Below are 60,948 nucleotides of genomic sequence, written 5' to 3'. Positions count from 1 at the left end.
TATTATAAAAAACATCCTTTGTATTCCAAGTACAGTAATGCACTTCAAATTAAAGTTTATTACGACGATTTTGAAACGGCAAACCCATTAGGGTCGAAACAAGGCATTCATAAACGTGGATGTTTATATTTCACTCTTCGTAACTTGCCACCACGCCTGAATTCGTCTCTAATGAATATCCACCTCATTTCATTGTTTCACTCTCAGGACGGGAAAAAGTATGGCATTGACAGAATACTTAGTCCATTGGTTGAGGATATAAAAGTACTGGAACAGGGAATGAAAGTGTTGTTTGCTGAGCAACCAATCGATGGTACCATTGCACAGATTACAGGTGACAATCGAGGCTTAAATGGCCTTCTTGGATATGTGGAATCTTTCAGTGCAAACCATTATTGTAGGATGTGTCTCACTGACAAAACATCAGCTCAGACTGTGTTCACTCAGGATGACCCGCGGGTGATTTTGCGCATAAAACTGTTAAATGAGGAACATTACAGTCATCTCATTCAGAACCCAGGTGAAGGCCATTGTTATGGTATCAAACGTAACAGCATACTCAATACTAGGGTTGCCAGAAACTGACCATGATCAAAATTGATTATTCGGCAGCCCTGGCGAATAATAATCGATTATTCGACTGACCCCCCCGGCGGGAGAAAAAAAATAATGAATTCCGTTGCTTTCTTTACTGGAACATGTTTAACAGTACAAACAACAAACAAGCATGTCATCACAACGACGTGGCCTTGAGGTGAAGTTGGTAATGGCCGGCTGCGCTGCGTCTTTCTCTGTAACCTCTTTGGCGTGCTTCGCACTCAAATGCGAACGCATTGTTGAGGTTGAGCTGTGATAGACCAACGTCTTTTCGCAGAGCTTGCATTTAACTTCCTTTGGACTTGTAAGTTCGAAGTAGTTCCACGAGGAGGAACTCTTTTTACCTGCCGCTTTGTTTCATCTTTAGTCGCACGTGAGAGGGGGGGCGGGGTTGGTGTGTAGCGTGCTGCAGCAGCAGTCTGCTCTGCACGCAGGCTTCCTCCAAGTTTACAGTAAAACAAACTGTTGGTGTGACCAATGACCATTTACAATTATTAATACTATTACTATTATTAGCATATATATATATATATATATATATATATATTTTGGTTGAAACTAAGCCAGAAAAAAAAAAATATATATATAAATAAAATCAATTTTTAAAAATAATATTCGATTATGGAGACTGTAGCGAATATTCGAATAATCGAATAATCGCTGGCATCCCTACTCAATACCTTGACATACTTCAACATATGTGATAACTTTGTGTTTGACATAATGCATGACATCTTAGAAGGTGTAGCACAATATGAAGTCAAGCTGCTGTTTTTCTATTTAGGTGCCAATTTCATTTCTCGTGAGGGCATTCTCCAAAGAGTCTATGCATTCAACTTTGACTATTTGGACAAAAAGAACCGTCCTACAAGGATAAACCGTGAACAATCTGGCAACGGAATTGGGCTCAATGCCAGTCAAACACTGTCTTATTAGGAACATTCCGCTCATGTTTGGTGATGTAGTCCCAGAAGGTAACAGACACTGGTATTTACTGTTGTTGCTGTTGCATATCATCAATATTTTATTTTTCGCCCAGCATTAGGGAATGACAATATTTTTGAAAGATCTTATAGTAGAGCATCATGGTTTATTCAAAGAGCTGTATCCTCTAAAGAATCTCATTCCAAAGCTTCACTTTATGATCCACTATCCTGAATGCATTCTCCAAATTGGTCCGTTGGTACATGTGTGGACTATGAGATATGAAGCCAAACACAAGTTTTTTAAGTCCAGCATAAAAAACTTTAAGAACATAACCAAATCCCTTGCCAAGAAACACCAAATAGCCATTGCATATCACTGGGAATCCCTTGCCATCAAAGGCATAGAGTCTGGGCCTGTTAAAACAGAAATGTTGACTGATCTTGAAAATGGTGAAATTATTTCAAACATTTGCAGCTTGATCTGTCTAGTGAAGTAAGTGTCACACCTTGGGTCAAATGTCAAGGTATTGAGTATCGTACCGGTCTTGTTGTCTGCTTAGACTTGATGGATGAGATACCAGTGTTTGGGCAGATTGTTTGTATTTTTCTGATGAGAGCTGAAATTCATTTTTTGGTATTAGACATGGAAAGTATATTTGTTGAGCATCTTCGTGCCTTTAATGTTGTTAAGCAGGATAGTCTTTCAGTCATCAAACCTGATGCACTGCAATGTCATAAGCCTTTTGATCTGCAAATGTCTGCAAGTGCCAATGACACTCTTTTTTATGTTGTCTTAGACAGCTATGTGCTGTAATTTGTATTTATCCCCCCACCCCATGGGTGTGTGAGGTCCGAAAAGTTGTTTGTTGCCTGGCACGGCAGGCAACAAACCACCTTTTCGGACATCCACTGTCAAAGAGGGTTATTTTTTTATTTGTTGAATTGCATATTGTGAGAATTTGTGCATTGTGAACATTTGTCAGTCTTAAGAGACATGCCACCATTCAAATAAAGCACTTGGCATATATGTTATCTGGGATGATTTATTGGTCATTGTAACTTTTAACACCAGTTTGTTGTACATCATAATACCAATACACAACATTGACATTAGATTAGTGTTCATTTTGAACTCCCAGAGATGTTGAGGCTAATGCAAAATGCAACACCAGTAGAATGTGCATTCAACACTATTAGTGTACATGTTTAACTCTTAAAGGTGTTAAATGGGAGAAGATGTATCACTACTGCAGTGTTACTCTACACTAGGACAGTGTTGAATTGAAGATGCAGCCAACACTGTTAGTGTTGTTATCGGCGTTGGTGTTCAGTGTTGGTGTTCATCTTACACTCTTTAGTGTTGGTATAGTAACACTGTGATAGTGTTATATTGTCAACACTTTGGTGGTTTCAATATAAACTCTTTCATAGTGTTAAAATTAACTACATGGGTGTTGACTTTTAGATTTCAAATTTGCTGTGTGTGAGGTGGGATGGATTATCTCGGCAAAGTGCTCACTATCACAGATTTTTTCAGATTTGTGAACAATATTTGAGAGAAATGGTTATTTTGTGTAAATAGAAAATGTTTTAGATCTTTGCTCCTCATCTCATGAAAAATGGGAGCAAAAACAAAAGTGTTGTGTTTATATGTTTGTTCAGTGTATTAATAGTTTTGCTATTAATTAAAGAAACTACAAGGAACTTTCATTTAGTGAGGTCCCGTTAGACAAATGAAGCTCAGCGTAAGTTCAACCAGGAAGACCGTCTATTCACTACTCCTACATAACTACTCCTCTCAATAAGTGATCGGGGGTGTCACTCTCCAGCTTAACCAATCACTTCACTCTATTCCCAAGAGCCTATCATAGCACTCTGCCAAACCTTTTAAGTCTGCTCTCTCCCCTCTGTCAGCTGTCATTTCAGGTGACTCAACACAACCCTCCTCCACCCCTTTTCACCTCCCGTCCCTCTGAATCCAGGGTCAAGCTAAGCCCCTCCCCTTCAGACCGACCCAACTATCCATTCACCACCACCAGGGTCAAGCTAAGCCACTCCCCTTCAGACCGAACCCAACCATCCATTCACCACCACCAGGGTCAAGCTAAGCCACTCCCCTTCAGACAGAACCCAACCATTCATTCACCACCACCAGGGTCAAGCTAAGCCACTCCCCTTCAGACAGAACCCAACCATTCATTCACCACCACCAGGGTCAAGCTAAGCCCCTCCCCTTCAGACCGAACCCAACCATCCATTCACCACCACCAGGGTCAAGCTAAGCCACTCCCCTTCAGACCGACCCAACTATCCATTCACCACCACCAGGGTCAAGCTAAGCCACTCCCCTTCAGACCGAACCCAACCATCCATTCACCACCACCAGGGTCAAGCTAAGCCACTCCCCTTCAGACAGAACCCAACCATTCATTCACCACCACCAGGGTCAAGCTAAGCCACTCCCCTTCAGACAGAACCCAACCATTCATTCACCACCACCAGGGTCAAGCTAAGCCCCTCCCCTTCAGACCGAACCCAACCATCCATTCACCACCACCAGGGTCAAGCTAAGCCACTCCCCTTCAGACCGACCCCAACCATTCATTCACCACCACCAGGGTCAAGCTAAGCCCCTCCCCTTCAGACCGAACCCAACCATCCATTCACCACCACCAGGGTCAAGCTAAGCCCCTCCCCTTCAGACCGAACCCAACCATCCATTCACCACCACCAGGGTCAAGCTAAGCCCCTCCCCTTCAGACCGACCCAACTATCCATTCACCACCACCAGGGTCAAGCTAAGCCACTCCCCTTCAGACCGAACCCAACCATCCATTCACCACCACCAGGGTCAAGCTAAGCCACTCCCCTTCAGACCGACCCCAACCATTCATTCACCACCACCAGGGTCAAGCTAAGCCCCTCCCCTTCAGACCGAACCCAACCATCCATTCACCACCACCAGGGTCAAGCTAAGCCCCTCCCCTTCAGACCGACCCAACTATCCATTCACCACCACAGTGTCTCGACCCCGAGGGGGTTTCATCGGATCGGTTCTACCCTCCCGAATGATACTCCTGCACAACGGGGCCTAATCGCCAAAATCACCATTACATTCCTTTGTGTATCTTCGCAATAAATATGTATTCTCACGTCAAAACCGTCTCTCCTGATTGAAAAGTGGTAGTTTGTTTAAGAAGCAAGTGAAAATAGTTGAATACAATTTCTTGACTTCTTCTTTGGCTTCGAGGTGTCTTAATGCATCCAGTAGTGGCTGTGTGAGCAGAGTCACTTTAAAAAGACCATGTTAAAACAAAGTTTTATAGATGAAAAACATGTCTAGCAATGTATTTCATAAATAAAATGGATATTTAAAGACAAAGGCCTAAACCCTCTGTTTGGTGCACCGCTTGAAAATGTCGCTAAGCCCTGCGCTCAAATGATTTCAGCTCAGATGACAGCTGATGAAGCAACACAAGCTAGCAGGGGGTAACAATATTCAGTAGAACATTTTAAAATTGAAAGCACTTGTTCACGGTTTTGGTTAAAGATGGTTTCAATAATTGGAAATTCTCCTCAATAAAATGGGTTACTATTGTCACCCTCCCCACTGACACCTCACTGAAACAAATCCAATCATCCAATCATGTGCCAGCTACTCATGGAGACCAGACCAGATTCAAATGTACGTGTGTTTTACCCTAATTGCATTTTAGTCTTTTAACCTTATAACTGGCAACAAGGAAGGTCCCTGCTGCAATATTGTGTCTTTTAACTTCCTGTCTACCCTTAAACACCATGCAGAACTTCCACACCTACTTCTTTTAATTTTCTGATGATCTAAACATGATTTAACCGAAGCTTTTTTTCACACTAAGTTCATTTCAATATTGTATTAGATCCAAAAAGTCACACATAATAAGATAAGTATACACACATGCATTTCCAAACATCTGGACTACCTATGTTGCAAATGTATAATCTTTTCAATTTACACACGGCATCTATTGCACGTCTGTCCGTCCTGGGAGAGAGATCCCTCCTCTGTTGCTCTCCCTGAGGTTTCTCCCATGTTCCCTTTAAACTGGGGGTTTTCTCCGGAAGTTTTTCCTTGTACGATGTGAGGGTCTAAGGACAGAGGGTCTAAGGACAGAGGGTCTGAGGACAGAGGGTCTAAGGACAGAGGGTCTGAGGACAGAGGGTCTGAGGACAGAGGGTCTGAGGACAGAGGGTGTCGTATTGTCATACTGATATTCTGTACACACTGTGAAGTCCACTGAGACAAATGTAACATTTGTGATATTGGGCTGTATAAATAAACATTGATTGATTGATAAGTATAGTTTTCTATGACATGAGCTACTCCAAAACGAAGCAGCTTATTGGAGGAACTCTTTGATTAACTTTACAGAAAGAATAGTCTTTATTTCTGATATATGTGATTGTGACAGGTCACATTGGGTAGTCACATTTACATCTTTTAGGAATATAAAAGGGCTGTGTAAACTTGTCAGTGCGTTTTTGGACTTATGTTTTACTGTGGATTTCTCTAGCCGCTGATCTTAACATTAAAGGTCCCATGTCATGCTTTTCCGGTTATTACCCCCCCCTTGTGTTATGAAGGTTTTTCTGCATGTAAACGGTCTGCAAAGTCACAAACCCTCAAAGTACACCCTGTAGCGAGTAGAACTCTAACACAGAAAAGACCTGTCTATGCTGCCCCAGAATGCCTCGTTGGACATTTCTCATGTTCCATTGTTTACTTCCTGGGTACTGTGACGTGGGGATACCCAGAGGCCACACGCTCTGCCAGCATTTCATGAAACAAAGCTTCCCAAACCTTTCAGCGATTCATGCCGGATACGTACAGCGTAGGGCACTGAAGAACGATGCTGTTCCTACTTTGTTTGGACCAGCGGGAGATTCGGGTGCACAACCTGTAAGTATTCATTGTTGTTTGTGTATTTATGATGCTTAAAACAAACAAGGTATCTACCACGACTGTTTAAATGGGTGAACGTTTTTCAGGCTACTATGTTGGGATCTCGGAGAAATGCTCTCCGCAGACCCATGCTCACAGCGTTATCAACCTTTTTCTTACTCAATATCAAGCCACACTTATTGTTTTTACTTCGGCTGTGAGTGTTTGTGTGTGCTCAGGATGAGTTTCGCTTGTTCTCGCTGTATCGCCGACCCGGAAATCTGTCCGCTCCTCGCAGCAACGAGCCTCGCAACGTCCCGACCAATCAGAGCACATTGGGCTCACAGGGAGGGGGGTGGCAGGAGCTCCAACAATCCGTTTAGGACAGAGAGTGAATACACATACTACACAGAGATACTGTTTGAGAAACCAATGTGACTTTGGAACATTGCACAATATAAATCTATTTTAGTAGACCTCAACTATGGAATTATGATCAGTAGAAATGGCCATGACCTGGGACCTTTAAAAGACAAAAGTGGGGAAAGAAACAAGCATCACTAAAGTTAATATGCTCTTCTAATGGACCTGACAAAAACACAATTTTGAGCTGCACTAAGTCTTAATAAATCATAAAGACTGCAGTTAGTCTGGACTGAGCCGATGCTCTATAATTGAATCAACTCCAATATCCAAAACCCACACCATTGTGTAACTGTCAGGAGAGGAACTGCCATTTGTCCGGCAGATGGGTCAAATTAACTATTTTTTTCAGCAAAGCAAGAGCGATGTTTGTTTTTACATGTTCTATTTAAAGTTTATTAACATTGCATATGAGAGCAAATGAGAATGAGATGAGAGCACCACAGACCGTGGAGGCTTTTAAAAAAGGCCTCAAAACCCATCTCTTCAAAAGAGCCTTTGCCTAGACCCTTTTATTTATTTTTGTATTGCTTTTTATTAATTCTACCGTGTTGTGAAATGTTTATTTACACTGTTCATGCTCACTACTTGTAGCACTTCTGGATTTGAAATCAAATATGAAGTGCTTTATAAATGGAACCCATTATTATTATTATTATATCTTGGTTCCCGAGAAGTATGAGCTGTTCTCAAGATGTGCATGTTCTCTTGTGCAAAATAAACCAGTGTTCTTTATTATTACATTTCTTTCTGCACCCAAGTTAGACTTTTAAAAAGTGGTGGGGACAAAATTGTCAATTTCAAAAAGTGGTGGGGACATGTCCCCAGTGTAGATGACACCTATGGGGGAATGGCTGAATGGATAGCTGTTTATGATGGCCGGGAGAGGAGCTTCATGCTTAGTGTTAGCAGGACGGGATTGTTGAATTGTACATGTTATTTACTTCGGGGAACAGGGACCCGGGACAGACAGGTCTGGTGCTGCAGCTCCAAAGCAGCAGGACACCCGGACCTTTTCCAATAATGTATCCAGTGCTGGGAAAGTAGCACATGCCAATGTAAGTTCCATTATCAGACAGTTATACACATGTCATCACTCGTAAACCACAAACACTCAGTTCTGCTTAATGAGGCTGTCAGAAAAATATGTTTCATTTCGTATTTGTACACAGATTTAGGCAGATCCTAGCCATTAATAGTATTACATGAGGGACCGTGGTGTAAAGTAACTAAGTACTTCAAGAACTGTACTTAAGTACCATTTTTATGTATTTGTACTTTACATGAGTATTTCTTTTATTGCTACTTTGTACTTCTACCCCACTACAATTCAGAGGCAAATATTGTACTTTTACTACCTTAATTAGTAACTCTAGTTACTTCACAGATTCGGATGAATGATGGTAAATATAATCAAGTGTTAAATCAGACTTTAGTTCCACCTGGAGTAAATTCACAAGCTACCCTACAGTATGATTCAAACTAGCTGCACCTTCACCAGCTTTGAGAACACTTTCATGATCAATCATTATAAAACATATCATATATATTATTCTGAAATGGACCAATCTGCACAATGCATACTTTTACTTTTGATACTTTAAGTAGGCTATATTTTGATGCTGAAACGTTTCTACTTTTACTCGAGTAACATTTTGAATGCAGGACTTTTACTGTAACAGAGTATTCCTACACTCTGGTACTACTTTTACTGAAGTACAAGATCTGAGTACTTAGCACGATACCATGGAGACCCTCCACTAGAGTGTACAAACATGCTATGACAACGGACAGATACAACGGTATTTAGCAGCTTCATTCACGGGACAAGCAACTGCAGCTGTCAAACATACCTTCGCCGGCGTGGCGGAAGCAACCCATGGAAACAATCACGGTAAACCGGAAGTAGGCGGGCCTGTGTACCAACGAGCAAGAGGCAGACAAGCAGACACCTCTACCGTTATTATAAGGCGCCCTCTGGCGGTGACAAGGAGAATGTCCTTTTAGGTTTTTTGGAAGTGATGAACCAACAAATATCAAAGACCTTCCGTTTTAGGAAGAGTTTATATAGTAATGGCGATTATGATGATGTAAGTAACCGACCCTACTAATCTCTGGCCTGCTGTCTATGTAAAAGCATTCCAATATTGTATTGAAAGGGAGTCAAAAGCTCAACTGTATTTTGTTTCCACAGCAAACTGGTAGCCTATGTGGACAGGGGGTCTCAGATGAGTCCAGGGTCCTGAACACACAGAGGTCTCAGAGGGCCACATTGACCCAGCAGACGGAGAGGCTGTGCGCTGCAGAGGATGCGCGACACGCCGCTGTTCTGGAGAGAGTCAGACCTCGAGAAGCAGCTTTTTCCAGAAGTCCAGATCTCTCTCGGCGAAAGAGGATAAGCCTTCTCGATGTACCTCGTTTGAATTGGGAGTACATCAACAAAAACCAGGGCCGTCCTGAAAGTCTGGATGAGGAGGACCACTTTTGGGACAAGGTGCTTCTTGCCAAGACATATGCAGCAGACAGAGACAGGAAGCCAAACTGGTCTTCCTCTTTCCACCGCCTCAGCCCTGTTCACCCTCACATACCCAGTGAGCTGAGAGCCATTCCTCTGATAGATACACCCCCACCCCTCCTCTTCCTGCTGCTGCTCCTCCACCCAGGAGAAGAGCCTCTCGCCTGCCTGTGTTTCCTGCCAGAGGAGCAGGTCAGTTTCTCAATAGACATACTGTTGAAGGGGGGCTTCCATCACTGAAAAACTCAAACGTTGGATTTAATTAAATGTGTTATGTCAACAGATTTCACATTGTATCAGGTTAGTTGAAAGCAATAATATTAAGTTTATATAAAAAATAGTAGGTTCAACTTAATTTGACTGCTTTCAACTAACCTAATACAGTTGTGTGAAATCTGTTGACATAGCCTAATACATTTAATTCAAGTCAACATTTCAGCAATCCTTTCTGGGGACCCCTGCTGTTACCAGGTCGTTTAAGTGTCTGATGGATGTTCATTTTTAAAAAACCTGCATGTTTGCATTACTTATGTGACCGTCTATATCTATATTGCATTGCTATATTTACTGCACTGTTAGTGTACAGTGTAGCGCCAGGAAAAGGGAGTCGGAGGCGGTGTATTCAGAACGGAGTTCCAATCTTTATTATCCATTAAATATAGAGAGGTCAACACATCAACTGCTCTGCTTGACGAGCTAGCAGGAATGGGTGCTAACTCTCCAGGTGTTCCCACTAAAGGGTCCGTGTGGCAACACAATAAGAGAGGTGAATTATGTCCAATAACGTGTCACCACACAAGCCCCCCCAGAATTCACGTGTAAACAAAATCCGTATGGCGGGGAGGAACAATCCGCCTGCCCCCACGAGACCTGCGCACCGGAGTCGGTACAGCGACCTCCGCCCGTGCGGCCCCTGACCGAGGAGGGACCGGAACAACAGGTCCACACTCCCTGACAGGAATCAAAGCCGGGGGTCGGCCCCGTCTCGGCGGCCGAGCCAGCACCACCGGCCGGTCCACGTCCAAGTGAGCAGCCTTCACCCGGTCAACCGAGACGTGATCAGCCTTACCGCCCATGTCGACCACCAGGTGTTTTTCACCGTGTTCCAAAACCCAGAAAGGTCCGTCGTAAGGGGACTGCAGGGGGCCTCTGTGTGCGTCGTGACGGATGAAGACGTGCCCAGCTGAGCGTAGCTCCGCGGGAACTTGAGACCCTGGCGCACCGTGCTGAGTAGTCGGGACTGGAGCGAAAGCCTCCGCCGCGTCACGCAGAAAAACTCGCTGGGCCGTGGCAGGCCAGGGAGCTGATGCATTTGGGAGGAAATCCCCCGGAACTCTCAGCGGCTGACCGTAGACCATCTCCGCTGTAGAACACTGCAGATCTTCCTTAGGTGCGGTCCTCAGGCCCAGCATCACCCAGGGCAGCTTGTCGACCCAGTTACCGTCCGTAAGGCCGGCCTTGAGGGACGCCTTGAGGGACGCCTTGAGGGACGCCTTCATGGAGCGATGAAAGCGCTCGCAGAGGCCGTTAGCCTGAGGGTGGTAAGCGGTAGTCCTGTGCAGCTTGACCCCCAAACCGCTTGCCACAGCGTTCCAGAGCTCGGACGTGAACTGAGAGCCCCTGTCTGAGGAAATGTCTGACGGGGTGCCAAAACGACAAACCCACGTTGCAATGAAGGCCCGGGCAACGTCTGCGGCTGATGTCGAAACGAGCGGAACTGCCTCCGGCCAACGGGTCGTTCTGTCCACCATGGTGAGGAGGTAGGAAAACCCCTGAGAGGAAGGCAACGGACCAACCAGGTCAATGTTGACGTGATCAAACCTCCTCTCAGGCACCAGGAAACGCTCCAACGGGGCCTTCGTGTGGCGGTGCACCTTAGCGCGTTGACAAGCCACGCACTCCCTGGCCCAAGTCCTCACATCCTTTTTCAGCCCATGCCAGACGAACTTCGCGGCCACCAAGCGCACCGAAGGTTTAACGCCGGGGTGTGATAGGCCGTGCACCGCTTCGAACACAGAGCGCCTCCAGCTGGCAGGGACGACAGGCCGCGCCAGGCCCGTGGAAACGTCACACAGGAGGGTAATGCCCGCGTCGCCGAACACTACGTCCTCCAAGCGCAGCCCCGCGCCCTCCACCTTTAGAGCCTGGACGCCGGGATCTGTGACCTGGTCCGCCGCCATGCGAGTATAGTCCAGGCCCAACTGGACGGCACCGATGACGACTCTGGAGAGGCAATCAGCAACCAGGTTCGACTTGCCAGCCACGTGCTTAATGTCCGTAGTGAACTCTGATATGTAGGAAAGCTGCCGCTGCTGACGTGCCGACCAAGGCTCCGCCACTTTTGACATGGCGAAGGTGAGCGGCTTGTGGTCGACAAACGCCGTAAATTCACGGCCTTCCAGCATGAAACGGAAGTGCCGCACGGCCAAATAAAGTCCAAGGAGCTCTCGGTCAAAGGCGCTGTACCTGCGTTCTCTGGGCGTCAGCTGGCGGCTGAAAAAGGCGAGCGGCTGCCAAGCGCCCTCCACCCACTGCTCGTGCACTGCGCCGACCGCGTAGTCCGACGCGTCCGTGGTGATGGAAATGGGAGCCGTAGATGATGGGTGTGCCAGCATAGCCGCCTGAGCCAACGCGGTCTTGATCTCAGCAAAAGCGACGTCCGCCTCTGCTGTCCAGTCGATCGCCTGGACGGGGGTCTTGCCTTTCAATACTTCATACAGCGGCCGCATGATGTGTGCGGCCCGGGCGATGAAATGGTGGTAGAAGGTCACCATCCCCAGAAACTCACGGAGCGACCGGGCTGTGAGCGGGCGAGGAAAAGCCGCAACAGCCTCCACCTTCGCTGGCAGAGGTGTCGCGCCGCCCTTGGTGACGCGGTGCCCCAGGAAATCAATGTCAGACACCCCGAACTGGCACTTTGCAGGATTGATGATTAATCCGTGTTTGTTGAGCCATGTGAAAAGGGCTCGGAGGTGGGACAGGTGCTCCTGCACTGAAGCGCTGGCGACGAGTATGTCGTCGAGGTAGACAAACACAAACGGCAGGTCCCGCAGTACCGAATCCATCAGGCGCTGGAACGTCTGAGCGGCATTCTTGAGTCCAAAAGGCATCCGAAGGAACTCAAAAAGTCCAAAAGGTGTTATCACTGCCGTCTTGGGAATGTCCAGCGGGTGCATGGGCACCTGGTGGTATCCAAGCACCAGGTCCACCTTGGAAAACACCCCTGTACCGGCCAGATGCGCCGAAAAGTCCTGAATGTGCGGCACTGGATAGCGGTCAGGCGTAGTGGCGTCGTTGAGTCGGCGGTAATCCCCGCACGGGCGGAACCCGCCGTTCGGTTTGGGGACGACGTGCAGGGGGGAAGCCCAAGGACTGTCAGAGCGGCGGACAATGCCCAGGCGCTCCATGGTTGCGAACTCCGCCCTCGCCACAGCCAGCTTAAAAGGGTTCAACCGCCGGGCCCTGGCCTAGACAGGAGGCCCCTCGGTAGTGACGTGGTGCTCCACGCCATGCTTAGTGGTAAGCGCAGAGAAGGTGGGCAGCGACAGGTCTGGAAACTCGGCCAACAGTCTGAGAAACGTGTCTGCCCCTGACAGCGAGCCCGACAGCCCGTCGTACGCTGCGCTGCCAAGTGTGCACACGAGGGAAGAAAACGTCAAGGCATCAATCAAACGCCTATTCTTAACGTCCACTAAGAGTCCATGATCACACAAAAAATCCGCTCCGAGGAGGGGAAAAGAAATGTCTGCTGTCACGAAATCCCAGCTGAAACGCTGTCCTCCGATGCACAAACACATAGGCCTCACGCCGTACGTGCGAATGGGACCGCCGTTAGCCATCGTCAATCGCGGTCCGTGCCCTCCCCGGGTGACGTCTTCACTCGACGCGGGAACTACGCTCCGTTGAGCGCCCGTGTCACACAGAAACAGGCTCCCCGAAACGCTGTCGCTGACGAAGAGGAGCCTGCACGTGCCGCCGACGCTCAGGGCCACTACCGAGCGCCGGCCCCTCCGTTTCCCGGGGGTTTGTAGCTGCACGGAGCGATGCATCTCTTCGCCCTTGTCCCGAAACGTGCGTGGTAAGAGCACTCTCCGGTGTCTCCACGCCGACTCGCCACAGCCGTGTCCGGCCCCCGCCATGCTGTCTTGACTGCAGATGGGCTGCTGCGCGTCGCGGCTAACGTCTCTGCACCGGGCTGTTGTGTAGCCAGGAAAAAACGATCCGCTTCCTCAGCCAAGGCACGCGGCTCCGTGACAGGCGTGTTGGCCAGCGCCGTCTGGACCCGGGGAGGCAAGTGACGCAGGAAAATCTCCGTGAATAAAATCCGGGGATCTTCCCCCCCTAGCAGATTTAGCATTTTCTCCATTAGCTGAGATGGCTTGCTGTCTCCCAGGCCTTGAATGTCAAGCAACTGGCGGGCCCTCTCCTTAGCAGATAAGCTAAATGTCTTAAGGAGGAGGGCCTTAATCGCCTCATATTTGCCATGATGTGGGGGGGCTGCGATGAATCCCACCAACCTGGACGACGTAGAGCTGCCCAGCGCTGCTACCACATGGTAGTATTTCAGGTCCCCGTCACGGACCTGTCGGCAGGCGAAGTGCACCTCCACATGTGCGAACCATGCCTCCGCGGCGTGCTCCCAGAATTCCGGCAGCTTTACGAACACATCGCGTTCAGCCATGCTCGTTAATTTTCCGGAAACTTTCTCGGAAACGTCGGGGTCACCAGTGTAGCGCCAGGAAAAGGGAGTCGGAGGCGGTGTATTCAGAATGGAGTTCCAATCTTTATTATCCATTAATTATAGAGAAGTCAACACATCGTCTGCACTGCTTAACGAGCTAGCAGGAATGGGGGCTAACTCTCCAGGTGTTCCCACTAAAGGGTCCGTGTGGCAACACAATAAGAGAGGTGAATTATGTCCAATAACGTGTCACCACAACAGTTGTATTATTATGCTGCTGTTTTTATTGTATTTTTGTAATATGGCACAACAATTTCTACCTTATCTTATCTTAACTTATCTTAAAATGTAAAGTTGTTCCGTTAATCTCAGCAGACAGGGTGCTGGTGAATGGATGTCTACTCCACTCAGCCAAAAGTCAAGTTGAGACCTTTTTGAAAATAATTGACGGTCTTAAGCTTGGCTCCGCCCCTTCACCAACCCCCGCTGCTCCTAAGAAACCCCCCGCAGGGCCTCGCAAGAAGGGCTCAACAGCGGCGGCCAACATGTTGCCCCCTTTGGTCCGGACCCCTCCAACAGCCAGACTAAAAGGGGAACTCAACCTGGGACGTTGCAAAACACCGTCAGTGCAGATGAATTCATCCATATACACCTGAACTAGTTTAGAACAAGCTGTGAACTTCATACAGAGGTATAATCATGCTCATTCGTGCATTCAGCAGAAAATAAATAGTTTGAAATGAAGCAGTAAGTGATTCGTTTGTCTCAGATTTCCCTGTATTTGTCCCTCCTAAGCCACTGTTCTGTCGCAGTGAGAATAACTATATTAATTTCAAAAATTACAACATAAATAAATACAATTATGTATTGTGACGAAGATAACTTCGTCACTATGGAATGACGGCTTCGAGCCGGGTAATATTACACTTTATTAGCGTGATTGCACAGTACAGTTGACATTATATATTTGCACATGATTTATACTAATTATTGAGGTAGTATTTTTTAACTGATTAAACCGTATTTATTGGAATGTCGTCTGGCAGGTTATGCTGGTGTAAGGATGACAGCGGTTGAGAGTAATCAGGGTTCAAATAATATGTTGATGTCTGTGGCTGATGATTGTGTGCACCTGGTGTCCTGTGTTGTCTCCTCCCCCCTCACCTGTGTCTTGTTAGTATATGTGTGTATTTAGGTGCTGTTTCCTTGTAACTGGCTGTGTGTGTGAGGTCCTTGTGGCTGCAGGATGTGTGCAAGGAGAACAGCAGGATTGAGGCTGTGAACTTTGTGTACATGATTTTAATAAATGCTCACGCCGGGTTATATTTTTGGACGTTCTGCCTCTGCCTCCTTGCTTGGTCTGGGCCGCTCAACGGTCAGTCTCACATGTATTTCTACATTTACATTCACTTACAGATATTTCTTTCTTTCTTGAATGCTAATGATGTGGGTGGTCTGAATGTAAAGGAGAAATACTCACTAATATATTTATCTATTCATGTCTTGTTTTATTTTCAACTATTATTATTATATATTTATTTTATTTATCCACTTATTTTTGTTATACAAATGCTGTACACACTGTGGTTTATCAGCCACTGTAGGAAAGGATTCATTTAGAGAGAAAAGCAAATGAATGAGAACCAGCAAAAGGTTTGCACACAGAGAATGAGCGGCTCCAGCAGAATGTGAAGACACACACCGAGCAGTTTATGTGGGAACAATCTGCCCAACCTGCCCATGGCTATTGTTCCAAAGAAAGAACTAATAACGGCTTTTCACATATGAGGATGAAAAGGCGAACTCACTGTGAGGGATTTAATTTGCAGATTATATTGTTGTGTATAATGCCGGAGCAAATATCTTGTATAATGATTTTGAACGGTCCAATAACAATAACATTGCAAATGCAGTCTTCTAAAGCTGCATTTGACACAAGGTGCTGAGTTCATAGCGCACCAACAGTGAAACCTGAGAGGAAGACTGTTTTTATTAAAGCTTCCATCATCTCATGTATTGTGTTTTTTATTCTCTCATTAACTGGGAAACATTGGAACAACCCTCATAATGCCCAACCTTTGAATAAAGAAAAATATACAAAATACATCACAACGGAACGGAAACACTAAAAAGTGATGCACACAGCTGGGACCCAGGCCCGGCTCTACGGGGGTGCATAAGGGTGCATTGCACCCTCAGTTGAGTCGTTATGCACCCTCATTTGAAAAACGAAAAGTGAAAAAAAAAAAAATGTAAAAGTGAAAAAATATATTACATATATAATAACAATAATAATAATTGTAATAATAACAATAAGAAGAAGAATATAGTCAATGATGGACATCAGAAAATCGTTAAAACAACCAGCCTTTATCGCCAGCAGTAACACTGCATCTACTGCAGGTAATGACAGTTCAGATCATGGGGACATTACGTTACCCGCGGCCACTGTCGTGGACACTAACGTCCTCCCGCCCGCCTCGCCCACGGAGGCGGAGCAGCCGCAGCCGTCTTCGTTGCCCCAAACACCACCACCCCTCAGCGGCCCGCAAGTGCCAGAGGACCTCGGCGAAACAGAGCCTGCCCAGGTATATTTAAAAAAGTACCCAACTCGCCTGTACAGTGGGGTAAGGTGCTCATTTAGCAGCTCATGGTTTCAAAACAGAGATTGGCTGGAATATTCATGTAAAAATATGCCATCTTCTGCTATGCATGTCGACATTTCGGTTCAAGTACATCAGATGCCTTCACCACAACTGTACCAGAGTACCAACCGCTGTCTCCTGGTACTCATCTGAGTAACTCACTCACTAAAAATGAAATACTATATGACAGTAAAACAAAAATACAGTTTAAAAGGGGAGTGATTTGTAAAATATTCATGTTTCATATGGGTGTTGAGAGGTATCCATAGATCTCTTAATTTTGCTCTCAAAGTGCACCAGATTGATGCTTTCAACTTCAATATTCAAAATGAAATCTTCCCGGGGGAGCATGCCCCCGGACCCCCCTAGAGGAGGTGAGGAACCCCTAGAGGAGGTGAGGACCCCCCTAGAGGGTGTTAGGTCCACTCCCCACTTATAAAAATAGCACTTTACCCCTGCACCCTCTCTAATCTCAGATGCACCCTGAGTAATTTTGTTCTGGAACCGGGCCTGCTGGGACCGGAGCACCTGTTGACATTCAGGGATAGCTAACCTAGCTAACCTAGTTTACCTAGTCAGATCGGAAGGAAAAAACGATCACATTGTTAAAATAAGCCAATAAAACTTCAATTTTAGATACGTTCCCAGTGAGCCATTTTATCATCATATAATAATAATAATAATAATAATAAATTGGATTTATATAGCGCTTTTATAATACCCAAAGACGCTTTACAATATGAGGGGGGGGGTAGATAGACTGGGGCAGGTAGACAACAGACTAAGAAAAAAACAACAAAAACGACAAAACAAAACACAGTGGCAGTCAGGAGGAGGTCGAAAATGAGTGGGGGGGTGTTTTACGGATAGAGAGAGGTGAAAAGATGGGTTTTGAGGCGGGACTGGAACAGAGTGAGGGACTCGGACTCACGGAGGTCTTGGGGGAGGGAGTTCCAGAGTTTTGGGGCAGCCACAGAGAAGGCTCTGTCTCCAAAGCTCCGGAGATTGGCAGTGGGGGTGGAAAGCAGGCCGGCCGAGGTGGATCTGAGGGTCCGGGGAGGATGGTAGGGGATGAGAAGGTCAGTGAGGTACGGGGGGGCCAGATGGTGGAGGGCTTTATAGGTAAGGACCAGGAGTTTGTAGTTGATGCGGTGAGTAACGGGAAGCCAGTGTAGTTCATTGAGGACCGGGGTGATATGGTGCCATGATTTAGTGTGGGTGAGAAGTCTGGCGGCTGCGTTCTGAACACGCTGGAGTCTACTGAGGGAGGTGGAGCTGATGCCGTATAGGAGGGAGTTACAGTAGTCGAGGCGGGAGGAGATGAAGGCGTGAATGAGTCGCTCAGCTGCGGGGCGGGTGAGATAGGGACGGATTTTGGCAATGTTGCGGAGATGGAAAAATGAGATTTTGACAACTTGGCGGATGTGGGAGTCAAGGGAGAGGGTGGGATCGAATATAACCCCGAGGTTGCGTGCCTGGGTTGAGGGGGAAACAGGGGTGCCATCGATGGTCAGTGTGAAGTTGGGGGTTTTACTGAGGGTGGATTTGGAGCCGATGAGGAGGAGTTCATATAATCCCCGGACATCAAACCCTCTGGTCTCAGCTGTGACCCCTAACAGCCACCATAGATTAGAGCTAAAACCAGACCATCATGTGCATAAAGCTGCACTGTAATAACAATAACTTATTTATTATCATCTTGTTTAGCCGTTTGTTTTTTATAACATGTTTAGAAACTGCTATTTATATTATATATTTCGGCCTAATCCACAACTACTTGCTGCCAGCTAGAGTAAAGAGGTAAGGGACTTGCTAGTTGTCGGCATGGTGGAGAATTGAACAGTTAAAGACTGAGATATTTCCCTCTGGTATCGGTGGAGACCAAAACAGAGCTAAAAGGAGTTTTTAAATTGAATACAAATATGCCTCCAAATACATTTTTTGTGTCTCATTGTGGCTTCACAAGTGAATAGCAAGTTAGCAACACAAGCTATTTGCTTTAGAAGATCATATTTCAGTCTAGTGCCAACAGCTTGTTCTGCTGCCCCCATGTGGCCAAACATCTATTTACATAGCTTTAATGACTTACAACCGTGCCGACAATAACAAATATAGGTCAAATATTGCCTAGAGGAAAAACTGTACTTTGGTAAATGACATGACAATAACATGTTGGAGAATGCTTGTAATAAAGATGTACAGCTCTGGAAAAAAATCCAAATTGTTCTTAAATCTCAATCTCTACCTGTATGGCAGCCATTCCATTCCAGTGTCTGTTGAATTCCAACACAGAGAAATGTGGTCAGGAGTTTATAGAATTAAAACGAAAATCTCCATTTGGTTGTTACACCAGCAAACTTCAAACACTTAATCAACATTTAATGTTAATTAGTGCTTGCCTTTTATAAGGCATCAAGATGAATAACAGGAAGTATTATGAGTCAACCGTTAAAACTAATTTGAACTTGTATGTTTATTATACCATAGGACGCAAATAACTAAGCCAAGAAACTCAGAAAGATAAATTACTTTTCTCTCAAAGTGAATTTATTTTTGTTTAAGTGTTTTAAACGTGTGTAAATCAGCAGCTATATATACATATCAACAAAGAAGAGACGGTTGTATCTGTGCCGCTCAAAGTGTCTGGTCTCATCTCTTCTTCTGCAGCCCTGTCAGCTGGGGGCGTTCAGGATGATAAACCAGGGCTGTATTCCCGATACTCCGGGGGTTTGCTGTACCAGCAGGTTAGCATGCTGGCTTCCTAACATCACTTGGCTGGAGACGTTGTGAGGAACCTCTTCACGGTTCGAAGGACTCTCCTGCTGCGAGGAGCGCTCCCCGGGGATGGGGATGGTCTTTAGCTCCTCCACGAAAGGAGTTGGGTCCTCCAGCACCTCATCAAACACCAGCCTCATCAGGTCGTCCACGTAATCTGTAAAACAATTCATTACATAGTTAGTTACATACCTGCTTTTCAATTATAATCTTCTGAATCTGTCTTCCTTGTACGTATTTGTGAGGTGATCAAAATCCCTTTGACCCCAAACACATGTTGAGTTACAGTTATTTTGCGAGGGGGCTAAAAGGCTTCATATTTTGGATGCATAGTACCCCTAAAACGATGCTGTTCGTACTCGGATGAGGGAAAGTCGGAGAGTGTGTGCTTGTGCTGTGTGTATTGTCAAGGAAGCGCACGCATCACACACCGCCTGTGGTAATGCCTCTGCAGTTATGTTGCTCCAATCACTGCCCGTCATCGTACATTTACAAACGTCAACGCTATATTCATTATCTGAATATTTCAATACCGTGAAACCTAGACTTTTCTAGTATTTTTATTTTTGCGAAAAACCCACTGCCCCGGCCCCCGCCATGTTACCATCAGCCTGCCGGGGGGGGGGGGGGGGGGGGGGGCGTATTTCAGAGTGAAAGGAGACGGCGATCGCTGAAGTTGAAGTTCATATTCTGAAAGGCAAGACTGTGTTCCAGACCATGCTCACAAACCTATAGAACACACTACAGGAAAAGAAAACCCCCAAAAGGAGAAGAGGGCCTCTTTAAAGAAAGCGGTGTTCGGACTCACTGTGTGTTGGCTCTGTTTTCACTGGCTTGGTGATGCATTCGCCCTTGAAGTCCTCGAGGATCACGACCTTGTAGACCACTTCACGGTTTGCATTTTCATTAAAATGCATGACTGCTAAGTACAACCTGCAAAATAGAGTCGCAAATTAGGATGAACAACAATTTGATTTTGCTGTTGCAATGTTTAGCCACTAATAGTTTGTTACCGGCACAACATCTCCATGAAAGGGAGAACCCCATTCTTCGGCACGAAGCGCTGGATGAGTCTGTGGAAGGCCTCCAGAGATGCAGTCTGGTTGTGATGACTCAGCTTCTCTACATCCCCCACTACTGTCTTGTTAACGAGGACTTTTTCCAATTTGTTGAGTGCAATTGAACCTTAGATTAAAAAGACAATCCATACCAATCAGTATTTCAAGAGATACGTGAAATGATTCTCGTGGGTGTTCTTTTTGGAGTCATATTATGAATACATACCTGGTTTGACATATTTACTTTCATCCCGGGACACTTTGACAGGATGCTCACACTTGGGGAAGATGGGGTCTGTGTGCACGTGGACATTTTGCACATGGTTCACCAGTGAAGTCCACTTGGCCACCTTCTCGTGCCCTGAAGTTGAGGACACTGCGGTCCAGTAGACGTGGTTCTTGATGCTGCGCAGCCAGTTCTTCAGCACCCCACAGTCCTTGCTCTGCGACAGTTTTTTAAGTTTCACGGACAAATCTGCAAGAATGTACACGTGTTAAACGAATATCCGAGGACAAAACGCACCGTGTACTTGATGAGGTATACAGTGATGAACATTGACCTTTCTCAAAGTGCCACACGTCGTAGAACTGTGTGATGTTGCGTTCGCTCAGAAACGTCTGGATCTGTGGACGGCGGTCTGTCACGATGTACTCCACTGGCAAACAGTTAGACTCCAGAACACCCAGGCAGCGCTTCAGCCCCTCCTTCTCCATGTGGATCCTACCTCCTACTTCATTGCTCTGGTGGCAAGAAGAAATAGGGCTGTCAATGTTAACGTGTTAACACATGCAATTCATCCGGAAACATTTACACGTTTAGAAAAATGAACGCAAATTAATAACATAACTAAGTTTGAGTCCTTCCGTAATTCCACAGGGATTGTCACTAGATTCAAGATTCAAGGCTTGATTGTCACATTAGCTACAGTGTAGATATGGCAATGAAACATCTAAGTCACATGCTCCTCCAGCAGTGCAACAAAATGAAAACTATGAATTGCATGTCCGTGAGAAGGCAAACAAAAGTGGAGTAATTGGCACAAGATACAGTTGCAAGAAAAAGTATGTGAACCCTTTGGATCCTCCACACATAGCGTTGTGTGTTCCTTCCAAACAACTCGGCTCTGGTTTCATCTGTCCACAGAATATTTTGCCAGTAGTGCTGTGGAACATCCAGGTGCTCTTTTGCAAACTTCAAACGTGCAGCCATGTTTTTTCTGGACAGCAGTGGCTTCCTCCCTGGTGTCCTCCATGAACTCCATTCTTGTTCAGTGTTTTACGTATCGTAGATTCGTCAACAGAGATGTTAGCATGAGCCAGAGATTTCTTTAAGTCTCTAGCTGACTCTCTAGGATTCTTCTTCACCTCATTGAGCATTCTGCGCTGTGCTCTTGCACTCATCTTTACAGGACGGCCACTCCTAGGGAGAGGAGCGACAGTGCTGAACTTTCTCCATGTATAGACTATTTGTCTTACCGTGGACTGATGAACATCAAGGCTTTCAGAGATACTTTTGGAACCCTTTCCAGCTTTATGCAAGTCAACCATTCTTACTCGAGGTCTTCTGAGAGCTCTTCTGAGCGAGGCATGGCTCACATCCGGCAATTTTTATAGGGCAGGGCAGCTTTAACCAACACCTCCAATCTCGTCTCATTGATTGGACTCCAGGTTGGCTGACTCCAGACTCCAATTAGCTCTTGGAGAAGTCTTTAGCCTCGGGGTTCACATACTTGTTCCACCCTGCACTGTGAATGTTTACGTGGTGTGTTCAATAAAAACATTAAAACATATCATTGTTTGTGTGGTATTAGTTGAAGCAGACTGTGTTTGTCTATTGTTGTGACTTAGATGAAGATCAGAACACATGTTATGACCAACTTATGCAGAAATCCAGGTCGTTCCAAAGGGTTCACAGACTTTTTCATGCAACTGTACAAGTATACACTGACTGGAGTACAAGTATACACTGACTGGAGTACACTGTGAGGCTACATACGCTTAAAGGGGCCCTATTCTGCTCATTTCCAGGTTATATCAGTATGTAGTGTCTCTACATGTCTCCATGCTTTAATGTTCACAAAGCTCTTTATTTTTCTCATACTGCCTGTGCTGCAGCAACTCTTTTCACCCTCTGTCTGAAACCAGAGCTGCTCTGATTGGTTAGCTGGCCGGCCCTGTGGTGATTGGGTAACTGTCAGAGATGACCCGCCTCTTAGCCTATCACGTACAATGTGTTTGAGCGCTAGAGAATAGCAGCACGCGTGTGACATAGTGATGTCACTATGTTACAGAAGTGAACAAAGGAGTCCGAATGTAGCCTTTACAGACCATTTACATACACACAAACCTATAACACACTACAGGAAAGGGAAAACCACAAAAAGGAGAATAGGGCCTCGTGAAATAAGCATTAAAAGAAAAATGCAGAAAATGGTAACACCTGAACGAGCTGCAGGTCCACAATGCGGTTGCTCTCCAGGTGCATCAGAGTGTAGCTGCCATACTTTTTCCCTGAAAACAACACGACAGACAATGGGAAGACTTTTAATGTACAAGTTGTTTGCTTTATTTTAAACAGACCTGTCACGTCTTTTTGGTCAGAGTATTGGCTTACCCGTTGTTTGCATATCTCCACCAACTGCGACCTTTCCACCCTGGTGTAGCTTCTGCAGGAGATTGTGCTGATCCACCTTCCACTTGTAGACAACAGCAGGCTCCAAGAAACTCCTAGCATGCTTCCTGAAGGTGTCATATGGAAAGATCTGGAGATGCATGGCCTTGCATATCTACGAAAAACATGAAAAAAAATTCAAAAAAAAGGTGCCCTGATTGAAATGTTCACATGCTAAAGGTGGCATTAGCAATACCTTTTCCAGTTGGGAGAAGCATGACCCGGTGAAATATGTGGCTGCTGAGATCTGGAGGTTTCCAACGGGGGTGCTCCCGACCACAGGCTGGCTCTGCCACCGTCTGGAGTAAGCGCAGTTCTGGCAGAGCTGGGTGAATGCCACGAACGTCCCCATCCGTCGCCGCAGGACTTCACAGCTCCTCTTACATACAGGACAGGTGTCGAACAGCTCTTTGAGGCAACTCTCAAAAACGATGTACTTGCAGTCGCTGTACGTGGGCCTAACACCAAACAGAAGAAATGAAGACGTTGGCTTAATATTTACAATATTGCCGTGCAAATACCTCCAAGGAATATTTCACTAAAATATTCAAACTTACGGCGTTTCGGATCCCTCTGTAACGGCAGAGCCAACAGGGCTGTACATTGCGTCCTTAGGCTCACTCTTGACCTCTCTGGTAGGGTCCCATACATCCTCTTCCTCCTCTTCTTCTTCCTCCTCCTCCATATCGTACTCCAACTCAAGACGAGGCCTCTTTCTTGGCCTCAAACCTGGTGTCTCTATAGATGTCGAGGGCAAATGGAAGTCTGGGTGACTGGAAAACGTTTCGTTGCCAACTCTGAGAGAGGACTCCGTTGTCTGGCTGCCTGTGAATGAAAGGGAAAAGACACAAACATGTCACTGCTATAACATTACTTCATGTTATTTCTGCTGGACCTTTTTTAAATCTCAAGTGCACTGAATATCAACGTATGACGCACATATAACTAACTTGTTTTACAGGTACTGCATCTTAAACACAAAAACCAAGTTACATACCTTTGCTTCTCACGTGCCTGTGCTTCAGAGTTCCCCAGGCCAGCTGTGTGCCGACCGTCACCTTTTTTGGAAGTATCAAAACCCTCGTGCCCACTGACATGGTTTGTGGAGCGTCAGTCTGGCATCCTACGTCATGGAATCTGGCTAAAGGTGCGATGATCTGATTTTATTAAAAGAAAGGGCAATTAGATACATCAAATACAAAACTAAAAAGCACATTAAGCTTGTGTTGCACAAACACTGCCCAGTCTTACATCAAGAACAACTACACTGCTTGTTAAGGCCAAAATGTCCCCTATTCCTGACCTCTGTAGTCAAGACACTATAAAAGACTACAATTCCCACGGCGCCAGCCTCTGAAGAGACAGAGATGGGAAACCTGTGCAAAAGATGCCGTAGAGACACAGTTTTTAACCGCTAAGGTATATTAGCTTACACAAAGTAAAAGAAAGAAAGAAGTCTAAGTTGTTTATTATTTTATTTGAGTTTTGACTCTTGTTTTGATTTGTTTGGCTATTTTCTTTGATGAAAGTATGTGAAAAGTGTATTATTTAATTGAGATTAAACGTGATTTGCATAGCATCAACACATCACCAGAAGCCAAACAAGTCATCACAACTGTAAGCAAAACAAATGAAGGAACGATCACACGTCAAAACTGTCTGTTTAAGGCGACTTGATAGAAAAAAAGGAAGGAAGTAGTGACACTGTTGTATCTGCAACGTTATAGTGAACCTAGTTTTAACATGGCACCAAGTAAAAGGACATCCAAGTTGCTGACCTGATTTTGGTCAGAAAAGTAAAGATTCTATGAAATTAGAACAGTTAATGATTGCATTTATAAAAGCTCCGGTGTGCAAGATTAACTGATGATATTCGAATGTGTTAGAGTGGTAGGCGTGGACTTTGGGGACCCATTGCTGACTTAGCAGGAAATAAACATTTTGATTATTTTGCCTCATGTTCCCACTCATCTGTTGGTTTAAATAACTCCATAGGAACACTTTGCTGCACATTCAGTGCGTGTGTGACGCTGTGATTGAGAAGCCTAACTCAAGAAAGTTACAGTAAGGACAAGAGACTGAGAAAGTAGATGTGTACGCCTGTTCAAAACAGTACCTCATTAACTCTTTAGTGTTCTTGTTGTCAGTTTAATATTTGTGTATGGCTATTTATCTGATGCCAAGTTGATTTAAGACCTGTTTATACCTTCATGCGGCCTATAAGTGAAACACACGTTGTTTACACACAGCTTGAAAGCAGCTAGCGGCAAGTTGTGATCTGCAGCGATCATGATGTATATTAAAGACTACACACCTGTTTGCCTTTCATGACAATGATACACATGACTACACTGTGCAGCACACATGTATCCACATAACCCCCTGCAGTTTGCCTACAGAGCAAACAGGTCCACAGACGACGCCATAGCCCTCACCATCCACACCGCCCTCTCACACCTGGACCAGAGGAACACTTATGTGAGAATGCTGTTCATTGATTACAGTTCAGCCTTCAACACCATTGTGCCCTCCAAGCTGGTCATCAAGCTCAGAGACCTAGGGCTCAACAGCGCCCTCTGTGACTGGATCCTGAACTTCCTGACGGGCAGACCCCAGGCAGTGCGGGTGGGAAACATCACATCCTCCACCCTGATCCTCAACACCGGAGCCCCTCAAGGCTGCGTGCTCGGCCCTCTCCTCTACTCCCTGTTCACTCACGACTGCGTGGCCACACATAGCTCCAACACCATCGTGAAGTTTGCTGATGACACGACCGCCATCGGCCAGTTTGAGCCTAAATCTCAGAGGTTTCAGGACTTTATTAAAGAAGCTGATGTGTGGATTAATTGTGATGAGCATTACAAAGAAATACCACAAGCCTGCAATGATGAAGTTTCTCATATGGACAGTGTATCTGTGGTGGCAAGATCCAGTAGAGTAAGCAGGGCTTCATTCGCTTCAACAGCATCCTCAGCACGACTAAGAGAGGAAGTAAAGCGTGCAGCTTTGGAAGCCAAGGCTGCCTCGCTAAAGCAAAGTTAAGCCTTGGCATTTAAGGAGGCACATCTTCGGGCTGAGAAAGAAGAACTGAAAATTAAAACAGCTTGAGCAGTGTCCAACACTAAAATTAAAATATATGAAGTGTATGACGCACAGGATAAGAGCGATGCAATGAACACGTATTTGGACAATGCAAACACACGGCAGAAAGAAGACACACAAGAACAAGCAGGACACAGCTATCCACTAGGGGTGTAACGGTATCCGTATTCGTCCCGTACCTTAGTTAATTACACATGTTAGACATTGCTCCGAAAGGTTCAGATTTTATTTTGTTTTATTTATTATTGTATTTATTTTATATTTTGACATCAGGAGATGTTATACAGTTCTGTATTGCCTTTTATTGATTGTGATTGAAACACTTTCTTATTATTTATTTTAATATGTTCAAGACATTCTTTTTAGTTGTACAGCTTATTTAACCTTTTTGTTTGACATCAGCCATTATAAATAATATGGCCATCTGAGTGTGTGTGTGTGTGTGTGTGTGTGTGTGTGTGTGTGTGTGTGTGTGTGTGTGTGTGTGTGTGTGTGTGTGTGTGTGTGTGTGTGTGTGTTACTGTTTGTGGTTTGTTTTTAACTGTGTAATACAGTTAATGATTCCAAATGTTAGAGTTCTAAACTTGCACGACTATTAAAAATAAATAACAGCAAAAACAATTATGCATTTGGGACTTTTTTTTGCTTTTCCTTGTTGTAGCGAAACGTGACCCCCAAACCGAGGTATGAACCCGAACCGTGACTTCTGTGAACCGTTACACCCCTACTATCCACTAATCCCAAGCAGTCATGTAAACCCCTCAAATAGGTCTATTTGGAGCTAGACCTAAAGCACCAAAGGCTCTGGACTCAAGTACATTAGCCAGTGGTGCACATCAGCGACAAAGTGACTATGAAAAGGACATATGCAAAGTAATCAAGAAGCAGACTGATATAACAGAAATGCTTGTGAAACATCAACAGCTCGCCCTTCTCCCACAGCGTGATATTCCTGTTTTTTATGGTGACTTGCTCGACTTCAGATCTTTTCTTAAGGCATTCCAACACACAGTCAGCTCCAGAACAGACAATGCTGCAGATAAGATGTACTTCCTGGAACAGTATACAAGAGGTGATCCTAAAGACATTGTAAAAAGCTGCCAGCACATGCTCCCCGACCGTGGTTTTCAGAGAGCCATGGACATGTTGGAAGACCGCGACGGCAACCCACTGAAGATTTCCACCGCTTTGATGGAAAAGGTGCTAAAATGGCCGCAAATAAAACCAGAGGACTCACAAGCACTCAACAAGTTTTCCCTATTCCTTTTAAGTTGCAGAAACGCCCTGGAGGATGTGGATTACATGGAGGAGCTGGATAACCCTACAAATATGAGAGTTATCATCTCAAAGTTACCCTATAAATTCATAGAAAGGTGGAAGGTGCTGGCAATCAAGATCCAAGAAAGGAGCAAGAGAAGAGTGAGATTCAAAGACCTGGTCAACTTTGTGGATAGACAAGCCAAAATCCTGGCTGACCCTCTCTTTGGTGACCTGCTGCCGAAGCCAAAAGCAGGAACGTTTTACAAATGGAGAAAAATACCAGGAGTGAAAGGATTAAAGGAAGCATCTTTGCAACCAGTGTGGCCACATCAACAGAGGAAGATAATTGCAAACCACTGACAGTAAATAGCAGGACGTCAGTAATGTTGCCTTCATGAAGCCATGTTTGTTCTGCAAAAACGACCACGCACTATTGGAGTGCCATCAGATTGCAGAACAACCTCATAAAGACAAGGTGGATTTTATATGGAAATCTGGACTATGTTTTGGATGCCTAGTTAAAGGGCACGTGAGTAAAGACTGCAAAAAGAGAATGACATGCCAAACATGTTCAGAAAGACACCCAAGCTTGCTGCACATTCACAAAAAAGACAATGTTTCCAATCATGCACGTGCAGAAAGCCAAGAGGCGGCCAGGTCAGACAACACAGCAGTTTCAAGTGCACTGGTGAGCGTAAACCAGGAGACTACTACCTGTGAAGGGGCCGCAGATAGATGTGTTCTTGCTATTCTTCCGGTCTACATCAAAGCAAAGAAAGGAAGCAAGCTTGTGAAAACCTACGCCTTCGTGGACCCTGGGAGCTCGGCAACATTTTGCACAGACTCTTTAGCAAGGCAGCTAAACCTGCGGGGAAAAGGAGTGCAGCTTGTCCTAACAACAATGAGCTCGACCAAACAAGTGAAAGGTTCTCTGCTGAGAGATTTGGAGGTCTGTGGAATCAAAGAAGATAACTTTATCAGCTTAAAAAAGGTTTTCACGCAAAAGAGCATCCCAGTAACAAAGGACCATATTCCTCTTCAGAAAGATATTGAAAAGTGGCCACACCTTCAGGAAGTAGAGCTGCCGTGCATCGCTGCTGAGATAGGACTCCTAATTGGAAATGGCGTGTATGAAGCTTTCGAGCCGTGGAAAGTCATTCACAGTCAGAACAACGGCCAATATGCCGTAAAGACGGTCCTTGGCTGGACTATTAACGGCCCGCTTAAAGAACAAGGCAGTGAGCCAGAGGACGGTGAGCAGCACCAAGTCACAATCAACCGGATTGCAGTAGAGACTGTGGAAAGGCTACTCATACAGCAATACAATGCAGACTTTCCTGATATATTTAGTTTGTTTTATGGAAAACCTATGTCAAGGGGTGTAGGTGGATTCCTCCTCCATAATTAAATGCAAACGCTGTTTGTTAGGAATATAATTGAGCTATTGTTAGCCATATTTTTGTTTGGAAATGACTCGTTATTATTATTAATTATAAGTCTTCCCGCCTTATAATTAGGGGCCGGAATTGAAAGAGCCATTTAGGCACATTATTTTATGGTAATGAATTATGGTTTGGTGAGCCAATTGAATATTCTTTAATTTAAATGAGCTGAATAACTATGAATTATTATTATACTGTTTTTGTAACGTTTTATCTTGCTTATGGACAGCTCTAGTTTTATGTTTTGTTATTATTTATAGAAAGCAGATTGTAGTAGCGTGCTCAGGTATAAATGACGCTGCCAGCATGACACAGCAGGAAGTTGGAAAAAGTTTTTGACCGCACACATCCGTATGACCGAGGGATCTTGTTTGTTTAAATACCGTGCAAATATTGCACGTCGGCCGCCAGCTGATCCATTGAACCTCTCAATAAAGCACCTGAATGGAACGAGCAAGTATCTGATTTCTTGAATATACGCGAGTCAATACTCGAACTCGCCTCCTAGATTAAGTGGCCTTTGAACATTCAATTTCTTTTGGACAATTGGCCACCACACCTATGTCTGTAATGAATATGTCTAGCGGTGTTGCATATTTTGAACTTAATTTGTGCACTGTGTTGATAAATATAAATAGGTTAATAAAATGTGCAATTAACACAACAAAGGTGATGTGGGAAGTAACTATGACATTTACTCAAGTAGTGTACAATTTTGAGATACTTGTACTTTACTTGAGTATTTCCATTTTATGCTACTTTGTACTTCAACCCCACTGCAATTCAGAGGTAAATCATGTACTTTTACTTACACTTATTTTATACGTTTAGTTACTTTGCAGACTTGAATTAATGATGTGAAACATAACCAAGTGTGAAATCAGACTTTAGTTCCACCTGGAGTAAATCCACAAGCTACCCTGCAGTCTACAAAGTCATTCAAACTAGCTGCTCCTTTACCAGCTTTGAGAACACTTTCATGATCAATCATTATAAAACATATCATATATATTATTCTGAAACGGACCAATCTGCACAATGAATACTTTTACTTTTGATACTTTAAGTATATATTTTTGCTAATACTTTCGTACTTTTACTTGAGTGACATTTTGAATGCAGAACTTTTACTTTTACTGTAACAGAGTATTCCTACACTTTGGTACTTTTACTCAAGTACAAGATCTGAGTACTTTTCCCACCTCTTCTTATGTAGGCTATTAAGTATGCAATTTGCAACACACTGAACACTCAACTTTGCCTCCTTATTACACTCACCCCTACTTTAGTGGGAACAATGAGTCTGCGTCTTTGATGCGCAGAGGCGGATGATGCGGGGATCAGAGTCCTGCATTGGGTCGGGTACCCGACGGGTGACCCGCAAAAAAAGTGATTCGCGGGTGGTATTTAAAAATAAAAATCCGGGTTCGGTTCTGGGTAAAACAAAGAAGATGCGGGTCGGGTCGCGGGTGTTGCATAATAAATATATTTAAATAATAATTTAATGTTTAAAGATTCCTCAGACCTCTCCCCCGCGGGACCGCGCATAATCATAACAACTGCACCGATATGGCTGAGGTGAAGCTCTCTGGCGGAGAATACAGCATTTTCAATAACACTTCCTCAAGAGTGAAACCCAACGTCTGGGAGGTGTCATCCTCGATGGAGGAAATAACCAACATCCCACGCTTTTTGAGACAAATACGCAACTGCGTGTGTTAATAATTGCACGTTTTCACTGCTCATAGGATATGCGGGTTCGGGTCGGTTTGCGGATCTTGTGCCGACGGGTCGGGTCGGTTTGCGGAACTAATTGGCAATGTGCGGGAGGCGGGGCGGGTTCGGTATTGCATGTCGTGGGTATGGGGCGGGAGCGGGTCTTGAAAATCAGACCCGTACAGGACTCTGGCGGGGATGCAATGTAGACAGGAATAAACGCAGATCATCCTCTGGCTGCAGCCTTGACCCGCACTTGCTTTTGATCAAAGTCAATGCGCAAAACCTGCACTTATACAGGTAGGTGGAGGTGAAGGGAATGAGCACTTTTACAGCCTTTTTGGCGAGTTGGGGGAACCCGGTCTCCACAGACAGCCAAAAGTGTGCAAGTGACACTTTATTCATCTTTTTCTCGTTCTTTTTTCCTCACGCTGCGCCTCCCCTGAAGCTCTCTGGCACCCCCCAGGGAGAAGCGCCTCCCACTTTGAAAACCGCTGCTCTAGTCTGGATGATAGGAAAGGAGGTTTCAAACTTCCTTTATAACCTCCTTTAGCTTAGGAACCACTGGACCTCCCTTTACGAAAGGAGAGGAGAAAATGCTGCCCCACAATGCCTTGCAGCCGCAGCATTTGCCACGGAAACAACCGATTATGACCGAGAAATTATATCATGAAAGTTACGTTGCTTATTAAAACGTATGTGGTAACTTGCCAAAGTGCTTTGTTTTGAACGTTCGTCATTATTATAATCAACAAGAGAAATATGAACGTTTTTACTGAAATGATCAAATAAAGTCAACATTTCAGTCTTCACTGAGCTGTGTGGAGTTTGTTCAACTTTTAAAAGATGTTTGAATGGTGATATACACAGTGATAGATGTTAAGGACTAACGTTTATAATAAATACATTTGTATTGATTTTAAGATATTTTCATAGTTCATACAATCATACGTATTGGGATCATTGGTATTAATGTGGACCGGAGGGAGAGGGTGACGAGCATAAGTTTCACTTTCCTTTTTTATTTCAATTCCAACTTTGGTCCTGAAGAATATGTTTCTCTGGTGTCCACGTTCATAAAGCAAAGCAACAGCATCAGAGCACGGTGCAGAGTCTAGATGAGTTTACAGTAGTCCCTCCTTCTTATTAAACATCCATGTTGTAGTCCGCTATAGAAAACTGTAGTTTCCCCACAGCAGCAGACGCACATTTATGACGTCCGCTGGCGCATCATAAACACGTCGGATAGTGAAAGTGCATTCGGATTCTCTAAAGTACCGCAGTCTCTTCTCCTAAATCCTTTTGAATTCTCCTATCCCTTAACCCCGCGACGTTTCACACAGAGGTCAAGGAATAGACGATAAGGATAGACGTTAGGAGCTGATTTGTGGACTATTCCTCCGCAACCGAGGAGGGGTAATTAATTAGTGAAATTAGAAAGGGCTAGGGAGAACATCCATGGAGGAGAAGCTATCAAAAGTGATCACTGGGTCCTCAAAGTCCACGCCCACCACACGTCTGTGTATCTTACACACCGGTGATAGTATCAACTTGTCTTACGTTAGCAAGTTAGCCAACATACATTGTGTGACATATTTTACTAAGGTGGTTTTGGTCGTATTGGTTGGCTATGAACTATGAAATGAGAACAGACACTGGGCAGGAACAACAGCACCAGAGTTATTATCAACTCAGCTAACGTTAGCAAGATAGCTAAGCTACATCTGACAAGAGACCGTATCATAAAAGCTTGTAACAATACACCGACGACACTAGAGCACATTTCAACATGTTGTGAACGGAAAAGAACACCGCTATATGTATAGAGTTGGTTGAAATAAAGCAGATAAGCACTACAGTTTGAACTTCATAACATTAGCTAGCAAATTAGCTGAGACTAGCACTGTGTTAGCAACTCCACAAGTAATATCAAAGATGACTTACAGGTTGTGGCACCGGATTGCCAGGGTCACCAAACAAAGTAGGCACTGCCCCGTATTTCATGTGTAAACGTTGCGAAAATCCGTTTACGAACTGTGTGTGGTTCATGAAGCAGTCGTCGGTGAAATGTTGGGAACACAATGATAGGTTCGGGTTGAACTGTGTGGGAATACTGATGAAAATGAATTGCAGCCATTTCTTCCTCAACTCCTCTTCCTTCGGTAGTCCAAACAAGGGGAGTTTCCGTTCGCAGCGCATGAAACAGCGTCTTCTCGACATGGTGTCGCAGTGTTGAGGAACCACTTGGGTTCTGCTCGGTCCGGTTCTGACGAGCTGGTGCTCGGGAGCAGGACGAGAGAAGCGTGAGGGGGATGGGGCTATGCAAATGAGTAACATAGTGATGTCACCACTCTATGGAATAACCATAGACTGAATATATAAAGGGAATAACACAAAGGACCATCAACGAGGCGTTTGGGGGGGTTCTGTGCATGATGTGGTTTCTGTATACGCCTACTGCCTGAATCTGCTTTATGGTTCACTTTCTTTGGTTAATTTGTTCTTTTTTAATTCAGTAGGTGAACCTATATGTTCATAAAATAGTGTGTGTGAGCATAACTGTGTGTGTTAAACTTTAAAGGAGCATTTTCAGCTCATATTTCATTTGTGCTTTTTTAGCATGTAGTGTGTGCTCAGTGTTTCAGTGTTGGTGCATGTGCTGCTGCCTGAATATGCTGAGTGAAGGGCAGGTTTTCCTATCAATAAAATGATTTGTTATACTAAATACCTTGGTTTCTAAGGTTATATTGTTCTGTTAACTTGCAAAATATATTGATTTTTTCTCTTGTATTTATTTGCATTGTATCTGATATTGAGGTAATCCGAAAGTAATCAGGTATCATTACTTGTATTGAGGTTACTGATTTATTATAAAAGTGAATAGAAATGTAACGGAATACATTTTTAAAGTAACCCTGCCAACCCTTTATATATTTCCATTCTTGAGTGATCACTGGTTCATATCAGCCTATCCTCAGCTTCACCACTTGATGGCAGTCTTTAACTTCCTTCCTCTCTCGCTGCATGGATTTATCATCACAGTTTGTCCTCTCAGCTTTCATAATAGGATGTTCCGCTGTCCAGAGGTGGGAGAAGTACTCAGATCTTGTACTTGAGTAAAAGTAGAAGTACTCAGATCTTGTACTTGAGTAAAAGTAGAAGTACTCAGATCTTGTACTTGAGTAAAAGTAGAAGTACTCAGATCTTGTACTTGAGTAAAAGTAGAAGTACCAGAGTGTAGGAATACTCTGTTACAAATAAAAGTCCTGCATTCAAAATGTTACTCAATTAAAAGTACAAAGGTATTATCATCAAAATATAGTTAAAGTAGCGACAGTACAAGTAGTGATTGTGCAGATTGGTCCATTTCAGAATAATATATATGATATGTTTTATAATGATTGATCATTAAAGTGTTCTCAAAGCTGGTAAAGGTGCAGCTAGTTTGAATGACTTTGTATACTGCAGGGTAGCTGGTGGATTTACTCAACACTTGATTATATTTCACATCATTCATCCACATCTGTAAAGTAACTAAAGGTATTAAATACATGTAGTGGAGTGAAAGTGCACCATTTACCTCTGAACTGTAGTGGAGTAGAAGTAGCATAACATGGAGATACTCAAGGAGAGTGCAAGTACCTTAGTTACTTTACATCACTGCAGCTGTCCAGCATGGAGGATGAAGAGAGACATGCCATGTTTTTATCCAGATGCCGATAGATGCTTACATTGACTTACGCCCACACAGGATTCCTTTCTAATGATTGAGATAAATCACTGATCAATACTATTGATTGCATTCTAATCCAGTTTGGCTCTAACTTCCTGTGCAAAACTGATGCTGAAAGATTCCCCATACCGCTGCAAGCAGAACTGTTTCAAAAAAGTTAGCTTTGACACCAGTGCAGGATTTGGGATTTTGATAACGGAAAGCAAAAAACTGTATCTGAAAGTATTACATTACATTGCATTTAGCTGACGCTTTTATCCAAAGCGACTTACAATAAGTACATTCGACCAGGAAGACACAACCTTGAAGAAAACAGAATCATAAAGTACATCATGTTTCATAGAGCCAAGTATTTCAAGTGCCATTCAACTGGCTTTAGATAAGCCAGCCCTTTATCAGTATATAAGTGCTTTGTTAGCAGTTCTTTGTTAATAATTCTATCGCTCGAGGTGGAGTCGAAAGAGATGAGTTTTCAGTCTGCGCCGGAAGGTGTGTAAGCTTTCTGCTGTCCTGATTTCAATGGGGAGCTCATTCCACCATTTTGGAGCCAGGATAGCAAACCCACGTGTTTCTGCTGATGGGAACTTGGGTCCCCCTCGCAGCGATGGTGCAGCGAGCCGTTTGGCCGATGCAGAGCGAAGGGCACGTGCTGGGGTGTACGGTTTAACCACGTCCTGGATGTAGGAAGGGCCAGATCCATTCGCAGCATGGTACGCAAGTACCAGTGTCTTGAAGTGGATTCTAGCAGTTACCGGAAGCCAGTGAAGGGAGCGGAGGAGCGACGTGGTGTGGGAACATTTAGGAAGGTTGAAGACCAGACGAGCCGCTGCATTCTGGATGAGCTGCAGAGGTCGGATGGCACATGCAGGTAGACCAGCCAGGAGGGAGTTGCAGTAGTCTAGGCGTGAGATGACGAGAGCCTGGACCAGAAGCTGCGTCGCTTTCTGGGTCAGCTGGGGACGTATCTTCCTGATGTTGTATTGTTTGTAGTTTCATTTTTTTAGCAAGAAGAAAAACATTCTATAATATTTGTTATAGTTTCCAACGTTGCATTTTACCCAGGGGTGGAACGTTATAGTAAATGTACTAAAGCAATATACTAAAAGTACGATTTGGAGTTACTTGTACATTAACCGAATATTTGTCTTTTAATGCTACTTTAAAATTCTACTCCACTACATTTTCAAAATCCATATTTTACTCCAACGCATTTATTTGACAGCTTTAGTTACTTTAGAGATACAGATTATTTGTTCATACAAAATATAAACCAACATATAAATGAACATTGACATGATTACGTGTTAAGATGATCAGCAGCAGATTCATTTAATGTTCCTCCTCTTTTATCATAATAGTCACAAACTGTATCAATCGATCAATGTTTATTTATACAGCCCAATATCACACATGTTACATTTGTCTCAGTGGACTTCACAGTGTGTACAGAATATCAGTATGACAATACGACACCCTCTGTCCTCAGACCCTCTGTCCTTAGACCCTCTGTCCTTAGACCCTCACATCGTACAAGGAAAAACTTCCAAAGAAAACCCAGTTTAAAGGGAAACATGGGAGAAACCTCAGGGAGAGCAACAGAGGAGGGATCCCTCTCCCAGGACGGACAGACGTGCAATAGATGCCGTGTGTAAATTTAAAAGATAATACATTTGCAACCAATAGACCAAATGTTTGGAAATGCATGTGTGTATATTAGGAAGATGAATCCACGAGGATATCCATCCAGGACCGATGATCCAGGACCACAGCCACGGGATCAGCCACGACTCAAGGTCCAGGGCTCGCGATCCAGGACACAGGATCAGCCACGCGACTCAGGATCCCGGCGTAGATAGAAACCAAAAAGACATTTGGGGAAGCTGGGTTAATCGGAACATGAGAGTACACAGGTACAGACAGAGAGAAGGAAGAATCAATAATAATAACTTATAAAAGGAAATGTGTTATTCTGTAAAGGGCATTACACATACGAGTACATTCATTGTTGGTACTTAAAGAGCAAATTGAGGCCAATCATCTTTTACTTAAGATTTTTGAATGGAGGACTTTTAACAGTCACAATGTAGTTGTGCTGCTTTTACTCAATAAGAGTGGCTACTTCTTCCACCACTGGTCTTACCAAAGTAACCAGTGCACAGCAGGGCAGCAACATTTTGAATCTTTTCTTTTGGTCAAATAATTCAGTGAGGCAAGCAAACACTTATACCTTAATATTAGGTGTTATCGGGTATGGTAAGATATATACAACATCAGTAGACAGCATTTGAATTTGTTCTGAATATGGACAGTATCAAGCTACCCTATTTGAACTGTTGTGTTTTCATTGAAAGGAACCATTGTTTTTTTTAATAATTGCAATTCCAACCCATTAATGAAGGCCACCAGCCATTTGTGAAAGCTAGTGGACTTTTGTAAAGAAACTGCTATTTTCAAGGACGATTTTTATTATTAAGGATTATTGAGCTCATAAAGGACCGTTTTTACTGGCTGAATAGTCCTTTCTTAGGCTCGTTAACTGATACATTTTTAGGCTTTTTGAAGATGAAATAAATCAAAAGGTACTTGCTATGCACATTATCTCTGTTAGATTAACCTGGAGATCATAATGAAATTACTGGACCCAAAACATAAAAAATGACCATCCAGGCACTACGGTACAGATAAGTACCATTGTCGGAGTAAAGTGTGAAAGATGTTCCTCACTCAGCATGTAAGTAAATCATGCAGGATAAAAGCAGTGTGGATGTAGCAGCCGGGTGAGTCACACCTGCAGAGGAACATCCTGCTGCAATGTCCCGGTCGTGCTCCATGTCCTTCCTGTGGTCGTACTTCTCCCTGGCTCCCGTAGCACCTGCAGCATTGCCGTTTGTACACAATGTGACAGACTATAGAGAACTCCATTAGGGCCCTGGCAGAGAGAGCATTGATCTGTGTTGTGTGAGTAAGCTTTGCAGCAAAGTCACACCACCCCTCCTCTCCAGCAGAGTTGATCAGAGAGAGTCCCAGAGACATGCCGCACCATCAGAATCGGAATATCTATCAGTTTAGCTAAATATTTCCCGATCTTGGCCGTATTCTTCATCAAGCTTGGCTCCTGTGTTGTTGGCTGTGATGTTGTGAGCCTGGAGGGATGAAGCAGCAAAGACACGACGAAGCAGACTGTGCCTTTCTGAATGTGCCAGGGCCTATCTGTGTCGGGCACAGCTTGCTGGATCAGCATTTTGCTCAAAGAGACCAAGAGAGAAACACTCTATTCATGGCTTATGAGGCCGGTAAAGGGCCACAGGGAGCGCAGGCAACAAGCAACATCTCTTCATACTTGCTTTTAATTGCCATTGTTATGCAAGATGTGAGAAACACCTCCAGGAGCCAGAACTTTTGCCAGAAAAGAAAAGCAGACACGGTAAGGTCCACTTTATAGCCTTTCCAGTTCACCTTCATTCGAAGTGCTAATCAATACACAACATGGAGGCTGGAACAATACGCTTGGCAAATTGCCCCTTTAAAGGCACACCGGGGAATTGGGTTCATTTATGTAAGAGCTCCTTTGTTGACAGTTGAGGTACTCAAACTGGCCTCAGACGACAGCCGTTTGCCCGACTCACCCCTCCCAGAGCTGTACGGTTGTTTTAAACCTGATTAACTGGAAATGTGAGTGTTTTACAGATCTGAACGAGTCTTAAAAGGGGCCTCAATATACTTTTAGGAGTTTCGGTTTTCCTGTATTGTGTTATAGGTTTTTGTGCATGTAAATGGTCTGCAAACACTTCCCTCCAGAAGGAGTGCCTTAATCGCCTCCATTGGACTTCTGTAACATTACGACATCACTACGTAACATGCTTCTATTGGCTACCACTCCAACACATGGTACGTGACATGCTATGGGGGGGTGGGACATTTCAACCCAGTCTCACGGCATTTCGTGTTCACCATCACGATTTGCCCCTTTTTTTCGTGTTGCACAGCACGATTTTAAAAGCAATGTATTTCTACTGGTAAAGTGTTTCGTGCCTGCAGGCTGCAGCACGTCTTTTTCTCCGGTCGGGTCGTGGAAGACCGGAAGCTGTGTGGTTCATAAAAACATGTTCTTACTCAATATCAAGCCACAGTTATTGCTTTTATTTTAAATCGTATAATTTCGGACTTTTGTTGTCGTCTGTGAGGAAAATAAATGGGGCTCAGAGCCTCAGGATACTGAAATCTGTATTTTTTAAATATTTTTTTCCTTCTAATTTGTTATTCTTTTCAAAATAACACATTGTTATTTACTCACCAATAACACACAATTATCCTTGCTTTTATTTATTGGTTTAATTCCATAATCTCGGGCTTTTTTGGCGTCCGTCAGGAACTGAATTTCAAAATAAATATAACCGGAAACAGACGTAGGCATTTCGAGCGATTACCCAAGATCCTCAGCTATGGTTTTAAGCTCTCTGATTGGATGTGTTAGCCACAATGAATGCTGGGAGTTGGTGTTTATATTATATGAAATCCGGAAAACATTTTAAAAGTATAAAATAATACTTAATTCCGAGTGCTCTTGCTTTTCTCTTTGAAAGTCATCACATAACGGCATTGTAATACACGGTTCGGCTGTATTACATATTACAGATCTGCCGTAGTTCTTTATTTATAGAGCCCTGATGAAAAGACTTTTGGAAAAACTGGAAGAAATGGCGCCGAAACTGAATGCTTGACGTGGATCATAAATATATCAACAATTAAACAACATCTTCAATTTCTCTTCACACAATACGTCTCCTTGCAGTATCAACACTAATTCGGCTGACTTTTACATTTGATCTAATTCATAGATAGGTTATATTTACACCATAACGGTGCACAGCTGAGAGAAAAGGACTGTAGTTTTTAAAGATATTACTGATTTTCTTTGAATGTAAATACTGAGTCTGAAATAGTATAGCAATATGCTGTATAATGATGTGAAAGCATGCATAAAACTATACATCTTCAGATGTTGTACATACACACTAATAATACAAAGTTGTTATGGCTGTGTGTACCTTGTGTGCACCTCCTAGTGGTTAAAGAACGTTATTGAATTATTGTTTTTATGTGTTATATTCGATTAAAAAATATTAAGAGTATATACTTTCATAGGGGGAAAGTATAAATATAGAAATATAGAATATAAAAAATCAAGAAGATACTATAAGTGATCTCTACAATAAAACAGTTTAGTGCAGGATGTACACAGATATTAATAGGAGGAGGTGCAAAACAGAAAAACGGATTAACCTTTATTTAAACATTAAATATTAAATATTAAGCCTGACAAAGTAATTAACGTCTAATATATTGCTTTCCTGCAATGTTAACTATGTTGAAGCACTTATTTTAACTGATATTATACACATTAATTATACTCTTATGTATGTAGATAGAATAAGAAATGTGCAGAATATGACAGTTTAATGGTGGAGGTACACACATATTGATAGATGTCTTGTAATGCACTGTTGAGGAACCTGTGACCCAAGTTTTTCATTCATTGCATAACTACACCGTAGTTGTGTATGATATGTCAATAAACCTTTGAAAATCTTGAAAGGGATGTGCAAAATAGCCATAATATACAGTCTTTAATTAACTATTAGTAGAGAATAACGAGTAATGAATATACTTTATTACTTGTTTCCATTCATGTCAATTGCAGATACATGTTTAGTCTTCTCAAGCACCAACTATCAAATATCTCTCCTGATTGTTGGCACTTGACAATCACCTTACCTGAATTTTACTCAGGTGTAACTAAAGTCTGATTTAAGGGTTGTTTATATTTCACATAATTAATCAGAATCTGCAAAGTAACTCAAATAAATGCAGTGGAGTAAAAATACCAGGTTAACCTCTGAATTGTAGTGGAGTAGAATTACAAAGTAGCAATGAGCTGTCATGTGGGTATATATTAATGCTGCGCATTATGGACACAAGTGATTTTCACCCATTTATTAATTATATGTTTTACATTTGATAACACCAATGTGTTTAATAATGGCAACTTCTAATTGTGGGAAAAACGAAAACGTTCAGTAGAGACGTCCCATAGAACATTTTGCGAAACACAATAGCCAGCATGTGTAGTTCTGGGGGGTGTTCGATTCCAGTTTTGGATAATCTGGCGTGGTTTCGTTCCATTTCACACAGCTGTTTGACGCTCTTCGTAAAGACTGTAGTCCTAAACGATAGCTGGGGATTATGGGTAGTGTAGTGTCTTCGGCCATCCTAAACTCAGAAATGTTGACAATCGCAATGATGTTCGAAATGTCCCTTATAGGCCTACGTCTGTTTCCGGTTATTTTTATTTTGAAATTCAGTTCCTGACGGACACCAAAAAAGCCCGAGATTATGGAATTAAACCAATAAATAAAAGCAAGGATAATTGTGTGTTATTGGTGAGTAAATAACAGTGTGTTATTTTGAAAAGAATAACAAATTAGAAGGAAAGAAATATTTAAAAATACAGATTTCAGTATCCTGAGGCTCTGAGCCCCATTTATTTTCCTCACAGACGGCAACAAAAGTCCGAAATTATACGATTTAAAATAAAAGCAATAACTGTGGCTTGATATTGAGTAAGAACATGTTTTTATGAACCACACAGCTTCCGGTCTTCCACGACCCGACCGGAGAAAAAGACGTGCTGCAGCCTGCAGGCACGAAACACATTACCAGTAGAAATACATTACTTTTAAAATCGTGCTGTATAACACGAAAAAAAGGGGCAAATCGTGATGGTGAACACGAATCAATAGATTAAAAATCGTATTGGTGAACACGAAATGCCGTGAGACTGGGTTGGACATTTCCGACACATCTCTACGTGGTTGACCAATCATAACAGAGCCGGCCAGCTACCTTGGAGCATGGTATTCGTCATTGTTTTGAAATGTTGTAATAAGTTCATTTTTGGCATTAGTCTTGTCATATTTGTAGTGTCCCTTTCTCAATCCCCTCAGCCACTACCACCGTCTCCCAGACGCCATCGTTTTTGGACTCATTTGTTCGTCCCTGTGTCTTCCGTGCAGACGAGAGCTGCCGACTTTGACTCACCTTGCTTATTCGCCACGGCTTCTTTGTTCATGTTATCAGGTTTCCTCAGCTTCTTAGACCGCATCACTGAGCTAAAGTGCAAAAGCACACCAGCCACTGAGGACCTTTTTGCTAATTAAGACAGATTAGTCAAGCAGCAAGGTCCACGAACACACTACAGCCCCCTTGTATCGCCTGTTTGAAACAAATATGGAAACATTGGACAAGGAGGTATTATGCTCCTATCCTTGTATGTTTTTAGCAACTTTATACCGTCCTTTCATCTCCTTGAGTGAACTTTGACATGACTTCAGTTCCTTGCGACAATTTAGCTTACGATGTGAAATGAAAAGAGAGAACTCTTCCTCCTGGAGGATGCTGTAAAGATATGTTAACCAGATCTCCCTTCCCTTCTCTCTTTCATCTGGCCTCAAGCATTTTCATCTTAGGAAATATTGCCTCGAGCAAAATATAAAAATGCTAATAACCTGTGCTCATCCAAAAAGAAGAGGATATTAGACCGCAACAACCTAGAACAAAGAAGAACAGAAGTGAGACAGTGACATTTCGAGACCCGTTTAATTTACTCTGATCTCTTCACTACTCAATATTTTAATTAACAAGAGATGAATGTCAGATGAATGTTAGATGAATGGGGACACGCAAAGTGGTAAACACCAAAAAGAATGAGCGGATCATTTAGCAGCCAAAAGGCCAGACATTCAGTTTGGGAGTCGGTGGAGACCAGACGGAGCTAACAGAAGAGCGAACATTTGGTTTACAATCATCCGGTGGCTGGAACGAAGCCTGCTTATGAACAATAGTGTCTGCCTGTGTCTGTTCTGGATGTTTAAACAGGACAACATTATAGCCAAAACAACTATAGGCTGAGACTATATCAACTTTGTGCTTTCACTTGTTATGCTGCCCAAATAGGCCAAAACGTGCAGGTTTAAATCAAATGAAGAGGGGAAAGTTCAGCAAGGTACAGGTACACTGTAAGTTACACAGTATATCTGATCAATAACCTTTTTAAATTCCTGTTCTGTTTGAAGACTCAACTCAGTTATAAATAACTGTTATTCTCAACAATTCTAAAATGCAGATGTTTTCTTTCTGCAAAAGATGTGGTACCTACCTCATCCAGAGGCATCATGGCGGGGACCCTCCAGACCGGGCTGTTGAGAGAAAACATGGACTTGTGCTGCCTTTGGTCACATTGCCCTTGTAAAATTTGACAAAATCCTCAGAAAAGTGAAATAAAATATGTGCAGTGATGGAATTTTAAGAGGAGAGCTGTGCTGATTTAAAACGAGGTAGCTTTGAACAGAAATGTGCAGAGTATAGGGATGGTCGGGATTCACATTATTAAAATGAATAAGATTTGCTCACATGATGTGCATTAATGTAAAGCATCATGTCTATAGGGTGAGTCAGTGTCAGTAGGGGTCCGGCGGCCTTGATGTTGAGGCCGGGGGCTGACAGGGGAAATGTGTCCTCACTCTGTAACATAAAAACAAATCCATGTAAAGGTCATGGCTCAATAGGAGACAGTAGACTTCCAGAAAACACCAGAAGGATGTCCCGCGGTCATGTGATACAGCAATGACAGTCTTGTATATTTCTATGTGCGGTTGCCTGTTTAATATAACGCTGAAAAGAAACCCAGGTAAAGAGACTGTTACAGTGTTACCATGGGAATGGAGGCAGTATGCCTGACAGGATGAACACAGGTTGTGTGACATCGAGACTCATGGGACCATCTCTGCTTCCTAACTGTGTGTCACATCAAACCGGATTTGACAGCTAATGTACTATAACAGGGGTCATTCAAATGTTCCAAGGGCCAGCATTTTTCTAAGCACTCATGGGATTGTTCAGCTTGACATTGATTATTTTCAGTAGATTGTGTTAATGCCATCCACTTAAAGGTCAACTGATCAATATTTTGTATTGTCTCCGAAGGTCTTTATTGTTCTCGTAGTGCCTGTGCTGCAGCACCTCTTTTCACCCTCTGTCTGAAACCAGAGCCCAGTCTGCTCTGATTGGTTAGCTGTTGCGATGTCCCGCCCATTAGGAATATCACATACAATGTGTTGGAGCATTAGCCTATAGAAATATAAGTGTTACCTAGTGATGTCACTATTGTAACACTTAAACTTATTAACAAAACATTTATATAATTTATATATATATATATATTTATATAAAGACAAAACCAAAACTGTGTATATTATCTTAGTCCAACTTGAAAACCGATAAAGAACAAGTTAAAAACGATGGTACAATATGACAAATATATACAGTACAGTTTGCAAATTATTCCAGGTATATTGTACTATTGTATTACTCATAGGCTAATGAAAAGGATTGTTTTGATTCTTTAAAAATTATGGTATTACCCTCTGTATCTTTTTTAATCCATCTCTCAACTCATGCTTACTACACAAATCTCATACTTTTGGGGATTAACTGCACAACCTTATATTCTGTATTAAAATATAATCGAGCATTCACTATTGTCTGCAGTATGTTGAGTTCAAAACACCAAAATGGACCTTTGATTGACCACATTTATCATTGTATTCATATTGAATATGGTGGTCAATGGTAATATTCACGCACTAAAGGACCATTCATTCTTATTTTGCAAAACATGGTTGCACGTCGAAGTAGAGTTGACAGAAATACTCCACACAAGAAAAACAAGACAACACATCATACGTTGCTAAGATCTGCAGCCTAGATTCAAATAAATGCTTGATGATTCATCTCGCACAGATGTGGTGATACGACAGTGGGTTATGTCTGGCAGCAGGGCAATAACTTGAGACGAGGTAATGCTAACCCTCTGTCATATCACTGCTCTACTGCTGTCTGACAGAAGCTATCCATTCCAGGCATCCAGCATTCATAACTCAGCGGAAGGATGAATAAAATGTGAATGTATCCATTTTGCAGCAGTCTGTTCTCCTTTATCAGTTTTAGTACTTAGCTTCACTCCAGTCATTTAGCAAGAAACAAATGCCATTATGCACTCTGGCAAAAAAAGGAAGAAAAAAATAGCATTTCCTGGGTTGAGGCAAATAATGTGTCTACCTTAGCTCAAGATAACAATGTAAGGAAAAAAACATCAGAGTACTTTGATGTTAAGACCTGCTGTCGGGCAGGTGTTTCTGTTTCAGCTCATACAAAACCATCTTTCTTGATGAGAGTTGATGACAGTACGCACGCCGATAATTACAGCTACTGGCATTAGAAACACAAAGCACATACCGCCCACACTGCAAAAATACAAAGCTAGTTACAAGAAACACAAAAATCACTGGGAAAAAAAATATATGAATCTAATAGTAAACAGAAAGTGTGTCTGCTCAGATCGGGGTCTAAAAAGTAAAGCTAATGTAGAACCGTCTGATAGCGGCATTCTTTCTGATGGCCAGCAGGGCCGACTCTAATGTTTTATTTTTTTAAATGCTAAAAGCCAAGGAGAGAAATTACCCCCTTTTTATTTTTATTGTGACTTAAAGGTCCCATGTCATGCTTTTCCGGTTGTTACCCGTCCCCTTGTGTGTTATGAAGGTTTTTCTGCATGTAAACGGTCTGCACAAACCCTGTAGCGAGTACAACTAACACAGAGAAGACCTGTCTGCTGCCCCAGAACGCCTCGTAGGACAATAGATACACCAGGTAATGGGGAACATGTGGAAACAATCAGGGAAGGGGTCGACAATCACAGGAGTGGGACACACACAAGGAAGGGAGGTCAGAGTATCTGAAACGAGAGGGAAGGTTACTATTCAAAAATAAAGGGGGAAATCGCTAGACAAAAACACTTAACTAAACTAACATAATTTGCGAGAAATGACACTCCCCTTTGTTCAGTGTGTGCACACATGCATTATTACTACAGTATGATGGCTATCAAACTAACAGTAAATTAACATATTGTCTAAACACACAAATCCAATCGGCTCACTTGTAAAGAAACAACAAAGAAACTCTTTAGTTAAACATTCAAACCATACTTTATTATAGATGATATACACGCAAGACAAATGGATGGCAATGAGCCTTTTTTAGTCACTGTTTCATCCCCTCCTTTCGTCGTCAAACATAAAGCGCCACAGTTTACAGTCAGCTGTACACACCAGAGACAATCAGCACAGCAGGGGAGCAGAGACAGAGACAGCGTGATGGAATGAGCCAAGAGATAGAACAAATATCTTGAAGGGATTCATCCATCTTGTCTTCTCTTTGCTTGAGTCCAAGCGTTTGCGTCAGAAGAGATGAGATCAATCATGAGGATCTTCTGCAAACATTGGGCCCAGAGTCCCGCCTCCTGGCTGTCGCGTCACTGCAGCGTCACGTCTGGTCTCGGCTCAGTCAAATTAACGTGTTTGTCTTGGGAAGATGGTTTGTTTAAAAAAAGTTGATCTGCTGATTTACAGATGTCTCTTTCCCAATGTAAGTGAAGAAACACACTCCTCAATCTTGCGTTCATAGTCCGAGAGGACGGCATCAAACCGACGGTTGTAGCCATCCCCTGATGACAGGAAACCCTGTGGTGCCCTGGTGTAGCGCCAACGGCCGAAGGGTGTGATGAAGGTAGTGAGGTGGCGATCCGACTCACGCAGGGGGACACTGTGGTAGCCGTTCCAGGCGTCCGTGGCGGTCTTCCAGGTGCCCTTCGGGACGCGGCGTGCAAGGTGGAACGGGGACTCAGTGGTGAAGGTCTCACGTTGGCAGAACTTGTTAAGGGGGGAGAGGTCCACGGTCCTGCGTGGGGAGCCGCCGTGCTTCCGAGTGACTACCATACGATGGCACCACGTCACAGGCTCGCCGTATGGCACACGTTCAATGACCCCAAGGGCTTCGTCCCACAGTAGGTCATCGTGGACTCTCCGCTGCCAGTGTAGAGGCACTGTAGCCGCGGTGTGACATGCCCTAGGCGTAGCTGCGGGGTCCACGTGCATCTCGATAGGTGGCCCCTCCATGCATGGTAGTGCTCGATGGGGGCAAGTATTGAACGTTGACGAGGCATATCTCCCGAGTAGCCAATCTTTCATCCTGTTATTGTTCTCTGGCTTACAAGGGAACGGCAGTGCTACGGGGCAAGCCGGGGGGAACGTGCGCTGAGGACATGTGCACTGGGCGTCCCGGGGGTCACCTGGCCCCACACAGCCGCCGTTGGCTGACCTCGTCGCATTGACGGACAAGGGCTGGTCTGGCGTGTCAGCCGTGTCAGGGCTACACCTTTCCTTGGGCCCCCCTGCAACGTCGTCCGATGGGAAGTTCGCGGGCAAGAGGCCGAGGTTGAGCAACGACTCGTAGGAGAGGTACATGGCCCAGACCGAGCTGCTCACATATACCATGGAACGGCAGGATGTGACGCGCCCCCCACTGCAGGTTGTCGAGAACCTAGCGAAGAACGCCCCCTCGATGGATATAGGGGAGCGGTTGGCGGCTGACAGGCTGAGGCTGACGGGTCGCAGGTCGTCCCGCGAGAAACCGCAGGCCAGGAACTCCTCCAGCGACCAAAGGTCCGACTGCGCGCCAGTGTCCGTGACGGCGGATATCCGAGCTCCGTCGGCCGAGCCCCGGTTGCCGGTGCCATCCCTCAGCCCGACTGGCATGTCCATCGAGATGGTGATTAATGCTCGGGGGTGGTCTCTCAGCCTGGCCCGTCTCCATTCGCCCTTGGAGAAGATGTGGTGCTCGAGTCTGATAGGTGCTTGTCTGTTGACACATCCGTGCGACGTCGGGGCGCGGCGTCGGCGATGGCTCCTGTGACGTCGGCCAGGGCGGGCCCCAGCTTGCACCGATGAGACCTGGGAGACCGGCTCCGACCCCATGGCGGCCTGTTGACTGTCGGACGACGGCTGTTGACGCCTCTGTCGTCGGCGGGCCCTATAGCAGCCGATACACACCTGGTGAGGCTTAGGATTCCACCCGCGAGGCCCCTCCGTGAAGACGTTAAAGACGCTCTTACATTCCGGGCACGAGGCAGGTTTAGCCCCGTCCGCAGGGCTTGGGGCGGGGCTCGTCTGTGGAGTCGTCTTCAGGTGCCGGAATGACGACATGGCTGATAGGGAGGACGACGGGAGAGCGTTACGGGCCATCTCTCTGTTCTCGACGAGTGCAATTACGTCATTAACTGGCTTAACCAGGACGTCAGGTGTCCCCAGCGTCTCACGGCGTATGTCCGAGTCATAAATGCCATTGAGCAGAACATCACGGATGATGTGGTCGGTATAGTCCACATCCTTACCACACTCGCATACCGCATTATATGCACATGTCTCTGCTTTACCCCGCACTCTGGCAGCGAATGCACGGAATGTCTCATCGCGTTCCTGGCGGAGCTGAAGTAGCTCGGTGCGCAGGACGCATGTAGCGACTGGGATGACAGCTAGGGAACGCATGACGGTGATTAGGTCTGGCAAGGGTCCGGAAGCGGTGTCGGGAGCGGCTTTCAACAGGCTGTCTCCAAGTACAGGTCCAGCGCACTGAAACAGCTGGAAGGGGGCCTGGGCATCCCCTATGCCTGAGCCGGCGCGGAATACGTCCCATCGGCGGATGAACACGTTCCATTCCTCTATCGACACGCCCACATCAACTTTGGGCCGATCGAGTCTCGGGCCGTGAGGGGCTGGGGCCTGGGCTGGCGCGGCCATGACAGGCGCTGCGTGCTGGTGGCTAAATCCATGAATCGTCAATATAGCAATGACGAGTGCTTCAGACAAGTCTTGGGATTCGAACTCGCAGCCGGGGACAGGGCATCCAACAATGACCATGGTGTCGTCATGAAGAAACACACTCCTCAATGTCAGTCTTGGTACTTTATTGACAACGTATTACATACATGCATGTCATGACCAATACACATATATTAAATTACATATATTAAAGACACACTAAACAGTAGTGGAAACAGTCTTACATGAGTGAGTGGATGAACGTCTCAACTCGAGGCGGAGTGAATGAACAACATGTGAACTAAAATGGCCGCTAGGCACTACCGGGTCAAAGCACGGCATATCTGGGCAGCGACAGCAGTGACGCTGCCCTCTTGTGGCCGGCGATAAACTCTTCAGTAAGTAAATGATTAAAAGCATTTTAGGGCCGAATAACATCATGTGACGGATAGAGATGTGTAGTACCATCGTTGGGCCACTATGAAAATGTGTTCCATTGCCGGCTCACTTCCTTGGGACCTGGTACAAACAAAATCGATCTGCTTACTATGGGGGGCGCAATTGAGGCGAATGCGGAAGTGCCTTAAACCTGCATTCCTTCAATGGCCAGCAGGGGGCGACTACAATGGGTTTAAAACACAAAATAAGTCAGACTGTATAGTCTACTCTAGTCAGACTGTATAGTCTAGGCAGACTGTATAGTGTAGGCAGGCTGTATAGTCTAGGTCGGGTCCGGGTCTGGACGCCGACCTATATGGACCCGGACCTATAATCAATAAATTATTAAGGGGTTTTCAATTCTGACGGATTTCTTCTATTCTAACACTGGGAGCACAACACCAGTGTGTCTCATACAGTATGCTCGGAGACGGTGGCGCTCATGTGAAATGAGACAAAACTCAACGTTTTTGACCAAACATACCCACTCAAGTCAGAACTGAGGTCAAAGGAAATAATCAGATTGGAATTCCTGGCAGGACAAGCTAGAGCTCAATCCTCTCACTGAACAAAAGTAAGTGGGGAGTGGGATATAAGAGGGACAGAAAGACAAACTGGTCCATTGCTAAGATGTGTTGACATTGATTTATTCTAAAATTGTCCGAGACTGTTAAGTCAAGATGTGAAACAGTTAAAGAAAAAAGGGAAACTCAAGCTGCGACTACACTTTATTTTATCTTTATAATATTAAGCACTTTATTTTAAGATGCACAATTTTTCAAAAGCTATTTTATTTATTTTCTAGATTCCATTTTTAAATACAGCCCGAGAAGAACATTACACATATCTACATGAATATACAGTATTTGTATAGGTCAATGTTAAGTGACAATAAACATTGTCCACGTTTTTTTAATTTGTACTTTATTTATTACTTCAGCCAGTTGTTGATTACATGCAGATATTGGTACAGCTACTAGGCAGGGTTTTGTTTACCAGAAAACACTCTAGGAACTCGGCTGTATATTTCTTCACTTACAACACTTTGTGTGAGACATGATTTTACAAGAATTCCAATGTCTCGGAGAGCATGAATTATTGCATGCATCAGTTTGCATGTCCCCCGGTGTAAGGCATGCTACACCATCAGCATGGCATCAAGCTATCAGCTGATGTTTCAAAGTTTTAAAATCATGTTTCATGGTCATCATCCTATAGTTAGCATGTTAGCATTCTACACAACTGGTTAATACAAATACAGCTGTTGTTGCTGGCCATTTCATTGGTTCATCAGGTTTTATGACAATTAATGATCCCTGAATACTTCGATTTTGTCACAAACCACTGTTGGGCAAATGTTTTTAAATAAACATTTAGATGGTTTCCGAAGTAATTGTGTTGCATCCTGAGTGAGACATGAATGGCTGCAACACATTTCACGGCCGCCATCTATCCAAAGTGTGAAGAGAAAGGTGAGTCTTTTGTGTTGGAACCACAAAAATATGCACAAAATGTCATGATTTGATGATATCATTTGTATTAAGACTGCACATAAAGAGGTTGACTTATATCGACCTACCACTGACGGACATTGCCATTTCTAAAGCAATGCTGTGAGGAAAAAAAGTGCATTATCATTGTTGTTATTTGTTGTCCCTAAACCTTGGGGACTAGCTTCACAAATACAAAAAGTCAAAGTGGTCTCGGGGCTGTCACTCCACAGGATGACCTCAAGAAGTGGTGAGGCAGCAGATTGGGATTTTATTTTTGATGAACAGCCAAATGAATCCAGTTTCAATCTTATCGCTGCAGCCTGTTAAATAAGACCTCATATACTTCTGCCCTTTTTCTCTCGTTAAACTGACAAAGGGAACCTCAGCTCCCCCCGCTTCTCTCTGATCTCTGAAGAACAGCGTGCTCGAAAGCGTGGCGCTCCTCCTCTGCAGCCAAAGATGAGGTAAATATATTCTCCACATTCACCTCAATTGGATCTCCCTTTGAATAAACTGCACCGAGTGGGAAGTGGTGTGTATAGGGGCCTCAGTGGAAGACGTGTGTTGCCTCAGGTCGAACCACAGACTGTCGGGGTGGAACCTATAGGTTGACCTGCAGGAGAGGACAATATGGAGGCGGTTATGGTCTAAGCCAGAATCGATAACCATAACATTGCCTGACGTGCCCAATGTTAACATCATTTGACTCTTGTATCATGCATTCATTATGTTGTCTACACAGTCAAAAGTACACAATCTAGGTTGCCGTTTGGTTGTAAATATAAAAAAACATATCCAAAGGGTCACATTAGTGTAAGCCGATTTCACAAATCGACATAAAACGCAGCAGAATAAAATCCAGATCAACAGTTTATTCATCTCAGGGCTTCTTCATATCCTGAGTCGTGTCTATTAATGTGTTTTAGCCTCTCAGCTCAGAACTGCTCACTCATTCATTTCCTCCCAATACCTCGATTTTCATAATGTATTCATACTCTGCTGCCTCAAAGCAGGTTCCTAATACCTTGATCAGCTCCTTTTGGCCGACCTGTTCATTTTCATTCCTGGTTGAAGTATTGTCCAAGTCTACAATGTGGACAGGTTGACTTGTGCACAATGTTGATTATTCTCTCTGAACCAGCTAAACACACGGGTCTGGGGGAGAGTTCTTCAGAATTGACGTGGCAACTCTACCGTGAAGTCAGAACCTCTCGCTCTTGGACTTGTTTTGTGAACTCTCCGGCCGAAGCTCCAAATAAACCATCAGTGTTTGACATCAGAGCTCCAGCTCTCCCCGTGTCTCCTTTTGAGTCGGTGACTCCCACTGCATTGCTACACAGAAGTTTCTCCCACAAATGTCACATGTCAAAATGTCTTGTTTAGACAAAGGTCTATGTTCATTTTCGGATAAAAGTATATCCAGGTCCAAGCATTGTTTTACTTTACATTTTTTACCTTAGCAATACAACTTCTACCAGCTTCACTCCTTCCCTTTTAGTATCAAATTCCGATTTCAGGCACTTTTGCTGCTTTTATATGACGGACTAATTAAAATGGGCCCTACAATGCATATTTATATTCTCTGTCTCTCCTGTGACATGTCTCCGTGCTTTAATGTTAAAAAAAGCTTTTTATTTTTCTCATACTGCCTGTGCCACCTCTTTTCACCCTCTGTCTGAAACCAGAGCCAAGTCTGCTCTGATTGGTTAGCTTTTCTTGCTTTTTTTTTTTAAATAAGGGATGAAACCCTCTTTAATGGTCACACATGCAGAGCACACAGGACACACAGTGACATTTGGCCTCTGCATTTAACCCATCCTAGTAGTAGCAGTGGGCAGCTATTGTACAGCGCTTGTCGGCTATGTTGTGATAGGTCAACCGCTTAGAGATGTCCCTCCCCTTAGGTATATCACGTACAATGTGTTGGAGCGCTAGCCAATAGAAGCGTGAGGAAACTTTGGGATTTTAGCCTTTGCAGACCATTTACATGCAAAAAAACCTATACACTACAGGAGAGGGAAAAACCCAAAATAGCATAATAGGGCCTCTTTAAATATTAAATAGTTTGATCAGGTTAGAAGGTTAGATATTTATTTGGCCCTCTCCCACAGCATAGCATATCAGCTTTGACTGCAGATCACCCATTGGCTGTAAACCGTGCTGAAGTAATCAAGTTGACATGGCCTCTTATTTACACAAAACCTATCAACAACAAGCCATAAAGGGACCGGCGGATATATAATTTTGCTTCCACCTCAGTCATTACCACTACACTGGGCCTTGGGGAAATATTCAAGAGGAAATGCTGTACTCACAGTCTTTGTATACCAGATCGCTTGGGTATGTATGTGCATGTATGTGTGCTGCGGGGGTGGTTCCTCTGGTGGATGACTAATGACTTTTTATGTGAGGGTGGGGGGGTTTCACGGTACGGATGCATGTGTGTGTTCCTTAAATACACCGAGATGGAGAGTGATTTGCTGAGACTTCTTTACCGGGAGATGGATGTGCTCACGTGTGTTAAAACGCACTTGGACACGTTTAAATTATCTGCTAAATTAGTGCATTTACACAAGCAGGTAAGGAGAAACAACATGGACAGAAATTGAGTGCTTTGTCTTAATCTGTTAACGTTACATTCTGCACCATCATGCGTCTAACTGGACTGATACTGCAGCGTGAGACTCCCACCCATCCGTCCAAGTGGAACACAATGCATTAAGATTTGTCAACGTCAAATATGTAATTCCAGCAGCAGTCAGAGTCAATTGCCCAGCCCCCCAAACAGTACTTTTTCAATAATATCCCAATCACAATGGTAAACACATGCCTGAGCGTGTGTTCAGGCCGTGGTGTGTGACATTTCTCAGCGCTGCTCTCACACACTGATCGATTCCTATGAAAAATGTGACACGTCAACAGTGTAATTGTGTGTACAATGTGCGAAAATGAAGCATGAGTAAATAGTGTTATTAACACATTTTGTCATATGGGATTGTACGTGAGTGGGTTATACATCTGCCTATACTGTATGTGTGTGTGCAATGAGAACTCACACAGTGTTCAACCCTGTGATTAAGTGCAGCAGAAATTGCATATATAGTGTCAGTAGTTTAGCCGCAGAAATATTTCTTTTAGATTGGATGTTTCATTTAACAATCTGTTATGGGAAATGGCAAACATATTTGAGCTGCTGATCTCGTTGTTCATTGTATATTAAACAGCAGGGAACCAGTATTAGGATCATTTATCGGTTCATTCTGCGTAAACTTATATAACCAAAATGTTGACACTTTGAATTTAGTCAAAACCAATATGAAAACATGCAAGGATCATGGATGTATTGAGAAGCAAGTTGGTGCAGCTGTATTTCTTCTACCTGTGGTCTGAGGTCAGACTAGCACTACAGTGACTCACTATTGCCTCCAGTGGAACAAGTAGTATTACAGGTAAGTACCGGCTGGGGCTAGCATGCTAATTTAAGGAGATATTTCTGAACGTGATGTCATTGACACAATGGCAAACATGTCACCTCTTTACAGTCTGTTGAATGTTTGTTTATTGTTTTTAATGGTTGAAATTTAAATTCTGACAATTCTTACTGATAGCATCTTTCAAGAGGCATCACACATGACCTAGCATCTGCTCCCATAGCTTCTGTAACTAAAAGCAGTCTCTCATATCTTTTTCATCATTTTATTTCACAATTGTGGCTCTCTATGTAGGGGGTTAGGGTCTTATTGGCATATAAACAAGTATTGATGCAAACATGTTTTGTCAGGAAAATGAGTCAGTCGAACGGCTGTGGCTCAGAAATTAGATGGTCATCCACTAATCAGAAGGTCCATGGTTTGATTCCCAACCCAACATGTGGATGTGTCCTTGGGAAAGATAATGAACTCCAAATGGTTCCAGATGGCATGGTGAAAGGTTTGTGAATTCTCCTCTACCTGAGCAGGTAACACCTTGTTTAGCAGCCTCTCTCTGTGTATGAATGGGTGAATGCTGACTCGTAAATGTAAAAGTGATAGTTTTAAAGACTGGCAAAGCCAAATGCAAATGCAGTGCATTTAAAATATCAGTTTGTTCTCGTACAGCAGAGAGGTACTTTCTCCTTGAGATCCTCGAGGTTGCCAGGCTCGGTCCTCAGCTGCACACACAGTACCAGCTGTCCTGGCTACGTTTCTAAGCTGTTGATATTGCTTTTTGGCAGCCGGTTAGTCACGCACACCAACATGCTGTTTGAGGTTTATAGATTGAAAAAACTATTTGGAGAAACTTGTCCAAAAAGAAATGGTTTACTTAATATCATGTACAGTTGCTGCTCATTTTTGCATTTGGGCAAAACCACAGTTTCTATAGAACTGAAGCTTTAAACATAGCTGAAAGAAGCACAGGTAGTACCTCCATTGCTTATTGTGATATACCGCAAAACTATATTTGAATAGTCTATAATCACATATTTTAACTGTTATCTATTCCTTGCTGCAGAATACCATAACCAAAGTTTTCTTCTTAACTCAATAAAATCCGTGTAGAAATTATTATGCCTTTGCTTCAAGCAGGAATATGGAACAGGAGCCAAAGTGAATGATAATTTATTCATTGAGTTTGGCCCCTTCTTATGCAATAGAAAAGTGAGATTTGTATGACTTTATAAACTCAATACCACTTAATAAAACTGTATTGTTTCCGTTAAAACCATAGCTACTACCTATTTTGCTTATGCACGGTCAATGGTATTGCTTTTGATAGGTACTTTCAGAGTCATGATACATATATTTATAGATTCAGAAAGTAGACATATTTTACCATCCATCCATCTTCCATCCATCTTCTCCCGCTTATCCGTGGTCGGGTCTCGGGGGTAGCAGTTCCAGCAGAGAGCCCCACATTTCTTTTCCCTGGCGACATCAGCCAGCTCTGACTGGGGGGTCCCAAGGCGCTCCCAGGCCAGCCAAGAGATATAATCCCTCCACCTGGTCCTAGGTCTACCCCTTGGTCTCTTCCCAGCTGGACGTGCCTGGAACGCCTCCCTAGGGAGGCGCCCAGGTGGCATCCTAACTAGGTGCCCGAACCACCTCAACTGGCTCCTTTCGACGCGAAGGAGGAGCGGTTCAACTCTGAGTCCCTCCCGGATGACTGAACTTCTCACCTTATCCCTAAGGGAGACACCAGCCACCCTGCGGAGAAAACCCATCTCGGCCGCTTGTATCCGCGATCTCGTTCTTTCGGTCATGACCCATCCTTCATGACCATAGGTGAGGGTAGGAACGAAAATGGCCCGGTAGACAGAGAGCTTTGCCTTCTGGCTCAGCTCCCTTTTCGTCACAACGGTGCGGTAAAGCGACTGCAGTACCGCTCCCGCTGCTCCGATTCTCCGGCCCATCTCACGCTCCATTGTTCCCTCACTCGAGAACAAGACCCCGAGATACTTGAACTCCTTCACTTGGGGTAAGGACTCATTCCCTACTTGGAGTGGACAGTCCATCGGTTTCCAGCCAAGAACCATGGCCTCAGATTTGGAGGTGCTGATCCTCATCCCAGCCGCTTCACACTCGGTTGCGAACCGATCCAGTGAGTGCTGAAGGTCGCAGACCGATGAAGCCATCAGAACCACATCATCTGCAAAAAGCAGTGGTGCAATCCTTAGTCCACCGAACTGCAGACCCCCTCCCCCACGACTACGCCTCGAAATCCGATCCATGTATATTACAAACGGGATTGGTGACAAAGCGCAGCCCTGGCGGAGGCCAACCCTCACCGGAAATGGGTCCGACTTACTGCCGAGGACCCGGACACAGCTCTCGCTTTGGGAGTACAGAGGTTGGATGGTCCTGAGTAGAGACCCTCACCCCATACTCCCGCAGCACCTCCCACAGTAACTCCCTGGGAACCCGGTCATACGCCTTCTCCAAGTCTACAAAACACATGTAGACCGGATAAGCGTACTCCCAGTCCCCCTCCAGGATCCTTGCGAGAGTAAAAAGCTGATCCGTCGTTCCACGACCAGGACGGAATCCGCATTGTTCCTCCTCAATCTGAGGTTCGACAATCGGCCTGACCCTCCTTTCGAGTACCTTAGAGTAAACTTTCCCGGGGAGGCTGAGTAGTGTGATGCCTATGTAATTGGCACACACCCTCTGATCCCCCTTTTTGAAAAGGGGAACAACCACCCCGGTCTGCCACTTCTTCGGTACTGTTTCCGACTCCCACGCAACGTTGATGAGACGTGTCAACCATGACAGTCCCTCAACACCCAGAGCCTTCAGCATTTCTGGGCGGATCTCATCCACCCCCGGGGCTTTGCCACTGTGGAGTTGTTTGACGACCTCAGTGACCTCCCCCGGGAGATTGGTGTTGATCCCCCGTCATACTCCAGCTCTGCCTCTAACATAGAGGGCGGAGTTGTCGGGTTCAGGAGTTCCTCAAAGTGTTCCTTCCAACGCCCTAACACTCCATCAGTTGAGGTCAACAACGTCCCATCCTTACTGTCCAAAAGGGGACCCCGGGCTTCCTCCGGGCCGGGTATCCTCACTTCCTGGTTTTTCTTTCATGACATATTTTACATTTGGCTTTATTCATATGTTTTAGGTCAAAATCACAGCAATGCGATATTTTCACCTTGTGAAAATTGTAAAGCCTATTGAGACATACACAGCGACGGAGTGACATGACCATTCATTTAAAAGGTGTAATTCTGGCCATCTGATGAATATCAGTCCAATATGTACTCCACATTTAAAACATCTGGTTGTGTGTGTTATGTATGCTTTTGTGCATGTAAATGGTCTGCACAGGCTAGAATCCTAAAATTCCCTCCAGAGGGAGTTTCTCTCCCACACATCTCCCCCTGACTGAAACGCCTCTATAGGATTCCATTGTTTACTTTCGTAACATAGTGACATCACTATGTAACACTGCACTTTTATTGGCTAGCGCCCCAGCACACTGTACCTGATAGGCCAAGGGGCGGGACATTTCCGACACATCTCTAAGTGGTTGAACATAAAACGAAAAGGAAAAAGGATTTGGCCTTTCTTAATTTCCTGCTATTGAGAATTTTAAAAAGGTTTTATTTTATCCAATTTCATTTCTGTGGTAGCATTATAAAGCTATAATAAAACACAGCCATCATTTTAAGTGATTCACTCCATTAAAGGTGGAGTAGGTAATTTTGGAGAAACCAGCTCGAGTGCGCTAGAATTTGAAAATACACAGATGGACAAAATCTGCCCCTTCCTTACAGAGCCCCTCCTCCAACACACACGAACGCGCACATGACCGATGACCACGAGATACATTTGTGCCCAGATGGAAGGCTGACAGGCAGGTAGGCCATCCAGTTACTTTAGCCGGGCCAGCTAAAATGATTGGTCGTGCTTTTTACAGTAATGGGGCGAAGCCTGCGAGCTAGTTCAGGCAGTCAACTCGAGCACTTATGCTGCATTCATACATAACGCCCCCTTGCCGCTCTACAACCAACCAAACAGAGTCTCCTTAATATGCCGCTCTATTTAACCTGCCAGATCTCTCTCCATGCATTGCTTGCTGCTGCTATTGATGCAGCTACGTCGCTGCTGCTTGCTGCGTTCATTTGCTATTGCTGCATTCATTTGCTATTGCTGCGTTCATGTTCGTGCTGCTGTGTTTCATGTTGCTGCTGCTTGCCTGCCCCACCACCACCCCAGCTTCCACCTGTAGGCTCGGGGGTTAGTTATTTAATCATCACTCATCGTGCTATGTATATCTATGGAGTGATGATGCCCGAGCCTAGTCGCCAAACTCAACTATATGCTGCTTCTAATAAACATGTTAAAGGAACACGTGAGTTGTCTGACTGAACTACGGTTTCCACAGATGACATTTTTTTATGTATTTTTTGTCAAAGCACTTCAGATATTCATTGCTATCGGGATGTTATGAGCATTCCATGGAATATAACAAAAAGTGTATCTCGAGCCGGTTTCTCAAACTTACCTACCCCACCTTTAATGTACTCTATTGTTAAGTGATATACTGCCTTTTACTTTGAGTTCCCAGGCCCATGCTCGGTGAGTAATGATGGACTGTTGTATGCTGTTTCCTCTCTCAGGGGAAGTATTGGATAAACCTCTCACTGAACTCCATTAGTTACAGAAGCTCTCTAAGTGTCAGCTCAGTAATATAGGGTTTATGTTTATACTTAATCGATAAGTGTTGTTTTATGTGACACCTCCTTTTATCAGACATGAGCCAGGCCTCTCAGGGAAATTAAACTTTTGAATTGGCAGATTGAGATCCGCACTGCACAACCAACCAAAGTTTGCTCACAAGACGTCAAAGAAAAAACAAAAACAACAACATCACTCCGTCCCAGTGGTATTCTGCTTGTCACACAGCAAAACAAAATCTGTTATTACTTTAAGTTTGTGATATACAGGTTTTACACTTGCAAAACGTAGCTAACGTACACATCTATTTGCATGATGGTACCCCAATAAAGTGGTCTAGTGATCATGTCATTTTGTAGGCCAACCTAGAAGTAAGCATCACAAGGGCTCAATTGACAAAAAACAATGGAACATATCTATTGGATTTTGTAATATTGCAGAAAATGAGGTCTGTGATGATAATTGCAATTTTTGTTTCCAGCAGGATAAGTGCCAGAAGTAAATAACTTACTTATGGCTATAAACCAATCATATGACGGCCTATAATAATTATTCCTTACATTTATTATAGGGCTTTTCCAAATGCTCAAAGCGCTTTACAAATACACATGTAACGGTCATGTACTGTGGACAGTACCCACAGGAGCAAATTTGGGTGAAGTATCTTGCCCAAGAACACAACGGCCTGACGCAGTGGCGGGTTTCGAACTGGAGTTCCCCAACGCCACCCTTGGTCTGATGATCAACGCACAGCACACTGCGCCACTCCATCCCTTGACTTCACGTCAACACTGTTAAGCTAAAGGTTGCTAATGTTCAATATGATGATGTTTAGGGTTAGGGTTATACATTTTATTTCCACAACCCAATCTCACAAAACCCATTCGTCTCAGTTGGATTTACAGATCAACAAACATGAATGGAAATATAAACATAATGAAATGACATGTTTATGACTGCCTCACAGTTTTCTGATGTTTTTAATGCTTCCCTGATCTGTGAATTAGAGGTGAACTGTGCTCTTAGTGCTGATGAGCTTATCTCCATGTTTGACTCGACATGCATACTAATACTGGATTCCGTCACTCCTTTTACGCTTAGACGCACCAAAGTTCTCTCAGAGCCGTGGCTCAATGACTGTACTCGCGCTCTCAGAAGCACCTGCAGGCGTGCAGAGAGAAAATGGAAAAAGGATAAACTCCATGTCTCCCTAGAAATCCTTCGTGCTTGCCTTTCCGATTATCAGACGGCAGTCAAAGCAGCCAAAACAAAGCACATTTCTCTGTTAATCTCCAAAAACAGCCATAAACCTCAGGTTCTTTTTAATGTCCTCAACTCTATCATTAATCCCTGTGATGTTTCTTCAATTGTGCCATCGACTACTCTCTGTGATAAGTTTCTTATATTTTTTATCGAAAAAGTATCTGCTCTTAGGCTTGCCCACACTAGTGCTACCCCAGATCCTGCTCCCTTTCTGTGCCCTGCTGTCCTCGACCACTTTGAGCCTGTATCCCTCTCTTCTCTCTCGGATGTAGTCAAGCACCTACGGCCAACAAACTGCACCTCAGACAGCATTCCCTCTCGCTTCCTTAGAGTTGTTTTCGAATCAGTTGGAGCAAGTATTTTATTACTAATACACACCTCTCTTAGCTCAGGATGTGTCCCAGCTGCCTTCAAACATGCCGTGGTGCAGCCACTACTTAAAAAGAAAAATCTCGACCCTTCCATTCTCGCACATTTTAGGCCCTTCTCCCAGCTACCTTTTTCATCTAAAGTCCTGGAGCGAGTCAGTCTATGTCCAGCTGCAGTCTTAACCACACATGGCATCCATGAAAAGTTTCAGTCTGGCTTCAAACCTATGCACAGCACTGAAACAGCCCTTTTAAGAGTTTTTAATGATCTGCTCCTAGCGACTCAGGCAGCCCAGCTGTCCTGGTGCTGTTAGACCTGACTGCCTTTGACACTGTGGATCATAGCATCCTGTTGTCACGGCCTGAACAGTCCGCTGGCATCACAGGCTCTGCCCTTACATGGTTCAGGTCCTACCTGACAGACCGTAGCTTCTCAGGTGGCTTCTCCTCTGCTAAAGCACCTCTTACCTGTGGGGTTCCCCATGGCTCTATTCTGGACCCCATCCTTTTTCTACTGTACATACTGCCCCTAGGTTCAATTCTCACAAAACATAATATCCCCTTCCATTGTTATGCTGACGATGTACAGATCTGTCTGCCTCTCAATTCAAATGTCAACTCACTACAGCAGTTGATGGACTGCTTAACAGAGATCAAATCCTGGCTGAGCCAAAATGTCCTCAACCTCAACGAGAGCAAGACCGATGTCATCTTTTTTGGACCCCGACCTCCAGCCTCCCCGGTTGATATTCTGTGCTCCCTCAGTAAAAACATCCTCCCCTCTGTCATGAACCTTGGAGTGACCTTCAATAGCGCTTTTCAATTTGATAAGCAGATCAGCACCGTAGTCAAAACCTGCTTTTTTAAAATATGACTATTGGTCAAGACCAAGTCGTTTTTATCTTTCAAAGACCTAGAAAGGGTTATTAATGCCTTTGTAACCACAAGGCTGGATTACTGCAAAGCTCTGTATGTGGGTATGGACCAGGCGTC

General features: G+C 44.1%; 2 protein-coding genes across 5 annotated transcripts; one reads left to right on the top strand and one right to left on the bottom strand.

Annotated features, from left to right (window-relative positions):
- The first annotated feature begins 8,682 nt into the window (after positions 1 to 8,682).
- LOC139433061 (uncharacterized) lies at positions 8,683 to 51,417 on the top strand. 4 transcript variants are annotated; one of them, XR_011642618.1, is made up of 4 exons: positions 8,683 to 8,957; positions 9,062 to 9,574; positions 50,548 to 50,635; positions 51,313 to 51,417. XR_011642618.1 is itself a non-coding variant. In XM_071201935.1 (3 exons), the coding sequence occupies exons 1-3, from the start codon at positions 8,889 to 8,891 to the stop codon at positions 36,219 to 36,221; spliced, it is 621 nt and encodes a 206-aa protein (XP_071058036.1). In that variant the 5' UTR covers positions 8,683 to 8,888; the 3' UTR covers positions 36,222 to 36,239. The 4 variants fall into 4 exon arrangements, 3 of the variants coding, with proteins under 3 accessions (XP_071058036.1, XP_071058038.1, XP_071058037.1); XM_071201935.1 differs by lacking the exons at positions 50,548 to 50,635; positions 51,313 to 51,417 and adding an exon at positions 36,183 to 36,239; XM_071201937.1 differs by lacking the exons at positions 50,548 to 50,635; positions 51,313 to 51,417 and adding an exon at positions 14,439 to 14,748.
- On the bottom strand, positions 19,238 to 33,070 carry LOC117440305 (uncharacterized). The gene is made up of 11 exons (XM_034076610.2): positions 32,677 to 33,070; positions 24,210 to 24,369; positions 23,770 to 24,037; positions 23,409 to 23,670; positions 23,156 to 23,327; positions 22,982 to 23,052; positions 21,102 to 21,282; positions 20,768 to 21,016; positions 20,497 to 20,668; positions 20,292 to 20,416; positions 19,238 to 19,640 (listed from the first exon to the last, which is right to left on the bottom strand). The coding sequence occupies exons 1-11, from the start codon at positions 33,067 to 33,069 to the stop codon at positions 19,381 to 19,383; spliced, it is 2,313 nt and encodes a 770-aa protein (XP_033932501.1). The 5' UTR covers position 33,070; the 3' UTR covers positions 19,238 to 19,380.
- Positions 51,418 to 60,948: the final 9,531 nt, after the last annotated feature.

The sequence above is a fragment of the Pseudochaenichthys georgianus genome, chromosome 24 (assembly GCF_902827115.2).
Source record: "Pseudochaenichthys georgianus chromosome 24, fPseGeo1.2, whole genome shotgun sequence".
Classification (NCBI taxonomy): domain Eukaryota; kingdom Metazoa; phylum Chordata; class Actinopteri; order Perciformes; family Channichthyidae; genus Pseudochaenichthys; species Pseudochaenichthys georgianus.
This window is presented reverse-complemented; position numbering and strand designations above follow the sequence as displayed.

Excerpts from the sequence above, each read along its gene's own strand:
- LOC139433061 (XM_071201935.1), top strand. The coding sequence starts at position 8,889 with ATGAACCAACAAATATCAAAGACCTTCCGTTTTAGGAAGAGTTTATAT. Across the intron at positions 8,958-9,061 it reads GTAATGGCGATTATGATGAT|CAAACTGGTAGCCTATGTGG; the intron begins GTAAGTAACCGA and ends TTGTTTCCACAG. Across the intron at positions 9,575-36,182 it reads GTTTCCTGCCAGAGGAGCAG|GAAGATGAATCCACGAGGAT; the intron begins GTCAGTTTCTCA and ends TGTGTATATTAG.
- LOC117440305 (XM_034076610.2), bottom strand. The coding sequence starts at position 33,069 with ATGTTACTCATTTGCATAGCCCCATCCCCCTCACGCTTCTCTCGTCCT. Across the intron at positions 24,038-24,209 it reads CAGGCACGTGAGAAGCAAAG|GCAGCCAGACAACGGAGTCC; the intron begins GTATGTAACTTG and ends TTTCATTCACAG. Across the intron at positions 20,417-20,496 it reads TTCATGGAGATGTTGTGCCG|GTTGTACTTAGCAGTCATGC; the intron begins GTAACAAACTAT and ends TCTATTTTGCAG.